We start from the raw sequence: 72,089 nt of genomic DNA, 5'->3' as shown, positions 1-72,089 counted from the left end.
ATTATAAGTTATCTGGATTGTTGGATTGATTTGGATATTGTTTGGATTGCCGGTTTTAGCCGTTATGCCGTCGATTTGCAAAATGTCAAGACTTTGATATTGTTGATTGAACGAAGCATGGTTTGAATGGCATCTGATCTTGTTAGTTATTCGATATGTAATTTATCAGCTTTCTATCGAAGTTGCCGAACTCGAGATCTCCGAGTCAAACCGAGAAGGATTTGAAGCAAGGTTTGCTAGCATTTGCACTTGAGATTGAGTTGAGAAGTGGAGCAACCTTTTGATATGAATTTTCATTGATGTACTTGCAGATTTGAAGTACTTTCAGACGTGACATAGAAAGGTATAAATGACAGCAAATCCAGATGGGATAGAACGCTTGAAATAGCTTTCATTTCAAGTATTCCCATGTCAATCACATACTTGTTTCTTTATCTTTCTTATGTGATTATTTGTTTGTACTGCTTTGTTTGCTTATATGCTTAGTTGTTCAAGATGTGTTTTATAGCTTTTAATGCATACAGCTTATGTTGCATTCATCTTGAACTCCAGCCTTAATAGCACAGAGGGCAGCCATCGCCTAGAGTGCAGATGACGTTTGGAGAGCTGTAGTGAGTGGCATGGAATATAGATTTATTTCTAGAGTCAACTTGACTCATGGCACAGAATATGGATTTATGTTCAGAGCCAGAAGACTCACTATAGTTGCACCAAAGTCAGAGGACTAAAATACTTGATGCCGCCTCGAATGGGAGTGTCGGTGGTTTGATAGTTATTTTATTCCTCTGGATCCCAAAGAACTAAGTTTTATTGATATCAGCTTGATAGCCTTCCTTTGCCATTTGCATTGCATTCACGTTTATTATCTCGCGTTTAAAGTTGTTTATACTGGGATTTTATTCTCACCGGAGTTATCCGGCTATTGCTTTGTTTTGTATGTGTGCATGGCAATAGGTGGGGCAGGAGCTAGTCAGAAAAGACAAGGATAGCTCGAGATAGAGGCATAGCAAGTGAGGACACGGGCTTAAGTAGCACGACTTGTACTTTATGTTGTTGAACCATGCTAGAAGTGATACAAGAACTTTGTATATTATGGTTTGAATACATGCTAGTTTATGTTTATTATGTTTAGAAGCTTGTAAGACGTTATAAGATAGCATGTATTTGATTTTGTAGCATGTATAAAATATTATGACTTGTTTATCCATTCTTTGGCAGCAGATTTTTGACAGCATATTCCCCGATCGAGCGAGACCCTGCCTTTTAAAAAAAAAAAATTTTTTAGCTCTTGTTTCTTTTAGCAACCCGGGTCCCCACAATAGATGGTATCAGAGCATAAGTTTCTGGATTTAGATAGAAGTTGATGAGCGGGGTAGTTTGAGTCTGTCTGATTGTTTAATATTGCATGAGAGTACATGTTATATCTGATTATGTGCATTATCTGCTAGCATTCTTTATATATAGCAATAATTATGTGATTTCATGATTATGTGCTTTTATTGCTACTGCATGCTATATATATGCAATTGTATTCCAGAATATCCTTAGTCAGAACCTGAATTCTCATGAGAATGCATGAGAATGCTTATCAGAGAAGGATGGAATAAATTTCTGCATATTATATTGTTTATGCACTAATCTGTTTGACAATCAGATATGCCTCCCCGTAAAGCACCGGTCATTAGACAGCCATTAGTGGTTCCTCCAGCTGAACCAGTACAAGTACCACCGCCAATTGTTGAAACTCAGAATGCACAGGGTAGTACATCTACTGACCCGTTGGATCCTACTGCTACTCCAATGGAGACTTTGTTAAAACGATTTCAGTCATTCAAACCACCAAAATTGAAAGGAACAGAAAATTCAGTGGATTGTGAGAATTGGCTTGAAGATATAGAACAACTGTTTGAATCACTCGATTATACAGATGATCGTCGTATCCGACTGGTAATACATAAACTTCATGAAGTTGCCAAAAGTTGGTGGATTACTACCAAACGGGCATTGGAACAACGAGGTACGATTATCACCTGGACTGTATTTAAAACTGAGTTCTATCAACGTTTCTTTCCAGTCTCCTACAGGAAGGATAAGGGTGCTGAATTTGCCAATCTAAGGCAAGGTAATTTGAATATCGAGGAATATGTGGCCAAATTTTCAAGTCTTTTGAAGTTTGCACCACATATAGCAGCTACTGATGAAGCAATGGCGGATCAGTTTATCAATGGCCTTAATCCAGATGTGTTTACCTTGGTGAACAGTGGACGACCAAATACTTTTGCTGATGCCTTGAACAAAGCTAAGGGAGCCGAAGCAGGTATTTTGCGACAAAGAGGAACACCGTTCATTCCACAGCCATTTCCCCAGCCTGTATCAGCTTTCATTTCACAGAATCCGCCACAGTTTCAGCAAACATCTCCCAGATTTGAGGGAGGAAGCAGTGGCAGAAAGGATTCTAGATTCAGGCCAAAGGGAAAGCAATTTAAGAAGCCAGGTAGTAGTTCTTCAAGTTCTAGTGGACAGAGACAGTTTGGGGCAGGCCAGAGAACTGGTGAATCAGGAGCATTCTGTTTTAAGTGTGGTGGAAAACATTCAAGTGATCAGTGCAAGGGTGTGACAGGTAATTGCAATATTTGTCGTCAACCTGGTCACTATGCCAAGGTATGTCCTCAAAGAGCTATAGGTGAAAGTTCTTCTCGACCAATACCACAGGCCGAAAGGCAATCAGTGCATTCATTTCAGCCTCAGCAACCTCAGCAACAGACCAGAGGAGGAGGAAGCCAGACTGTGACTCAACCTCCTAGACAACAGGCTCGAGTTTTTGCACTTACTGAGGAACAGGCACAGGCGGCATCTGACGATGTCATAGCAGGTAACTGCTTTATTTATGGTTATCCTGCCTATGTTTTGATAGATACAGGTGCATCTCATACATTCATCTCTGAAAAATTTGTTATGATGCATTCTTTATCTTCTGAGCCATTGCCTACTGTTGTTTCTATTTCATCACCGTTGGGTGAAGGTATTATATCTGTTCGAATGATTCGAAATTGTGCGTTGCAATATGACGGGAATGTGATTAATATAGATTGTATAGTACTTGGATTATCAGATTTCGATTGTATTGTTGGTATCGACATGTTAACCAAGTACAGAGCAACTGTAGATTGTTTCCAGAAAGTGGTTCGATTTAGACCAGAAATGGCATCTGAATGGAAATTCTACGGTAAGGGTTCTCGAGCCAAGATTCCTTTGATATCTGTGTTATCTATGACCCGTTTATTGCAGAGAGGGGCGAAAGGATTTCTGATTTATGCAGTCGATGTATTGAAATCCAGTCCAGCAGTAACAGATATTCCAGTTGTGCATGAATTTGCTGATGTATTTCCTGATGAAATTCCTGGTTTACCTCCAGTATGAGATATAGATTTCAGTATTGATCTAATGCCAGGTACGCAACCAATATCCAAGGCTCCTTACAGAATGGCATCTATTGAATTGAAGGAGTTGAAGGATCAATTGGAAGATTTGTTAGCCAAGGGGTACATTAGACCGAGTGTTTCACCTTGGGGTGCTCCGATACTGTTTGTACGAAAGAAAGATGGTTCCATGCGCTTATGCATTGATTATCGTCAATTGAACAAGGTAACCATCAAGAATAAATATCCACTGCCTAGAATAGATGATTTGTTTGATCAGCTACAGGGTTCAGCTGTCTATTCGAAGATTGATTTGCGATCTGGATATCATCAACTGAGAGTACGAGATGAAGATATTCCTAAAACTGCTTTTAGAACAAGGTATGGACATTATGAATTTATCGTCATGCCTTTTGGTTTAACCAATGCTCCTGCAGTATTTATGGGATTGATGAATCGGGTATTTCAGAAATATTTGGATGACTTTGTCATTATTTTTATCGATGATATCTTGATCTATTCCAAGAATGTACATGAGCATGCTGAACATCTCCGACTCATTTTACAGACTTTGAGAAATGAGAAATTATATGCTAAGTTATCGAAATGTGAATTTTGGTTGCAGAAAGTTGTTTTTCTTGGGCATATTATTTCAGGTGATGGGATTTCAGTGGATTCAAGCAAGGTCGAGGCTGTATTGAATTGGCCTAGACCTACATCAGTACCAGAAATACGGAGTTTTATGGGCTTGGCAGGTTATTATAGACGTTTTATCAGAGATTTTTCCAGCATTGCGAAGCCTATTACGCAACTGACTCAGAAGAATAAGCCGTATGTCTGGACTGAAGCCTGTGAAACTAGTTTCTTGGAGTTGAAGAAAAGGCTTACAAGTGCACCTGTCTTGACGATTCCATCAGGTACAGGTGATTTTGTTGTATATTGTGATGCTTCTCACAAGGTTCTGGGTTGTGTGCTTATGCAGAGAGGTCATGTTATCGCTTATGCTTCGAGACAGTTAAAGCCACACGAGACTCGATATCCTATCCATGATCTGGAGCTTGCCGCTATTGTCTTTGCATTGAAGATATGGCGACATTATCTTTATGGTGAGAAGTTTGAAATCTGTTCAGATCACAAAAGTTTGAAATATCTGTTTTCGCAATCAGAATTGAATATGAGACAGCGTAGATGGCTTGATTTATTGAAAGATTTCGATTGCGAGATTAAATATTATCCAGGAAAATCTAATGCAGCTGCGGACGCCTTAAGTAGAAAGGTATGTTCTTTATCCTTGTCTACGATAGGTGTATCTCAAATGGTGGAAGATTGTTGTCTTTTTGGATTAATATTTGCAACAGATATGCACCCTATATGTGTTTGTGCTATACGAGCTGAGCCAGAACTTTTGATACGAATCAAAGAAGCACAGAAAGAGGATCAGAATATTCAGAATTCGATTGCTATGGTCAGATCTGGACATCAATCTGAATATCAGGTCAGTGCTGATAATGTGTTATATGTGAATAACAGACTTGTTGTTCCAGATGTTTCAGCTTTGAAACAGCAAATCTTGAAAGAGGCTCACAGTAGTCGATTCAGTATTCATCCTGGTGGCAGAAAAATGTATAATGATTTGAAAATGCAGTATTGGTGGAAACAAATGAAGTCAGATGTGACTGAATTTGTAGCCAGATGTTTGAATTGCCAACAGGTAAAAGCAGAAAGAAAGAAACCAGGTGGTCTATTGCAGAGTCTATCATTTCCAGAATGGAAATGGGATCACATTTCCATGGATTTCGTTACACAGCTACCACGTTCATCCAGAGGGTGCGATGCCATTTGGGTGATTATTGATCGTTTGACGAAATCAGCATGTTTTATTCCGTACAGAATGACGTACAGACATGATCAGATGGCAGAAATCTACGTCAGAGAAGTGGTAAGATTACATGGTGTGCCTAAATCTATTGTTTCAGATCGAGACCCTAGATTTACATCATACTTTTGGCATAGCTTGCAACAAGCTCTTGGTACTCAATTGCATCTGAGTACAGCTTATCATCCTCAAACAGACGGACAGTCAGAGCGGACTATCCAGACACTTGAGGATATGTTGAGAGCTGTAGTACTAGATTTTGGTACTAGTTGGCAAGATTCATTACCACTTGCAGAATTCTCTTATAATAACAGCTATCAGACGAGCATTGAGATGGCTCCTTTTGAAGCATTGTACGGAAAGAAATGCAGATCACCGTTGTACTGGGATGATATCTCAGATGTTCCTGATGTTGGGCCTGATATGATCCGAGAAATGACAGAGAAAGTAAAGCTTATTCAGAAAAGAATGAAAACAGCTCAGGATAGACAAGCAAAGTATGCAAATATCAGACGACGACCTCTATCTTTTGATCAGGGAGACAGAGTTTTCTTGAAGATTTCTCCGTTTAGAGGTACGGTCAGATTTGGAAAGAGAGGAAAGTTATCTCCATGTTTTATTGGTCCATATGAGATTATCGAGAAGATAGGCGATCTTGCTTATCGACTCGCTCTTCCTCCATCTTTGTCTGGTATTCATGACGTATTCCATGTCTCTATGCTGCGGAAGTATCAGCCTGATCCTTCCCATATTCTTCAGCCTGATGAAGCTGAACTTGACGAGACTCTTAGTTATTTTGAGCAGCCTATTCAGATTCTTGATCGCAAAGACAAACAGCTCAGAAACAAAATAATTCAGCTAGTCAAAGTTCAGTGGAGTCGACATGGCATCGAAGAAGCGACTTGGGAGACTGAGTCAGATATGAGACAGAGATTTCCAGAGTTGTTTCATTGATGTGAGTTCTTATTTTGTTTTATGTTATTTCATTATCTTATGTGTATACAGATTGTCTATACAGCTTGCTTGTGATTTCGAGGACGAACTCATGTCTTAGTGGGGGAGAAATGTAAGGCCCGGGATTATTTAATTTTAATTCGAGAATATTTAATTTGGGAATATTTAGAGTTTAGAATTAAATTCTAATATTCTTAAATTGAAAAGGATTGAAATTGAATTAAATCGCTTTTCCGGGGACTGAATTGCAAATAGCCAAAAGTTCAGGGACTAAAGTGTAAATATGCAATATTTATCTACATGTCCACCTAATTCCTATCATTCTCACGTGTATGTTCAGAATAGAAGGAGAAGGAATCAGAAACAATCCCTCACGCCATTTTCAGATTTTTCAGCCCTTTCAAACTTCGATATCTTGCGATCCGGTAGTCAGAAATTTGAAAGAAATATATATCTGCGATCACCGCTCCGAGACCTTCATTTTGGTACAAGTTTCATTCATCTTTCTCAGACTTTATTTTTATGTTGAAGATGGAATTTTATGATTTTAAGATATAGTCATATATGAGCTGTACCGATTGTGTATTCGCAGACGGTTCGACAAAAGACTGTCTTTCGGATTTTATATGAATTTGGGAAGAATAATTCGAACACTACCATGTTTGATTGATACTGATTTTTATGGTAATGAGATGATATGTTAGAGATTATAAGTTATCTGGATTGTTGGATTGATTTGGATATTGTTTGGATTGCCGGTTTTAGCCGTTATGCCGTCGATTTGCAAAATGTCAAGACTTTGATATTGTTGATTGAACGAAGCATGGTTTGAATGGCATCTGATCTTGTTAGTTATTCGATATGTAATTTATCAGCTTTCTATCAAAGTTGCCGAACTCGAGATCTCCGAGTCAAATCGAGAAGGATTTGAAGCAAGGTTTGCTAGCATTTGCACTTGAGATTGAGTTGAGAAGTGGAGCAACCTTTTGATATGAATTTTCATTGATGTACTTGCAGATTTGAAGTACTTTCAGACGTGACATAGAAAGGTATAAATGACAGCAAATCCAGATGGGATAGAACGCTTGAAATAGCTTTCATTTCAAGTATTCCCATGTCAATCACATACTTGTTTCTTTATCTTTCTTATGTGATTATTTGTTTGTACTGCTTTGTTTGCTTATATGCTTAGTTGTTCAAGATGTGTTTTATAGCTTTTAATGCATACAGCTTATGTTGCATTCATCTTGAACTCCAGCCTTAATAGCACAGAGGGCAGCCATCGCCTAGAGTGCAGATGACGTTTGGAGAGCTGTAGTGAGTGGCATGGAATATAGATTTATTTCTAGAGTCAACTTGACTCATGGCACAGAATATGGATTTATGTTCAGAGCCAGAAGAGTCACTATAGTTGCACCAAAGTCAGAGGACTAAAATACTTGATGCCGCCTCGAATGGGAGTGTCGGTGGTTTGATAGTTATTTTATTCCTCTGGATCCCAAAGAACTAAGTTTTATTGATATCAGCTTGATAACCTTCCTTTGCCATTTGCATTGCATTCACGTTTATTATCTCGCGTTTAAAGTTGTTTATACTGGGATTTTATTCTCACCGGAGTTATCCGGCTATTGCTTTGTTTTGTATGTGTGCATGGAAATAGGTGGGGCAGGAGCTAGCCAGAAAAGACAAGGATAGCTCGAGATAGAGGCATAGCAAGTGAGGACACGGGCTTAAGTAGCACGACTTGTACTTTATGTTGTTGAACCATGCTAGAAGTGATACAAGAACTTTGTATATTATGGTTTGAATACATGCTAGTTTATGTTTATTATGTTTAGAAGCTTGTAAGACGTTATAAGATAGCATGTATTTGATTTTGTAGCATGTATAAAAGATTATGACTTGTTTATCCATTCTTTGGCAGCAGATTTTTGACAGCATATTCCCCGATCGAGCGAGACCCTGCCTTTTAAAAAAAAAAATTTTTTTTAGCTCTTGTTTCTTTTAGCAACCCGGGTCCCCACAAACACACTCATGCATCGCCCGCCGGTCCGACTCCTTGCTCTTCTTCATGCCCGGCATTGAACTCATCGACATATGCATAAATGTCATCCTCATTACCTGCACCATTCAAGTATAGTGAGTCTAAATACTCAGCAAAAGTATGCAGTAAAAATCATGAGATTTCAATAATCATTTAAACTTAACATAGCATAACATAACATAACATAACATAAGCTTATCATTTGGCGACGAATTATGCGAAATTGTGGCAACCTTCATAATGGGCACATTCATCTTTTCTTGTTGATCAACAATCATATGGCATTACGCCTCATAAATTTCGTTCATTCCTTTTCGGAGGCTCCTCCGGAGCTCATCCCGGAGGACCTAACCCGTACATTGAGCCGTATTTAGGAGGGCAACTTCGGAGCCCAAACCGGAGCACCGTTCCCGTATTGCCACCACAAAGACACATAAGACATCAAAATATTTTCATGCATCAACATATTATATCTTCATAATTCAACATAGCATTATTCATTCATGCTTTATCATTTTCATTTCATCAACATATCCTTTCATCCATCATGAAGCATCATTGAAACATCATAATTTCCATCTTAACTTTTGTTTCATGAACATAAAACTTTACTCGATAACTTCGTGCATGTAATAAATGATAAAAATCATACTTTCATATTGAACATAGGTTTCATGAAAGAAACTTAGACATGTACATGCACCACATAACGTAATCGATCCACGTAAGTCGTTCTTTCCGTTCTTGACTTTAAACTTGAAACTTTTTGCATAAAAACTCTTAAATATATTTTAGAAGCCTTAATAGGTCATAACCATGTATTTAGGACCTTAAAATAACATAAATAAAGCTTCAAATCAGAAGGCCATGCGCGGGGGCGCTACTTTTCGGGCGCGGGCGCGCATACCCTATCTGATGGGTCTGCTTGTTCATTCTTAAAATCTATCTTGCGGTCGGAATTCGGAAAAGTGGTAAACATGAAAGTTTTATCCCTTGATCTTGGCTTTCTAATGCCAAAAACTTCACCTTAATTGGAATTTTCAATAAAAAGTTATACTCATTCGCCCAAGACTGGTCAGTGCAGAAAAATCAAACCAATCAATAAACTTTGGATTGATTTTGGCCAAACTTCAAAACCGATTTTGGAAAACTTCAAAACATAAAAGTTGCAGAAAAATTAGTTATCTTTCAAATACAATTGGCCTCATTTAATTTGGATTAATACAAAAGAATTTACTCACAAAATTGCAACAAGTGTCGATAATCCGAGGCAACCCATCACATGCAACGTTTCAAAGCTTTAACTCAACTAACTCAACTCTTTAAAATTCAACACATACCTTCAAAATCAGTACTTTCCCAACTCTAAATCATAAGAATCTATCATCACACATTATTTATCAATAATTTCACAAGAAAGACTTACATATCACGACTTATGCTTCACAATTTCAATCAAACATAGATCATGATTTTAGGCTCTAAATAAATCATGCATAAACATTACATAAATCATAATTTTCATATCAAAATACATATATCTTGAATGGTGGTTTAAAATTGCTTTAAAAAAAACTTGCCTTGAATGGAGGAGGAGTTGATCCGGAACTTCGGAAACGAACTAACCACGAAGAGGAGCAAGATTGAAGTTTAACTTTGAAATTTCTTGAAGAAACCGTGTAGTGTTCAGAGAAGAAGAGAATAAGAATGAAAATAAAAGAAAGAAGAAGAAGATAGGCGTGAAGGAGGGCAATCATGGGGAGACAAGTCCATAAATAAGTGGGGAACGTGGTAGAAGAGTGTTGCTTTCAACACTTAATTCGCATCGTGGTGACTAATTAAAATGAAGTCTACCACTCTTCCTTGACTCGACTGATAAAAAAATACTATCTCCCAACTCTTTTATTCAAATTATATCAATATTATACTTAAAATACTCGTGAAAATACGTTCTAACACTTCGTTCGTAAGTTAGCCTCGTCCCGAGAGTCTAGAATCAAACTCAACCTGAAATCATTTACTTAATCAAATTGTTAAACGTAAAATAAACATAATCATTAAATCATAACTTAAACAATTTAAGGCATAAAATCATTAAAAATTTATGTTTAAATAATCGTGAGCAATTTTAATGGATTTTTGGACTTTACAGTTATCAGCGTCTGGTACAGTTTCATCCGGATGATGGTGATAGCTGATATTTTTATGGTGAGGGTGCGCGACCTCCGATGCCACTTGTTTCGGCTCTGAAGGCATGTCATGTCTTGGAGTCAGGTGGGGAGGGCTACCTCATCTATACAGTTGATATGTCCACGAGTAGTACGTGTATTGATCAGTTATCGATTGTCAGCGAGTTTCCTGATGTATTCCCTGATGAGATTCCTGGTTTTCCTCCGGTGCGAGAGGTTGAATTTGGTATTGATTTAGTACCAGGAACTACGCCTATATCCCGAGCGCCTTATCGTCTAGCACCATCAGAGATAAGGGAATTGAAACAGCAGTTACAGGATCTGCTTGATAAGGGATATATTCGTCCGAGTGTTTCTCCGTGGGGAGCACCTATTTTATTTGTCAAGAAGAAGGATGGATCGATGCGATTATGTATTGATTACAGGCAGTTGAATCGTGTCATCATCAAGAATAAGTATCCTTTGCCACAGATTGATGATCTGTTCGATCAACTACAGGGTACTTCTGTCTACTCGAAGATAGATCTGAGATCTGGATACCATCAGATGCGGGTACGAGACTCAGATATATCTACGACTGCTTTCAGGACCAGATACGGGCATTATGAATTTTTGGTGATGCCATTCGGTTTGACGAATGCACCGGCAGTCTTTATGAATCTGATGAATCAGATATTTCGAGAATATCTGGATAGATTTGTCATCGTCTTCATTGATGATATTCTTGTCTATTCTCATGACAAGGATGAGCATGCACAACATCTAAGGATTGTTTTACAGACGTTACGAGATAAGCAGCTGTATGCGAAATTGAGCAAGTGTGAATTCTGGCTTGATCGGGTAGTGTTTCTCGGTCATGTGATTTCCAATGAAGGGATATCTGTAGATCCTAGTAAGATAGAGGCAGTGCTGAACTGGTTTCAACCGACGATAGTTGATGAGATTTGTAGTTTCTTGGGTCTAGCTGGATATTACCGTCGGTTCATCGAGAATTTTTCACAGTTGGCCAGGCCTTTGACTCAGCTTACTCGGAAAGATGTTGCCTTCATATGGTCCTCGGATTGTGAGGAGTCATTTCATGAGCTGCGTAGACGTCTTACTACTGCACTTGTGCTAGCTCTACCTTCTGGATCAGGAGGTTATGTTGTCTATACTGATGCCTCTGGTCAGGGGTTAGGATGTGTTTTGACACAGCATGGACATGTTATTGCCTATGCTTCTTGACAGTTGAAGACGCATGAGAATAATTATCCAGTGCATGATCTCGAGTTAGCCGCCATTGTATTTGCGCTCAAGATCTGGAGGCATTACCTTTATGGCGAGAAATTTAAGATATTCACGGATCACAAGAGTCTGAAATATTTATTCACTCAGGCGGATTTGAATATACGACAGAGACGCTGGATGGATCTTTTGAAGGATTATGATTGTGACATCAAATATCATCCAGGTTCTGTTAATCTTACTGCTGATGCCTTGAGTCGGCAGGTGAGACTTTCTGCACTTCAGACTAGTGAAGTTTCTCATATGATTCAAGAGTGCTGTTCTTTGAGTTTTACGCTCAAGCACAAGAAAGGGAGAAATGGGATTCGATTGTATACTATTTTATCTGAGTCAGCATTGTATTCTCGGATCAGAGATGCTCAGATATCTGATGTTAAGACTCAGCATTTGGCACGTCTAGCCAATGGAGTTAATACATCTGGATTCCATTTTCAGGCAGATGGTTTATTGTGTCTATCTAATCGAGTGGTTGTACCTAATGATGCGGAGCTCAGGAACGATATTCTTTCTCAAGCTCACAGGAGTCGATTATCAGTTCATCCTGGTAGTATGAAAATGTATAAGGATTTGCGAACTAGATTGTGGTGGAAAGGGATGAAGAGAAGTGTGTATCAATTTGTTTCGAGATGTTTGGTTTGTCAACAGGTCAAGGCTGAACATCGATGACCAGGTGGATTACTGCAGAATCTTGAAATTCTCGAATGGAAGTGGGAGCAAGTGACTATGGATTTTGTTACCCACTTGCCTATGACATCACGTCAGTGTGATGCTAACTGGGTTGTCGTTGACCGTTTGACGAAATCAGCACACTTTATTCCTTACAACCGGGAGTATTCTTATGATCGCATGGCATGCTTATATATCCAAGAGATAGTGCGATTATATGGGATTCCAGTGAGCATAGTCAGTGATAGAGACCCGCGATTTACCTCACGTTTCTGGGGTAGTTTTCAGGAGGCGTTGGGTACCACTCTGAGTTTGAGCACTACATATCATCCGGAGACTGACAGGCAGTCAGAACGGACGATTCGTACACTGGAGGATATGCTACGTTCTTCTGTCATGGATTTTGGCTTATCTTGGCAGGATCAATTACCTTTGATCGAATTTGCCTACAATAACAGTTATCATCGTAGTATTGATATGGCACCTTTCGAGGCATTGTACGGTCGACGGTGTTGTACTCCGTTATTCTAGGATGAAGTCAGGGAACGACAAGTCGAGGGTCCTGAATTGGTGCAGCAGATTGTAGACAAGGTAGATTTGATCAAGCATAGGATCAAAGTTGCTCAAGATAGACAAGCCAGTTATGCCAATATTCGCCGTAGGCCACTTCAGTTTGAGCCTGGTGAATATGTGTTCCTTCGAGTATCACCTTTCAGGAAGGTGATGAGATTCGGTGTGAAAGGTAAGTTGTCTCCTCGATTCATTGGGCCTTTCCAAATACTGGAAAAGATCGGAGATGTTGCATATCGTTTGGCTTTACCGCCAAATCTTTCCAGTATACATAATATGTTTCATGTGTCGTTACTTCAACAGTATATAGCTGATGAATCTCATGTGATTCAGTCTACTGATATTCAGCTAGAGTCAGATCTATCTTTTGTTGAACGACCAATCCGTATCCTAGACAGAAAGGAGAAGGTTCTTCGAAACAAGACTATACCACTTGTGATGGTACAGTGGCAGCGCCGAGGCGTTGAAGAAGCAACTTTGGAAACTGAAAGTCGTATGCAAGCGGAATATCCTGAGTTGTTTGCTTTGTACTTTTGATTTACCATGTAAGATGTAATTACAGTTGTTGTAATAAAACATGGTTTGATGTTTCATATTGTTATCTTGATTTGTCTTTAGATGTTATTTCGCGGACGAAATATCTAAAGGTGGGGAGAATGTAGTAACCCAGAACTTATTTTAAGAATATAATATGTTAAACATGATTAAGGGTTGGTAATTAATCAATTTCGGAGTGTTATTGAACTTCGGAAGAGAATATGGGCTTTTGACTTTGGGCCGGATCGGAAGCTCCGAACCCAGATCGGAAGTTCCGATCCTAGCCACTTCGGAAGCTCATTGGAAGCACAGAGATCGGAAGCTCCGATCCTGGAACTAAAGTTCCGATCTCCAGCTGCCAGCAATGTTCGATGACTCAGCCGCGAGTTTTGACAAGTGTTGATCGAGGGTGAGATCAGAAGCTCCGATCGTTGGATCAGAAGTTCCAATCCTGGCGTGCCCTGCATGCACGCAATGAGCTGGATCGGAAGCTCCGATCCCGAAATCGGAAGTTCCGATCCTGGCCGGAAATTTTGCCTATAAATAGGGCTCATTCGATTTCATTTTAAAATACGAATTCCCGAGTTTCTTTCTTCAGTTATATAGTGTGAGATAGATACTTGAGGGCCCTATCGGTTATAATAGAGGTTCTGGAATAACCAAGGTGTGGTTATAGTCATCCGGGACTAGCGACTTCAAAGGGCTAACTACGGACGAAGGTATGGTTCGGGAATCTATTTAAGTTTTGGGAGTACTTATTAGCTTAGTTAAGGCTTATAGAAGTTATGTAGTGATACGGTGAACTTTTGAATATAGGCTTGGAACCTAAGATCCTACTTTACTTGAACTAGCCTAGAGGTACGTACACATTGACTGAGATTGCCAGCGAGTATACATGTTTATATGTTGCATTTATTTGACATTATTATATGGCATGATGTATGCTTTACCGTTTTCTATACTCATATGTCATGTGCATATACACGTTGAGCCTATACCTTGTTATACCTGACTATAGAGCCGCTCAGCTCTATACTCGATAGTATGTCACTGAGAGTACCACGACGGCGGGGGCATTTATGTCTGTCTACTCTGGTGTACTAGACGAGTGTGGTTGCACCCAGAGGTTGATCCGTGCGGTGGCAGCACTCATGTGGCGCCGGTTCTGAGCATGATTTTTTGGATAACCCTGTACCAGTCATCATGTTGCATGCATCATATATTTATGTGTACTCATGTCTATGTACTGGGCGTTAGCGCTCACGTCCTAGTTGTTGTCTTGGACACCCTATTCCATGGGGCAGGTCGCAAGATGGATGGAGCCGGTAGTTCAAGGCAGGACTAGGGAGCAGGTGCCTTGAGGATTTTATTATACAGCAGGATTCGATATAGCTGTATAATGTTTAATGTTTAAGTTTTTGATTTGGTTGTATCACTACAGTATTAAGCCTGGCTTATGTTACTAAGCTGATATGTAAATTATGGTTTTGTTTCCGCATATTTTACTCTGTTAAGTTATTTTGCTGTATTAAGTTTAATGCATGCTATTAGTTGCCAGTTAGTAGGTGATTTCATGCAGGGTCACTACACAATGCAACACATAAGCATGCAAACCCGCTGGCTATCTCAGTCAGTACTTACGTATCTTACTACAGGCAGTCCTAGCAGTCCCACTCTAGGTTCCAAGCCTATCATCAATTTTACAATGCAAATACCCATGCATCATTCATTAAGCCCTAAAAGCCTTAACTAAGCTATTGCATATTCCTATATAATTTAAGGAGACCATAGCTATACCTGCGTCGGTCGTCAGCCCGCCGATGGCGACTATCCCGCAAGTAGGGGCACACCCCTGCTGCAGCTCCACAGCCTCGAGCACGGCTCCGCTACATGGGCACTGCTCTACAACTAGGTCAGACACTATCTGACTATAATAAGATATATTCCCTACTCCAACTCTAAAATAAGAGTACCCAAAGCCCTAAAATAGAGCCACCTGGGCAAAGGAGAGGAAAATGGTGCGATTTTGAAATGATCTCCTTGGCTTTCTTTTATAGACGAGGGTTCGGACCGCCCTAACTCTGCATGCGTGATAAGTGACACAGCAGGAACTTCGGATCATCTGATTGAGACTTCGGATCGTCCGAACGTGAATATTACTTCACCCATGACATCACCCTCCCGGACACCTGGCGGGGCTTCAGTTCGGACCGTCCAATCCAGCACTTCGGATCGTCCGAACTCTACTTTCAGCTAATAAAATAATTTCATTATCTTATCTTATGACTTATCTGAAGGAGATCTGACCGTCCGATCCTATTCGGATCGTCCGAACTCCTACGATCCGAACTGGTTCAAGGCCTCCGAACCCACACACTTCGGACCATCTGATCCCTGGTTCGGATCCTCCGATCTTGTCTAAGACTCGGAACCTTCCCGGCCATTTTCAAGTGTTCTGGATACATTTTCATACTCCGTTAATCTATTTAGAAATTCCTTAATCATGTATTAATTAATCTAAACATGATCACATAATTAATTTATCCATTAATCGTTAATTCCGGATACGAGTCACTACAAAAATCCTAATCTACCCTATTTTAATTCCCACCAGGGCTATACACACACACACACACACACACACACATATATATATATATATATATATATATATATATATAAATTGTCTGTTTTAAAATAATACATATTTTTATATCCAATACTTTTGATACATGAAAATGATTCACATGTGAATCAATAATAATTTACAATATTAAAAAAAATAATCCAAACTACATCATGCATAATCATTTTAATTATACAAGTATGATTTATCCACATATACTCTCATCCGTACAAACATTGGCAAAATTGAAGGAGCAAGACGCGAGGTCGGCAAGGATAGTAAGATTTGAAATTCTTCTTCTTTTTCTTTTCCTTTTTTTCTGTCAGAAAACAAAAATTCTAATTTCTAAAAAAAAAACATTTTAAAGTGTTTTTAAAAACAACTTTTGTCATCTAATATTAGATTTTTAAGAATTTTTTTTATTTGTAAAAAGTGCTTTTAGCCAACTGACTTATCCAACCAAATACACTCAAAATTAAATAAGCGATTTTTGTATCTTAAAATAAAATTATAATTATTTGACAAACGAAAATATGAAACTAAGGCAAATTTTGATATAGAAGTTGTAACTTAAAAATTGCTTAAATAAGCTCAACCTTTTTAAGTGATTTTATTGAAAAAAAAAATTAAAAACGGTTTTGTCGTTTGGATAAACATTGAAAAGTATTTTTATTTAAAGTTTTAAATAGAAGCAGAAGTCAAACCAAAAATTCTAAATTTTTAAAAATAATTTTTTAATTGCTTTCTTAAAACATAATTTTTAACCAAACACTTCATGTTTTAAGAAAAAGTAATTTTTTTTAAAAAAATGTGTTTTTTAGTTTTTTTTGTTATTTTTTTGTTTATGTAAACATACAATATATGGGTCACTTATAATATATATCAGTACTCGTAAGCACACGTTTCGTGCTTATCCAATACATTTTTTTAAAAATAAAAATAAAAAAATCAGAGAATAATTTTGAAAATTGTTGTTTTTCAATAAATAAATAAATTTTATAAACTTTGACATTTTCGTAAATAAATAGTTATGCATTAACAAAATAAAATATGTAATATATCACCATAATATAATTCACGGATCCAAATATTCCGATTTGAAATCGATTTGTATTTTTCCGCTTCTAACAGAGAAGGGCACTCTTTGCTTGCCCAAAAACACTTCAAGAAAAAATTCCTCACCGGCGTTGGGCCACTGTAAACAACCCCGTCTCCGCCTTCCCCTGTGAAGATTATACCACCGTGAAGGAGGTTGATGCAGATGAAATTTTTGGACGAAAGTCAGAGGTACCCATTTCAACCATTTAGGGGAAAATGGAATTCTTAATTAATCATCTTTCAAATTTTGTATCCTTTTTGTTTACATGGTGTTATAAATGTGAAATTCTTTTATTTCCATTATTTCTCATCACTGATTGCTTGAATTTAGAAACATAAAAATGTTTTTCTGGTGATTTTGTGCTCCGGTTGTGTCTGGTCGTGGGAATTGAGGACTCGCATTTCAGTATTTTTTTTCATCTGGTTTGGGAAATGACGTTGGCTTTATTGAAGGTGGTATTTCAAAATTAAGTTAATAGTGAGAATTTTGATCACCTGTTGTGAAGCAAAACAAGCGGTTGTTTTGATTAAAAAAATTACTTAACCATGTTACCCATCGTGCAAATTGCAATTGTGTTTGCTGTTACATCCTTTTTAGTTGTTCGAAATACTACTGTTGAAGTACACTTTCTGTTTTCGACCATGAATTTTTTGTAGTTTTATCTTGTATTAAGTTTTTGTTGATAAGAAAATATTAATTACAGGATCTGATTGAAGTTCAGGGCTTACTCATTATTCTTATGATGCAGAAAAGAATGGGTTCATGAGAATTGACATCCTAAACCATAGTTTGAGGTCCAATATATGATGGAAACTGAGTTAAACTAGATTATTATGCACGCAAAGACGTTTTTTAGCTTGAGAATACACAAAAGCATAATTTGTGTAATTATTAATTGCATAATAATTCATTCCTAACGATAAGTTTTGAGCACTCAAGAATGGGAGGGAGAGAGGATTTATGGAAAATGGGATGGTCAGAAATCAATCTGTGCATAAAATGTGACGAGGGGCAGAATCTGTTGGTGTGCAGTGACAATGATTGTCTTCTAGCGGTTCATGAAAAATGTTTGGGGTGTCCCGCTAGATTTGATGATGGGGGGAACTTCTATTGTCCCCATTGTTTTCACAGGCAAGCTCTTAGAGAATCACGACGAGCATGGGAAAATGCAATGTCAAAAAAGAAAGCTTTGTCGATTTTTGAAATGGTAGGTAACAAAACAAATTTGGAAGAGAAAAAGAGAGTTGACGCTAAAGGGCTAAACCAATCCGAAGGTGATGAAGATGTAAATATGACAGCTTTCCATCTTAAAAAAAGTCCACAGGGCAGTGATGTTCTCTATCAATCTGCTGGAACTGATAAAGATGCTCAAGGTACTATACATGGTGAACGTACTGCAAACTTTTCACCACTCAGAGGAGCAAATAAATCAAGGATGACGAACAAAAGTGAAACAATAAAGTGCAGTGAAAATATTAACGGCATTCTACGTGACATGGAGCCTATTGTTGCCCATGGCAAAGCTGACATGACATCACAGCAAGACCGGATGTTGGACAGAAGGGAGAATGAAAAATGTGTTGACAGTCATAAACTGAATAAAATTATTGGAAATAATGAAAAAGATGCCTTCACAAACAAGTCCGCGCAAGTGCAAAATCTGTCCACCTCATCTAGAAGACAATTGGATAACATAAACATACAAGAAGAGCAGAAACCTGAGACCGTAGAAGAAGAAAGGATGCAGGAAGAGGTATCTCAAAGTTCTAGAGGTCCTTCGGGTGATGAACTTGCACTGACTGGGCATGCTGGATCTAAGGGAAGATTGAAAAGGAACGACTCTTCAGATATGGATTCTGAAACTGTTTCTGTGAGAAACAAGCGTCCCAAACCAAGTAATAAGAATAAGAATGAGCTGAAGTCTCCAGAAAGAAATCCTTCTAGGAGGTCGTCTTTGGCTTTGAGAAACATCAAAGAATTTGGCGAACAAGAAGTTGGTTCCTCCAGAAGGTCAAATCAATCTTTAAGACTATCGGTCTATCCGTGAGTAACTAACATACCATAGATGATAGAAAATTTTCAAATTCATGCATAAATTAGGTTTTCAGTATTCTGTACTAGTGTGATTCCCTTGCAGGGCTACTGATTTATTTGTCGGCGGGAAACGTAAAAAACTAATGTGGAAGAAGGACGAAGAAGAAATGCTCAAGGTAAAAACTGCAACTCTCAGTTCATGATGTATATTGTTTCCATTTTATTCAAAAATATTTGTCATTTAAAGTTAAGGGTGATAGTGCATGTACTATTGTATTAAATGATGATACTCTTTTTACTTGTGTGAGGGGATTTCATCGAGTCCGAAGCCTTTTTTCCACAAGGAGAACTTTTCCTGCACGACATGAACTTTATTTTCTTGCCACATGTTTCCTCACAGGAAGGAGTGCAGAAATTCGCATTGACTACAAAACAAAATCTTCCTTGGAGAAAAATCTTGGAGTTTGGTCGCCATGTGTTTGATGAGAGTCGTACTCCAGCTGATCTTAAGGATAAATGGAGGAACCTTTTGGCAAGATAAAGTCCGCCATATAATGCTGCTTACTATTGAAATTCAGATGCATGGCTTTAAGTGTGTAGTCATAGGTGTTGGTATTACCAATAGGAAGTGTTAGACCTTTCATTTTTTTGGTTTATATTTTGCTCCAGTGGATTTTTTATTTACCTTACCTATTGGTTCCATGTTTTGATTTGGTTCGCCATACATACAAATGACCACTACAATCTACGAGTGTTCATAAAAGTAGTCGCTCAATATGTTTCGAGTTTCGACTATTCCATGGATGATATATGGGGTTGATGCAGACTTCACATGAATTGAAGCGAGCCGAAGTTTTAAACACTTGTTTGTTCCCAATAGTACATAGACGTATTTCAAATTTTGATTTGTTTGGATGAACTAAATTCAAATGAATTTTAAATTCACTGTCAAGTTTGAGTTTTTGTGTTTTCGAGTTGGTATATCGTGAGACGGGTAACCTTGCCACATTTACAATAAAATGTAATATTTTTGACATAAAAAATAATAATTTTTCGTGAGTGACCTAATTATGATGTTCGTTTCACAAAATTTAATTATGAGACCGTCTCATTAGAATTTGTGTTTTTAATAATATCTGTGATGATTTCAAATGACATCCAAAATTCGTTTTTCAAATTTTCTCAGTCAAATGTGCATACTTCTCTTCTGTATAAAGAATTGGATTTTTCTTGTTTGGTATCTCTGTGTTTTTTTAGGACGATATCGTATTATTAAAATAAGCAAGAAGACAAATCCTGAATTACAAGATTAATCAACCAAAAAATAAAACTTTCGCGCTCCCAAACAAAACGAGCGGGGGGAGAAAATGACAAAAGAGGCAAGCGAGTGTGAAACTCAATTCGTCGACCTACGAACATGACGTAGAGAAGTGGGACTATCTTCGGCCAATAAATTTCTAATGTCTGTCACTACTACTCCAGAGTAGCTAACATCCTCTTCTGGCCTCGTGACCGTTTGCATAGATAGGAGAGATTAATCCGAAATGATATGATTTACTCTTCAATTTCGTTCTCGAATGGACTTCAACCCGCCCTCAATCGCAGCTAGTTCCGCATAAACAATATATTGTTAATCTCAAAATGTTAATTTTATTTTATTTTTAAAAAAAATTGGAGTTTGTACGGATAGATTTTTCTTTGTTCCTATACTTATAATTTGTTAATTGTATTTTTCTTTCTTCATTTTTTGTGTCCATTTGTGCTTCCATAATAATTTTTTGTTCGTATGAATTAAATTGTAGATTTTAATTATATAGTGAATTTTTGGTTTTGAATGCTCGTGGTTTTGGTTCATATAGTTAAACCTTGTCAAGGGTTGGGTCCGGGTCAGCAAAATACCAACCCTTAACCGGCCCGCTCGTGGCCGGTTCCGATCCGCTTCGTGGAACCGGCGATCCGAGTCCGGTTAACAGACGGTTTCGGGTTCGGACAGACCTTTTATTTTTTAAAAAAATTATTTTCAAATACATATTTAAATAATAAGAAATGAATTAAAGAAAATACTTCTCACAATTGAACTTATAAAAACTCTATCAAATATTCTATTATCTCAACAAAAGATCTACTACATTTATTCAATAAAAAATATATAATATTTCAATTGTCAATATCTTATATAAAAAATATCACATTTCATTATATTCAATCACACTCACTCGGATTTCATTATATTATATATATATATATATATATATATATATATATATATATATATATATATATATATATATATGGGCTTACCCACCGGGTCAACCCAGCCAACCCGACGGGTTGATAGGTTTGCATCCATAAACTGTAATCGAACCGCCTATTGGCCGGACTGATTACGGTTCTGGGTGAAACCCATTTACCCGGTTAGCCGGCCCATTTTCCATGGACCAGTTTCAAGTTAGAGCCACCCCTTGGCCAGGTGTAGTGACCCAACCCGTAATTAACCAAAACTTAAAGCATGCAAATCAACTTAAAAGAGGTAATCAGAAGATTCAGTGAAAACTTAATCAAAATAACTAAAGCCCAACACCAGAATACAGCCGGTCCAAACAAAAATTATAATAACCAATACTGTTTTACAACCCAATCGAAGGTAAAGCTAAAATCCCAAATACAACAGAAACCTGATTGAAACGATCCTAACCTCTACTTTAATTAATAATTAAATAAAAATGCGGTTTTAAAAAAAAAATTCCATGACCTATCTGTTTCTACTAGAAACCACCTGTCTCAACTCAGCATTCAAATAAACTAACACTAGACAGGAAATTTATAAGATAAGAACATGAATTTTTCTAAACGATACAAATCCCAAACGAAAGCGTAAAGATAGTGAACATAGTTTACATGTCATGAATTCAAAAAGCAGGGTAAACACCTCCTGCAAGACTACTCAGGAAACAAAGAAATGTAACTAGTTCATTTTTACAGTCAACTCAGTGAGGAAAAAACAAAAGGAGCAAAGTCATGGGTGTACAGCGCCGGGTACCATCAACCCTTGTGATCCTGCCCCTCGAACCCAACATCGGACTCACCTGCACCAAGCAAAGATAATGAGTCTAAAGACTCAACAAGTATAAACGGTGAAATAACGAGGGTTAAAAAAAATGCATGCAAAATACTTAAAATACTAGTACTTATAATACCTTGAAACTTACTCGAAAAAGTTTGAATGATAAAAGAGAATGAGACTTGGAACTAAAAGAAAGAAGGCTGCATGCAATGAACGCACACATTACAACAAAACTCACACTTTAATCTTTATCTCAACTCAAGCCTTTAAACACAAATTTCATAACTTTAATTTTAAATTTCCTCTGTGAATTTAGTTTCTCGATTGTGACCCTCTGTTTTGATCGATCAATGGCTATAGTACTATGTCGGCAAGAACGCCAAGATCTCTCCCGATGCCACATTGCCCTTGTAAGACCCGAAATTATTTAATTCTAATCCGAGAATATTTAATTTGATAATTTTGAAGTTTAGATTTAAATTCTAATATTCTTAAATTATTTAGGATTAAAATTGAATTAAATCTATTGTCTGGGGACTGATTTGTAATTATGCCAAAGCTTAGGGACTAAACTATAATTTAGATTGAATATATCTTAATACCCACTTGTTTGTCCCTCATTTACACGTGAAAGGAAGTAGGAATTTAGAACTTTCAGATTTCCATATCTCACGCCATTTTTATCCTTTTTAAGCTCTGATTTTGTGTGATCTGGCTGTCAGAATTTCGAGTTGAATATATATTTGCGATCACCTCGTCGAAAGCTACGTTCTGGTATAAATTTTTTTAAGTTCTATCATACTTGAGTGTAAATTTGAAGATGGAATTTTATTATTATTGGTTATACATGTTCTTGAGATAGTACCGATTATATATTCGAAGACGGATCGGAAAAAGAACGCAGTTCGGATTTGTTGTGATTTTTCTTGTGAAATTTAAAACCTTTCATTTCTGATGGTGTGGATTTTTAACGTGTATATGCTGGTTTATGAATGAGATGGGATTGGTATATTGAATTGGTTGTTATTGTTTCGGTTATCGATTTTTAGCCATTACGCTACCGATTTCAGAATTGCTACACTTTTGAACTTGTTGGTTGAGCTGAGAAATTGAGTTTTAAGATGATATTCTTTTCCTACAAACACTACATTTTCATATTGACTTGAAGATTGACGCACTCGAGACTTCCGATTTCGAACTGGTAGAAGTTTGATCAAGCTTGTGGATTGAGCTAGCTTATTATCCGTATTTAGGTATGATTCAATAACGATCGAATTGGGGATAAACGTCGAGATGAGTGGCCTCTCGATCCTGTCAAAAATCACACATTACATTGCATTACATGTTGATATGTTTGGTTATGCATTGCTTGAGTACTATAGCATGCTTATGAGGCTTTGCAAGATGATTGTGTCTTGTGTCATCTTATGGTGCATGTTGTAACGCCCCGAATTTATCTTAATCGAGTTTATTTGAGATAATAGGAAATTATAGAATTCAAGGGCAATTTTGATATTTATCAGGGACTTTTTTGCAATTTCCAAAAAATTACAGGGACTAAAGTGCAAAAATGAGATTTTATATAATATCTTGTACTGGTTTGACTTGGTCTTCAATTTCTCATTTCTTCTTCTCCTTCTTCACGCCATTTCCTCCATTGAAGCCGCCCAAACGCCTCTTAAAGTTCTCAGAATTTTGTTTTCGATCGATCCGTCCGGTAGAAATTAAATCAGAAAATAGTTTTGCGATCACGACATCGAAGGCTTTGTTTTATCATAAGTATTTTTTCGATCGGTTATAATTTATTTTTTGGTTGTCGATGGATCTTGATGTTGATTGGATATATTGTTCTTGAGCTAGTTCTTATCGTTATTTTGAAGACGAATTGGAAAAAGAACGACGGTTGGATTTATTATGAATTTTCTAGTGATTTTCGAAAATAGGGATTTGAAGATTGATGGTTTTGAATTGTTTTGATTGAGACGGGACTTGTTATGAGTTTGTTTAATTATATTGCTAATGTTGTGATTTTTGGTTATTCAGTTTTTTAATCGTTATGCCTCCGGTTCGGAGTTTTGGATTATTGTATGAGTTGAATTACTTGAACCGGGTTCCTTAGAGTTTGAATATATTTATTGATCCGTTATCGCTCCTTATAGATTGGTTTGAAGGCACTTGTGAAACGAACCTAAACTCTATACTTAAATAAATAATAAAAGAAATTACGGATTTTTAAAAAAATTTTGCCATGACTTATTTGAAAGTAAGCAAAACCTCTCTGTCACAGACAAAAAATCTAAACAAACACAATAAATACGGCAAAAAGATAACTACTTCGGTAATCATAACTTCAAAAGTAAAAGCAACCCCACACGGTTGCGGAAAAGATAGCGATAACAGTTTCAAGACTTAAATTTTAAGCATAGGGAAAACACATCCTGGCTATTACCAAAAGTACATAAGTTTAAACTCTTTAGTACAATCATAAACTAGAGCGGAAACATAGAAACGACGGTCTTAGGGCCTCGCTTCGCCGGAGACCTCCCCTCAAGGACCCTGCCCCTCGGTCCCTACGAACTCCTCCTCACCTGGCAAACAAACAAGCATAGTGAGTCTAATGACCCAGCAAGTATAAACAGTGATATAACAAGGGTTTCAAAATACTCCAAGCAATACTCAAACTACTATACATAATATACTTTGAAACTTAAACTGTAAACATGTGTGAAATAAGGGAAGTGAGACAACATGCAAGTATGAACTCATGCCAACTCACGCTATGAAACTTTTGAAATTTCTTGACTTAACTGAAACACATGCTTAACATAAAACTGAATAAATTGATACGAGTGGACTGATACTTGATACTTTAACTTTTTTGTTTTTTTTTTTTTTGCTTTAGAACTTAGATCCTCGAATTGTGACTCAAGTTTCGATCATGATCATGGCTGCAGTGCACTATGCCGGCAAGACGCCGAGATTTCACCCGACGCGATTTGCCCATTTACTTTCCTTTTTGGTAGGGGAGCCGAGATGAACCCGGCCGCTTACTACACCTCTATGTCAAGTGGGTGAGGCATCCCTCAACCCACATTGTCCTGTGCAGTCACAATCAACTCGCTTTGTTCAAAAATCTTTTCTTTTCTTCCTTGACTCAAGTCAAAATACTTAGCATGCAAGAACTTGTAACGACTTCCTTTGAAAATATCGTTTGGCTCAAAGACGAAACTCACGCACACGAATATGCGACATAAGAAATGGAACTCAACTAAAAAATATGGGTGCAAGGTGGGTGAGTGGCTGCCCCTAAGCTAAAAGCCCAACTATTTTTTTTTCTTTCCTCAACCTTGCCTTAAATCGAGCAACCAAACCGTAAAACCCCTAACTCTATCATCCCTTAGCCAAATTCGACACCGCTCAAACCGACACTCTCCAAACACTAAAAATTAACCGTATGACCTGTTTTCAACCTCATTTCAATACCTATACAACCTGAACAAAAACCCAATCCGGGCAGCCCACTTTTGCCCTCAAAATTCTGCACCGACACCTTAACTTCAAAAATCATAAATTGATGAAATCTTACCCGAAACGAGCCCATTTTATACTGACGCGACCACAATGCCATGAAATTTACCTAGGAGCATCCCTAACCATGCCCAGACCTCGTCCAGATCCTCCCCTGCCCCAAAACCAAACTGTCCTGTCCAAGCCAAACTCACTCTACAACACCTCTACCTTGAGAAAACACCACCAAGACCTATTTTCCTTACCCCAACTTTCTTCCAAACAACTAAAAACACTCCATACCATCTCCTAGGACTTATCACAAACACCTAGTCAGCCCCTTACCACACTTCAACACCACAATTCAAACTATCAATATTATGCATCAAAAAGCCTCCAGCTCATGCGTAATGAATCAAGACCAATTGCCAACCAATAAAATACACTTATATACTTCAAAAACCGCCCAAACATCATATGAAACTCGAAATTTGGGCATACACACTTCTGAAAAATTCGAAAATTTGCTATATGCATCAAACCTTTCTTGTCTCAAGTCACAATTTACCAATTCAACACTTTAAACTTCATGCATAACTAAAAATTCGAAATTTAAACATAGGCATTTCGAAATTTAAATAAAGGTTTAGCACAAGAACATAAATAGCTTTCTAGAATGCCCAAGGAAATGTTTATACTTGCCTTCGTTAACTTTACCCACAAAAAAAATCGAAAGAGAGAGGGATGAGGGCTGAAACTCTTGCACTAACACCAAGCTAAACCTACTTAGGTTGTGCTCCGGCGGCGGCGACTGTGGTGGCAGGCGGCGGCGACGACTGGAGAGAAGAGAAGGGAATGGCCGATTGGGTTGGAAGAAAAGAGAGAAAGAGGGAAAGGGGGTCGAATTGTGGGGGTGATTAGGTTGCTAGGGTTTGGCTAAATGTTTAATTTTTGTGTTTAAAAAGGTGTGTGTGTGAGGTGTACAAGTGTGTATAAGTATAGGTGTAAGCATGTAAAAGTAGGTGTGTGTGTGCTTTTAAAAGTACAACTTTTACCTACTAACTTACACTAATAAATTCCTAAGTATAAAAACCCCTAATCAAGAATATTAAATTGGGTTTTACTAATCCGGGTTTATGAAAATTCTAACGTTTTAAAAAGTTAAAGAATAAGCCCAATATTGAAATACTAAAAAAAAAGATTTCTGATACCCGAAAATTCCTAACTTTTGAATTCTCATCTAATTTTCCTCCTACCTCCCTCCTAAACTTTTAAAATATCAAATCTTGGAATTTACCGCCAAAAATCCGCCATCGCCGAACGCCGGAACCGAAAGTCATTGTCTCACAATTTTCAATAATAAAGAACTTAAAATATTTGAGCACTTAAACTTTAAAGGAAATTTAAGCAATTAAAATCATAATTATTAAAAAGAATTATAGGCATGGAATTTTAAATTATGAAATCTTAGGTGCTACAACTTGAGTTTGAGGTTGTGGATTTTGGATCGTTATAGAGTTGAAGCCGGTATAGTATAAATTTTTTTATTGACGATTGTTTGGGATTTGGACGAGTTTTGATCTGGGATTATCGTTGATTGCCCTGGTTTGGAGCACTTGGATTTATCGAGAAAGGTATAAGCCGACTTCGACTTGAATGGGACGAGTTACTCAAATCCGACTTGATTCGAGTGTTCCAAAGAATCACATACTTGCATGTTTAAGTGAATTTCTTGATTTATATGATGGAATGTATTATGATTTTACATGCATTCATAATGAGCAAATTGATTTGTTTTATTTTGAATTAGAAGTTCTGGGAATATCATTCTCATCGGTTTATCCGGCTGTTGACTTGACTTTGTATGTGTGCTTGGCGACAGGTGGGGCATGACCAAGTTAGAGATCGCATGGCTAGGTGGTCGGGTGGATAGAAGTAAGGACTTGGTGTTTTATAAGTCGACTTGTATATTCGAACTTATGATGTATTTTGGATTGTAAACTTAGAATCGATGCATGTTCTACGTTTTGGAGCTTTTGATCAACTTTAGACCTTCTTGTATTGTTTTGGGATGTATTGATGTTTTTAGTACTTGTTTTGGTATTTATTTTGAGTTGAAGTGGTTGAGCTAGGCTAGAAGTGCGCAAGGCATGCGCGGGCACGCTGATTTGTGCGCGGTTGCGTCCATTCGACGAATGTTGATGTCCGTTCCTCCATCGTTGCGTCCATTCTCCATCGTTGCGTCCATTCGACGAATGTTGCGTCCGTTGGTCACTTCATGTGCGTAAGAAATGACGTATTTTGATGGCACGAACGTTGCGTCCATTCCACCTGACCCTCCGGAACTTTTCTATCATTCTGGGTCTATTTATGGACTCCATTAATCCGTTAAGAGTTCCCTCAATCATGTTTTAATTAACCTAAACATGATCACTTGATTAAAATATTCATTAATCGTTAATTTCGGATACGGGTTACTACATTCTCCCCACTTAAGATATTTCGTCCTCGAATCAGATCTTAAGTACTGAATGTAAAACATCATGCAGAAACATTCTTTATTCAAATTAAACCTTTACAAAGTTCACAACTGGATACAACAGGAAAATAAAGTCAAAATAACTCAGGATGTTCCGAACGCATCCTTCTCTCGAGTTCCCAAGTGGATTCTTCAGTTCCTCGACGCTGCCACTGAACTAAAACTAAAGGAATTACTTTATTCCGCAAGACCTTGTCCTTATGATCCAGAATACGAATAGGCCTCTCTACATAGGTGAAGTTCGTATCCACCTGAATTTCAGACGGCTACAAAATATGAGACTGATTTGTCACATACCATCGCAAAAGAGATACGTGGAACACGTCGTGAATACTAGACAGATACGGTGGCAAAGCTAGCCGATACGCTAAATCGCCAATGCTCTCCAAGATCTCAAACATACCGATAAATCTAGGAGACAACTTTCCTTTGAGACCAAACCTGAGAATCCTGCGGAAAGGTGAAACTCTCAGAAACACCTTCTCTCCAACATCAAACTGCAAAGGCCTACACTTAGTATTAACATAGATGGCCTGATGATCCTATGTAGTCTTAATCCATTTCTTGATCTGATCAAAAATATCTGTTGCATGCTGGACTAACTCCGGTCCCTCAACCTGTCTCTCCCCCACTTCTTTCCAGAAGAGTGGAGTACGACAACGTTGCCCGTACAACGCCTCAAAAGGTGTCAGCCCAATGCTACTATGATAGTTGTTGTTGTATGCGAACTCAATCAATGGCAAATGATCCTGCCAGGCTGAACCAAAATCCATAGCGCACGCTCGAAGCATATCCTCCAAAATATGGATAGTGCGCTCTGTCCGACCATCTGTCTCCGGATGATAGGCAATACTCAAACTGAGAGTAGTGCCCATCGCACGCTGTACACTCCCCCAAAACCTAGAAGTAAACCTGGGGTCTCGATCGGTGACAATGCTCACAGGCACTCCATGAAGTTGAACGATCTCATAGATGTACAACCGAGCCATACAATCTACAGAGTACTCTCGGCTATAGGCAATGAAATGCGCTGACTTGGTGAGTCGGTCCACCACAACCCAGATAGCATCACAATTCCTCTATGATACCGGAAAATGGGTCATAAAATCCATCGTGATAAGCTCCCATTTCCACTCAAGAATAGGCAGACTGTGAAGCAAACCTCCAGGTCGTTGGTGCTCTCCCTTGACCTGCTGACAAACCAAGCATTTCGAAACATACTGATACACACTGCGTTTCATCCCCTTCCACCAAAACCGAGTACGTAGATCCTTGTACATCTTGTTACTCCCCAAATGAATACTCAACTTAGTGCGATGTGCCTGAGACAAAATCTCCTCTCGCAGCTCCTCATCCTTTGGAATCACTAGCCTACCAGACAAACATAGAAAACCATCTGACTGATAGTGAAATCCAGACGTGCTACCCTCGTTAGCTAGACGAGTCAAACACTGGGTCTTCGAATAAGACATCTGAGCATCCCAAATCCGCGAATACAAAGCTGGCTCAGATAATATCGCAAACATCTGGATACTCTACATACCCTTCTTGTGCTTGAAGGTATACCCTGAAGAACAACAATCCTCGATCGCATGAGATATCGAAAAATCTGAAGTGCGGAAAATCGCACCTTGCAACTCAAGGCATCAGCAGTGAGATTAGCAGCTCCCGGATGATACTTAATCTCGCAATCATAGTCCTTAAGCAAGTTCATCCAATGCCTTTGTGTCATGTTCAACTCCGCCTGAGTGAATAAATATTTGAGACTCTTGTGGTCGGTGAAGATCTCAAATTTCTCGCCATACAGATAATGACGTCAGATCTTCAGAGCGAACACAATAGCTGCCAACTCCAAATCATGAATTGGATAATTGTCTTCGTGCAAATTCAACTGTCTAGAAGCGTATTCAATCACATGTCCATTCTGAGTCAGAACACAACCTAATCCCTGAAGAGAAGCATCTGTGTACACCACATACCCTCCAGATCCCGACGGTTATGCCAATATCAATGCAAAAGTCAACCGCCGTCGAATCTCAAAAAAAATTCTCCTCGCACTCTGAGGACTACTCTTAATAAAAACCCTTGCGAGTAAGCTGCGTCAACGGTCGAGTTAGCTGTGAGAAGTTCAGAATGAAGCGACAATATTATCCTGCTAGACCCAGAAAACTACGGATCTCAGCAACTGTCGTCGGATGCGACCAATTAAGGACAACCTCAATCTTGCTCGGATCAACAAAAATCCCCTCCCTGGATATGATGTGGCCAAGAAAGACCACTCGATCCATCCAAAACTCGCACTTACTCAATTTGGCATACAACTGATCATCCCAAAGAGTCTGCAGTACCAACCGCAAGTGAGAAACATGCTCGTCCGCATTGCGTGAATACACCAGAATGTCGTCAATGAAAACCACGACAAACTTATCCAAAAACTCCCTGAAAACACGGTTCATCAGATCCATAAATATAGCCGGCTCATTAGTCAAACTGAAAGGCATCACTAGAAACTCGTAATGCCCATAACGAGTACAAAATGCAGTTTTGGCTATGTCCTGGTCTCGGACCGTCATCTGATGATACCTAGATCTCAATTCAATCTTGGAGTAAACCGAAGTACCCTACAGCTTATCAAACAAGTCATCCATACGAGGTAAAGGATACTTGTTCTTCACAATAACCCGATTCAGCTGTCGATAGTCAATGCATAGCCGCATAGACCCATCCTTTTTCTTCACAAAAAGAACAGGAGCTCCCCAATGAGATACACTAGGACGAATATACCCCTTGTCCAAAAGATCCTGTAACTGATTCTTCAACTCTCGCATCTCTATGGAGTCAGACAATATGGTGCTCGAGAAATAGGAGAATTACCTGGCATCAACTCTATGCCAAACTCGACTTTCCTAACAGGAGGAAAACCCGGAATCTCATCTGGAAATACATCTGGGAATTCATCCACAACCGGAATACTCTCTATCCCAATGCTCTCAGCGGACAAATCAACTGCATAGATGAGGTAGCCTTTCCCGCCAAACTCTAGAGCTCGACGGGCTCTCAAAGATGATACCAACGGAATCGGGGGTCGCGCTCCCTCAACATAGAAAAACCAGCTATCACTCCCATCTGGATGAAAGCGTACTAATCTCTGATAGTAGTCCACTGAAGCTCGATAGGTAGTCAACATGTCAATCCCCAGAATACAATTGAAGTCATCCATCGCAAGAACCATGAGATTCGCTATCAGAATGTTCCCTTCGAACTCTAAAGGGCAACCCATCACTAGACGATTAGCCAAAGCAGCTTGACCCGTCGAAGTAGAAACAGAAACTACTACGTCTAGTGCAATGCATGGTAACTTATGTCTCTTAACAAAACGTGCAAAAATGAAGGAATGAGATGCACCAGTGTCAATAAGTACAAGGGCAGGTATGCCAAATAACAGAAATGTACCTGCGATGACCTTCTCATTCTCCTCCACTGCTTGATCGTGTCTCAAGGAAAACACCTGGCTAGAAGTCCACGGCTTCAAATGAGAACTCCCAACAGACTGTCCCTGCAACCTCTGCTGAACGGTAGCCTGAGAACCCGATCCTGAACCAGAACCAGAACCGCCTCCCCCAACTAGTGGACAATCCCTCTGGAGATGACCAACCTCTCCACATCGAAAACATGCCCCAGAAGCTTTATGGCATTTGTCTGTCAGATGGTTCTTCCCACAATGGTCGCACTTCTCCTTATTCCCAAAATGGACAACACCACCGTAACCAGAGGAAGAGGAAGTAGATCCGGACTTCTAGAAAGACTGAGCACGAGGACCCAAAGAAATTTCAGGCCAAGACTAAGAGAAAAACCTGTTACACCAAATGCTATCCTCCGCATGGTGACAACGGCTCACAAAACCCTCATAGGTCATATCATCACCGACCGCCACCCGGTCATGAATCTCTGGGTTAAGACCCTGAAGGAACATACTGTACTTCATATCGGAACTATCAGCAATCTCGGGGCAATAGGATAATACATCAAAGAACTTCTGCTGATACTTGTCAATCGTCATAGATCCTTGACATAAACTCAGTAACTCAACCGCCTTTTCCTGACGGAGTGCAGGAGGAAAATATAGCTTCTGAAAAGCTGTGCGGAACTTGGCCCAAGTGGCAACTCCTCTCGCTGCAACGAATGGTGCAGAAGTGAATCTCCACCACTTACGGGCTCGCCCATCCAGAAGATAACCAAGAGTCTCCATCTTGCTCCTTAGTACAGTGAAATGTCTGAAAACAAGTCTCCATGAGATTTAGCCAGTTCTCCGCATCCTCTGGAGTCTCGCCTCCAACTAAGGGCTTAGGACCCAACTGTAAGAACCGGCTCACACTGAAATGGTTCTCATCATGACGACGACGATGGAGTTCCCAACGACGCTCCCGATCACCATCGCCCCAACATCTACCTATACTGCCATGGCTACTCTGATCATCGCGATCTGCCATCTACAAAATTACATTACAGTTATCTTATGCAAAATCTAAATCCCAAGAATACTATGCATGCTCTGATACCATAAATGTAGTGACCCTTACCGACATCACCTATTAATCAGAAACTCAGGCATGAAATCAACTTAATTAAAACAATAAGCCAGAATAAACTGCGGAAGCAATAAACATAATACAATCCCAAGAAAAGGAATATGCAATACCCAAATAATAATACAACCAAATCAAATACTGTATCAACCCAATACAATAGAATAAAACCCTAAGCGAAGATCCAGCTAGCCAACCACTGCCTAGCCCCTCTTGGATCCACCCGCCTCATCCAATCGGAAACCTGTCCCATGGAATAGGGTGTCCAGATACACAAAGTACGAGACGTGAGCATAAAACTCTTAGCACAAGAGTATGAGTATACATGGATGCAAGTGTACCTCCTACTGACTAGAGGCCAAGAATCAGATAACAAAGACAGACCGGGCCCTGGTATGTAGCACGCTGTGCCGTTGCTTCAGGAGGTGGCTCACATTCCGAAAACCAGTGGATACTCCGGACCCAAATCGATGGAAGTCCATCCACTAACAAGATAGGGTAAAATCCTACTACCAGACATATCAAAAGAGATAGCTCAATATGCAAATTAATGCAGCATAAAATTCATGTCATATAAATCATGCCGTCACATAATACATGTAAACTCAGTCAGGATATCTCGAACAGTACTTTCGTACCTCAACTACTAGGTAAGCTCTACCGGCTCTAGGTCCATGCCTATAGTCCGCACTGATGAAACTTAAAATTTGTAATTATTTATATGTTAAAAAGTGTGTTTTAAAATTTAAGTTTAATTAAAATTATGAAGTTGTATTATTTTAGTGTTATGTGTTTATATTTAAATGTTTTACTAAAATGTTGTATTTTACGGTTTGCGCAGGTTTGGTAAAAATAAAATTACTCAAGCTACAGTGGTCATAATGGAGTAATCTCAAAACCTGTAGAATTACAAAAGAGGCATCTTCAACTTTGTAGAAGACAAGAAATTCCAAAAACTTCATTAAGATGATCAAAATAATAAAACATCAAAATGGAGATAGATTTACTTTTACTATGACCAGCTTGGAGTAAAAATATCATAAGTATTTCATATTTTATCCAAAAGGGGTGAATGAGTTGTCCAAACACATCTACACAAAATATCCTACGTGTTCTATGTTGAAAAGAAAGGCTGAATCGGTGGTCTAAGGCATCAAACATGCCAATTAAAGTTGGGTCATGGTATTGACATTCAAGGAGACAAGCACCCACCAACTTTACTATTTCACATTTAATGAGCCTTGGACTCTTCCTCTCATTTGGCCTATAAATAGATGTGTTGTATAAGCTTTGTAGTGTGCAAGAGTGTAGAGAATTCTTCATTTGTAAAATAAATATTGTGTGTGTGAGAATAAAAGTTTGAGTGTGCAAGTTTCTCAAGTTCAAGTATGAAATTTCTTTTATCTTTATTCTTGAGTTTCATGTTCATGGAAAGCTAAATCTTTTTATGTCAAGGTGAAAAGGTTTCATTGTTGGTCAAGTAAGATTGTCTATATTTTGTATATTCTTTTCTTTTCTATTTTTATTTTTACTAATTGATCTTTATTTGTAGGTATAATTTTGGATGATTTGTTGTTATCTATTTACATCAAATGCTTGGTACCTTGAATGTGGTTACCTTGATTTGTTGTCAAATATGATACAATAATTACTACAATAATTATATACTATAAATATATGTATCTATTTATAATAAAGTCATATATATTATTTAGACGATAGCGTGACACTGTCGGTTGTTCTAAATAATATATTGTGATTTGAACTAACATTTACTTTATCGCATCTAACTTTTACTTTATCGCAACTAACATTTACTTTTCCGCAACTAACATTTACCATCCGCAACTAACATTTACTTTCTCGCATCTAACTTTTACTTTTCCGCAACTAACATTTACTTTATCGCATCTAACATAAAGTCATATATTTTATTTAGACGATAGCGTGGCTCTGCCAGTTGTTCTAAATAAAATATTGTGATTTGATCTAACATTTACTTTTATGTCAATTTATATTTATGCATTTATATATATATTATGGGTACCATGTATTAAATATCAGTTGATATTAATATAGTGGGAACTATATTATATGATATACTTGTTTAAATATTTAATTGTTCTTTTTATGTTTATATTTATTCATCTATATATATATTATGGGTACCATGTATTAAATATCGGTGGATATTAATATAGTGAGAACTATATTATATGATATACTTGTTTAAATATTTCATTGTTCTTTTATGTTTATTTTTATTTTAGTTTCTTTTATTTATTTTTATTTAGCAATCTTAATTAAACCAACAATGAACCTTTGAAACCTTGACAATTTTATAATTTGTGTATTTGAAGTTTTATAATAATATTTTCATCTATAATATATTATTGCTAAAATTAAACTTACAACATCCTCTCCGTGGATCGATCTCGTACTCACGAGTATATTACTTGCAGACAACCTACACTTGGGTGAATTACAATTTAAGTTGTAGCAAGTTTTTGGCGCCGTTGCCGGGGAGGTATAAATTAAGTTTAATTTTGTTATTATGTAAATAGTATGTTGTTTTTAATTGTATGATTGTTTGGAGTCGTAAACAAAGTGGTAGACTTGTTCGAGTAACTGAAAATATTTTAAACATGGACGATAATTCTAATAATCAAGATGATAATAATAATAATAATCATCATCAAGAATATGAACAACCAAGAACACTTAGGCATCATATGAATCCAATAAGAACTAGTACACCATCTTGTTTAGTTTTTCCTCCTGATGCATCTAATTTCAATTTTAAGCCACAAGTCATTCAACTTTTACCAAATTTTCATGGCTTAGATTCTGAAAATCCATATTTGCATTTAAGAGAATTTGAGGAGGTTTGCAACACTTATAATGATCAAAATTGTAGCATGGATACTGTTCGATTAAAGCTTTTCCCTTTTTCCTTAAAAGATAAAGCTAAAACATGGTTGCAAAATTTGAGATCAAGTTCAATAAGATCATGGGAAGAAATGCAACAACAATTTCTAAAAAAGTTTTTTCCTTCCCATAGAACAAACTCTTTTAAAAGACAAATTACAACTTTTTCTAAAAAACAAGGTGAAACATTTTATCAATGTTGGGATAGATATAAAGAGTTACTTAATACATGCCCACATCATGGTTTTGAAATATGGAGAATAATTTCTCACTTTTATGAAGGTTTAATACCTAAAGATAGGCAAATGATAGAATTCATGTGTAATGGAACTTTTGAAGATAAAAACCCAAATGAAGCTATGGAATATTTGGAGTCATTAGCAGAAAATGCTCAAAATTGGGATAATATAGGCTCAATTGAACCACCAAGTAAAACCAATAATTCAACAAATGGGGGTGGTATTTATCATCTTAAAGATGATGTAGATATTCAAGCTAAACTTGCATCTTTAGCAAGAAAAATTGAGTCATTAGAAATGAAAAAGAGTGATCAATTAAAAAGTGTTCAAGAAATTGTTTGTCATATATGTGACACACATGATCATCTTACAAAAAATTGTCCTACTTTGCCTTCATTTAAAGAATGTCTCCATGAACAAGCCAATTATGTTAACAATTTTAAAAAACCAACATTAGATCCTTTTTCACAAACATACAATCCTGGTTGGAGAAATCATCCCAATTTTAGTTGGAGGAACGATAATAATGCACAACCTTCACAACAACCTTTTCAAAATAACCAAAATCATCAAGGTTATGCTCCTTATATCCCACCTCCAAGAAAAAATTTTGAAGATGAAATTCATGCATACATTCAAAAGCAAGAGTCTATCAATATTCAAAACATTCAATCTATGAATGATTTGAAAGAAACTCTTGCAAAATTTGCATCTGCACTTAATATTCATGAAAAAGGAAAATTTCCATCTCAACCACAACCTAATCCTAAAAATCAAAATCAAGAAAAATTTGATCAAGTAAAATCTGTTATTACTCTTAGAAGTGGTAAAATAGTTAATGATCCATATAGTGATGAAAACAAAGATCAATTAAACTCAAAGAGTAAGGATTCAAATCCTGATACTTTTGAGAAAGATGATGCTTTGAGTCCTAAAAATAAGAAAATTGATGATAAAATAAATAAACATGTTCCTTTTCCTCATGCATTAGTAAATAATAAAAAACAAAAAAATGATTCTGATATTTATGAAGTTTTTAAACAAGTAAAAATAAATATTCCATTATTAGATGCTATTAAACAAGTGCCTTCTTATGCAAAGTTTTTAAAAGATTTATGTACTGTGAAAAGACAATTGCATGTAAAGAAGAAAGCATTCTTAACGGAGCAAGTAAGATCTATTATTCAAAATAATTCTACCTTGAAATATAAAGATCCCGGTTGTCCAACAATTTCATGTATTATTGGAAAAAATAAAATTAAAAAAGCTTTGTTAGATTTGGGAGCAAGTGTGAATTTAATTCCTTATTCAGTTTATGAAAAGCTTAAGTTGGGAGATTTAAAACCTACATCTGTCACTCTTTTACTAGCCGATAGGTCAATCAAAATACCTAGAGGTATCGTAGAAGATGTGTTAGTTCAAGTCGATAAATTCATATATCCTGTGGATTTTATTGTCTTGGATACACAACCAATAGAAGTACATAACGAAATTCCAGTAATATTGGGACGTCCATTTCTAGCAACTTCAAATGCTCTAATTAATTGTCGAAATGGAATAATGAAATTGTCTTTTGGAAATATGACTTTAGAACTTAATGTGTTCAATTTATGTAAACAACCAAGTATTAATGAAGATGAAGATGATAATGCAATAGAAACAATTGTGGAAGAAAATATACACCAAGAAAACTTAAATCAACAATCTGAAGTTTGTTTAGTGGAAAGTTTTGATTCAAAAAATGTTTTAAATCAAAGTTATTTGAAGAAATTAATGAACTTGAAGAAGTAAAAGAAAATGATCATCCAAAACTTGAATTAAAACCCTTGCCAATAGAACTAAAATATGCTTTTCTTGGTGAAAATCAAACATATCCTATTGTAATATCTTCTACCCTCTTACCAAAACAAGAAGAAGATGTAATAACACTACTTAAAAAACACAAAAATGCAATTGGATGGACTTTGCAAGATATAAAAGGTATAAATCCTTTAATCTGCACACATAGAATTCACTTGGAAGAAAATGCTAAAACATATCAACAACCACAAAGAAGATTAAATCCACACATGAAAGAAGTTGTTAAAAATGAATTTTTAAAACTATTAGATGCCGGAATTATTTATCCAATCTCGGATAGTAAATGGGTAAGTCCAACACAAGTAATACCAAAAAAATCAGGCATCACTGTTATAAAAAATGAAAAGGGAGAATTATTACAAGCTAGGATTCCATCTAGTTGGCGTATGTGCATTGATTATAGAAAATTAAATGATGCAACTAGAAAAGATCACTTTCCGTTACCATTTTTAGATCAAATTTTAGAGAAAGTGGCAGGTAATCCTTATTATTGTTTTCTTGATGGGTATTCGGGGTATTATCAAATACCAATATCATTAGAAGATCAAGAAAAAACTACTTTCACTTGTCCGTTCGGAACTTTTGCTTTTAAAAGAATGCCATTTGGTTTATGTAATGCCCCGGCTACTTTTCAAAGATGCATGCTAAGTATTTTTAGTGACATGATTGAAGAATTTGTGGAAGTTTTTATGGATGATATAACTGTTTTTGGAAACTCATTTGAAAACTGTCTTAAAAATTTGGAAGAAGTTTTAAAAAGATGTGAAGAAAAAAATCTTGTTTTAAATTGGGAAAAATGTCACTACATGGTTAAATCCGGAATTGTGTTAGGGCATGTCATATCTGAAAAAGGAATTGAAGTTGATAAAGCTAAGGTTGATGTTATTGCTAATTTACCATCACCAAACACGATCAAAGAAATTCGATCATTTTTGGGTCATGCGGGATTTTATAGAAGATTTATAAAAAATTTTAGCATAATATCGAAACCAATTTCAAATCTTTTAACAAAAGATGCACAATTTGAATGGACTCAAGAATGTGAAACTGCTTTTAAAAAAATAATTAATCTTTTAACTACATCACCTATTTTACAACCTCCTGATTGGTCTTTACCATTTGAATTAATGTGTGATGCAAGTGATTATGCTGTAGGAGCCGTGTTAGGACAAAGAAAAGAAGGTAAACCTTATGTGATCTATTATGCAAGTAGAACCTTAAATAGTGCTCAAATCAATTATTCAACAACTGAAAAAGAATTACTTTCAGTAGTGTTTGCATTAGATAAATTTCGATCCTATTTAATTGGTTCTACTACTATTGTTTACACTGATCATTCTGCCATAAAATATTTATCAAATAAACAAGATGCTAAGCCGAGATTAATAAGATGGATTTTGTTGTTACAAGAATTTGATCTTGTAATAAGAGATAAAAAAGGAAAAGAAAATGTAGTAGCCGATCATTTATCAAGAATAATTTTTGAATCATCTCAAAATGAAATACCAATAAATGAAAATTTTCCGGATGATCAACTATTTTATGCTACTACTATGCCTTGGTTTGCTAATATTGTAAATTTTCTTGTGACAAATAAAATGCCTTCTCATTGGAATTCACAAGATAAAAATAAATTCTTGAAAGAGGTCAAAAAATTTTATTGGGATGATCCTTATTTGTTTAAGTATTGTCCTGATCAAATTTTTCGACGATGCATACCCGACAATGAGGTAAGTAGTGTCATTAAATTTTGTCATTCTGAGGCATGTGGAGGTCATTTTTCGTCAAAGAAAACAGCTGCAAAAATCTTTCAATGTGGATTTTATTGGCCTTCTTTATTCAAAGATACACATTCATTTTGCAAATCTTGTGAAAATTGTCAGAAAATGGGTTCAATTTCAAAACGAAACATGATGCCTTTAAATCCAATCATGATTATTGAAATATTTGACAGTTGGGGAATAGATTTTATGGGTCCATTTCCATTATCTTTTGGATTCACTTATATTTTAGTAGCTGTCGATTATGTTTCAAAATGGATTGAAGCAATTGCATGTAGAACTAATGATCATAAAGTTGTGATAAAATTTTTGAAAGAAAATATTTTTAGTCGATTTGGAATACCTAGAGCTATAATAAGTGATGGGGGAAGTCATTTTATAAATAAATCATTTTCTTCGTTGTTAAGAAAATATGGTATTACACATAAAGTCTCTACTCCATATCACCCTCAAACGAATGGTCAGGTTGAACTTGCAAATAAAGAAATAAAACAAATTTTGGAAAAAACAGTCAATCCAAATCGAAAAGATTGGTCTTTAAGATTAAGTGATGCATTATGGGCATATAGAACTGCATTTAAAACATCAATGGGGATGTCACCATACAGATTAGTTTTTGGAAAGCATTGTCATTTACCTGTTGAAATTGAACATAAAGCTTATTGGGCAATTAAAGCGTTTAATACTAATTTAGATGATGCATCTAAATCAAGAAAATTGCAATTAAATGAACTAGAAGAATTAAGAAATGATGCATATGAAAATGCAAAGATTTATAAAGATAAAACAAAAGCATTTCATGATAAAAATATTATGAGAAAATCTTTTGAAATCGGACAAAAAGTTTTACTTTATAATTCTCGCTTGCATTTGTTTCCAGGAAAACTTAGATCGCGATGGTCTGGACCATTTTTGTTAAATTTGTCTATCCTAATGGTGCTGTTGATGTTGAAAATCCTAAAAATAATAATGTATTTAAAGTTAATGGGCAAAGACTTAAACCGTTTATAGAAAATGAAGTTCTTAATGAAGAGTTTATGCCTTTATATGATCCAACTTAATTGTTAATTATATTTTTATTTTATTTTTGCAGAAATTAGGACACTTCCCGGTTAAGTGGCGGATAACGGTACTCCGTGGCTCTTACAGTCGGTTAAATTGGTTTCCCACAATAACTGATCAAAAAAAATATATATTTCTTTATTTTCAAAATGGAAGAAGCTATCAAAGAACATGGAAAATATATTTGTTCTTCTGTTTCTAAAAAAGTTCGAAGAATGATTTATGAATGCAGACGTGAAAGATTGAGAATGCTTATGCAAAAAGGAATTCCGGAGGATATTCGTCTTATAATTGAAGCCAAGGTTCGAATAGGTGGCGAAGTTCCAAAATTCTTATATGTTCGAAATATGTCCGGACTAGGAAAAAGCACCTATGCGAAGAAAAGGAGGGCAAAAGGGTTAGATGTTTGTCATAAATGTGCCAGATGGACTTGTAACAAACGATGCAGATCTTTGGGATGTGTTTCCACAAATAGAGAAGATAAAATTGATTTCATTAAGAATGGGCTGAGTAAAGAGTCATTGGATGATATCTCATTGACTCTTGAGACGCATTCTAGTGGATATGTACAAGGTCAACTTCTCCGTTTATGGAAACTATTCCAAGCGCAGCGTCATGGTAATGGTCTTGGGAATCTGACTAAAAAAGACCCTATTTGCCAATTTATAAGAAAATTGGATGGGAAGCCAACCCTCAACTCATAAGAAGACGTTGAAGTCATCATTGATTCAACATGTTACGAAATGGTTTGTGTTTGTTCCTCATCTTCAATAAATTCCAGGTGATATCTCTTTCATCATGTACTCTTTATTTTTCTTGTAAAAAAAAATAAAAAAAAATTTAAAACAATGTCATATTCAGGTTTGGGGGAGGGTTTATCTCTAAAAAAAAAAAAAAAAAATAATTTAAAATTTAAAAAAATATATATATATTTCTATAATAATATTTATTTTTCTTTTTCAATGGCAGAGTAAGGAGTCAAAAACTCCTGACACGCATTAGTTTTTATTTATCATTTTATCACAATAGATTAGATTTTAATATTCCGTATATATTTAAATTGCAAACTACTAAGAAAATGAAGTCTTTTTGTATAGATGTTTATTTATTATTCTTTTTATCAATTTAATAAAAAATATATAATTGATGGGATATAAGTTATAAATAATATATAATTGTGTGTTTTCAAATACATATTTTTTAAAACTTTTATGAGTATATAATTAAAGTGATATTGATTGAATAAATAATAACATGTATAATTGAGGGAATTAATTTGTAAAAGTGCAATAGTTACTCACATAAATTTTGTGAGTGAGGGGTAAGAATTGAGAAAACAACTTATAAGCTTTTATTGATTATTAAGAAATGGTTGATTACTAGATTAAACCCATTTTGAAAAAAAAAAAAAAAAAAGAGAAAAAAAAAATGAAAATTGGCTGCAAAGTTGTTTGAAATTTGATTGTAAAGTTGTAGAGTATTAATATCTCTACTATAATTATTAATGTAATAGATTTACCTCATAAAAAATAAAAAAATAAATAAACTTTGAAAAAAAAAATGTTACATTTTCAAAGTTTATTGGAGGTATTTGATTATGTAAAAACAATTTTGCAGCCAAGCAAAAAAAAAAAAAAAAACAAAAAAAAAATGGGTTTATTCTTTGTAAATCATCCTATCTTATTTTCAATATTAGGTTATTTGATTGTCTGCTTTACTAGCCATTTTCAAAGAGTGTATAATTTTCTTCCAACTCCACGAGTGAAAAACAGCTATATATGAAATACTTTAACCCGAGAGAATATGGAGTTGAGACTTTTACATTAATATTCCTGATGATATACATGTTATGAAAATGATTTCTATTATCCTTTTAATTATATTATTCTCAAAGTTTTTAGAAAATATTTATGTAAAAAAAAAAAAAAAATTATATATATTTACTATTTTGATATTGTGTGAAATATATATGTATAGCCCATCCAATTACATATTAATATATTGGTTGATAATGAGATTTATAAATAAACATATGATCTCCTCACAAGTGTGTTTTTAAAATTTTAAAGTTTGCAAATTTGAATATATATATTAAGGAATAAAAATCTAACTTGTGATTTTATGATATTTTATGATATTTTATGATATTTTATTACTAAGGGACTAGTAATTAGCCGGTTTGGGGGTGTGATGAAACTTAAAATTTTTAATTATTTATATGTTAAAAAGTGTGTTTTAAAATTTAAGTTTAATTAAAATTATGAAGTTGTATTATTTTAGTGTTATGTGTTTATATTTAAATGTTTTACTAAAATGTTGTATTTTACGGTTTGCGCAGGTTTGGTAAAAATAAAATTACTCAAGCTACAGTGGTCATAATGGAGTAATCTCAAAACCTGTAGAATCACAAAAGAGGCATCTTCAACTTTGTAGAAGACAAGAAATTCCAAAAACTTCATTAAGATGATCAAAATAATAAAACATCAAAATGGAGATAGATTTACTTTTACTATGACCAGCTTGGAGTAAAAATATCATAAGTATTTCATATTTTATCCAAAAGGGGTGAATGAGTTGTCCAAACACATCTACACAAAATATCCTACGTGTTCTATGTTGAAAAGAAAGGCTGAATCGGTGGTCTAAGGCATCAAACATGCCAATTAAAGTTGGGTCATGGTATTGACATTCAAGGAGACAAGCACCCACCAACTTTACTATTTCACATTTAATGAGCCTTGGACTCTTCCTCTCATTTGGCCTATAAATAGATGTGTTGTATAAGCTTTGTAGTGTGCAAGAGTGTAGAGAATTCTTCATTTGTAAAATAAATATTGTGTGTGTGAGAATAAAAGTTTGAGTGTGCAAGTTTCTCAAGTTCAAGTATGAAATTTCTTTTATCTTTATTCTTGAGTTTCATGTTCATGGAAAGCTAAATCTTTTTATGTCAAGGTGAAAAGGTTTCATTGTTGGTCAAGTAAGATTGTCTATATTTTGTATATTCTTTTCTTTTCTATTTTTATTTTTACTAATTGATCTTTATTTGTAGGTATAATTTTGGATGATTTGTTGTTATCTATTTACATCAAATGCTTGGTACCTTGAATGTGGTTACCTTGATTTGTTGTCAAATATGATACAATAATTACTACAATAATTATATACTATAAATATATGTATCTATTTATAATAAAGTCATATATATTATTTAGACGATAGCGTGACACTGTCGGTTGTTCTAAATAATATATTGTGATTTGAACTAACATTTACTTTATCGCATCTAACTTTTACTTTATCGCAACTAACATTTACTTTTCCGCAACTAACATTTACCATCCGCATCTAACATTTACTTTCTCGCATCTAACTTTTACTTTTCCGCAACTAACATTTACTTTATCGCATCTAACATAAAGTCATATATTTTATTTAGACGATAGCGTGGCTCTGCCAGTTGTTCTAAATAAAATATTGTGATTTGATCTAACATTTACTTTTATGTCAATTTATATTTATGCATTTATATATATATTATGGGTACCATGTATTAAATATCAGTTGATATTAATATAGTGGGAACTATATTATATGATATACTTGTTTAAATATTTAATTGTTCTTTTTATGTTTATATTTATTCATCTATATATATATTATGGGTACCATGTATTAAATATCGGTGGATATTAATATAGTGGGAACTATATTATATGATATACTTGTTTAAATATTTCATTGTTCTTTTATGTTTATTTTTATTTTAGTTTCTTTTATTTATTTTTATTTAGCAATCTTAATTAAACCAACAATGAACCTTTGAAACCTTGACAATTTTATAATTTGTGTATTTGAAGTTTTATAATAATATTTTCATCTATAATATATTATTGCTAAAATTAAACTTACAACATCCTCTCCGTGGATCGATCTCGTACTCACGAGTATATTACTTGCAGACAACCTACACTTGGGTGAATTACAATTTAAGTTGTAGCACGCACTACACAGCGAAATGATACTAATATCATTAAAGTGATCTAAAAGCCTTAACTAAGCTATTGCATACTCCTAAATATTTTTGGGAAGAAAAAGCTCTACCTGCGTTCGTCGTCAGTCCGTTGCCGTCGCTTGCCTCAAAACTAGGCCACAGCTTCGCTACGACGCCTGGATCGCTACGCCACTTTCGGATTCCCCAAAGGAAGCCTAGAATGCCCTAGATATAAGCTAGAAGGCTGAAGAAACGAGAAAAGAGAGGTGATTGGTGCATCTGAAAATGAATCTCGGCACCTCTATTTATGGACATCGAACGGAACGTCCGTTCCTCCATCGTTGCATCCGTTCGACAAACGTTGAGTCCGTTGGTCACTTCATGTGCGTAAGCAATGACGTATTTTGCTGGCACGAACGTTGCGTCCGATCCTAGGACGTTGCATCCGTTCTACCTAACCCTCCGGACCTTTTTTGATCATTCTGGGTCTATTTCCGGACTCCATTAATCCGTTAAGAGTTCCCTCAATCATGTTTTAATTAATATAAACATGATCACTTGATTAAAATATTCATTAATCATTAATTTCGGATACGGGTTACTACAGCGGTTCTTGGCACGGGCGCGCGATTTTTTGCGTGGTGAAGGCGCGGGCACGAGGTTCTTGATGCGGGCGCACGCATTTGCCATTTAAAAAAAATTATTAATTATTCTTCCTTGACTTTTACTATCGATTGAATGATTATTTCTTGATTAGATGATTAGAGCCGAGGTCCTCACATTAAGTGATATTAGAGCGATAAGTTCTTGGTTTTAAACTATAAGTGAGTGGGGTAGATCGAGTCCGCTTGTATTGGCTTCTCGCATGTGATTGAATTATTTAATTGATTATTTGAATTCCATGCGAGCATGATTTATTATTGCGAATTACTTGAATTACAGGAGTATGTGATTTAATTTATAAAGCTTGAAATACTTGAGATATAACTGTATTTGATTCTTGAATTGTATCCAAATTCCTAAGAGGTTGCAGGGCACCGAATTGTAGAGATTTAGATATCTTTGTGTCATAACCTTTGGTTATCAGATGGCACCTTGAAGAGTTTTGTACAGGGAACGACCAGCAGTAACTCCTCCGAATGATCAGGGTAGTACTGAGGCTGAGGTGATGGATGTCACTGGGACTCCAATGGAGACTTTACTGAAGAGGTTCCAATCTTTTAAGCCACCAACCTTGAAGGGTTATGAGAGAGCTATTGACTGTGAGAGTTGGCTGGAGGACATTGATCAGTTGCTCGATTCTCTAGATTATTCTAACAATCGCCGAATTAGGTTATTGATTTATCAGCTGCAGGGTGTTGCTAAAAGCTGGTGGATTTCGATGAAAAAGGCTCTTGAGAATCGAGGTACAGTTGTCACATGGAGTTTGTTCAAGATTGAGTTTTATAAGAGTATTGATACCCCGGGAGGAGATTCGCTCAGCTCATCGATGACCCTAAGCTCCAAGAGCTATTATTTGGCAAGATATGATAGAGATAGGGAACTCGGCCTTGGCAGCTCGGGAGCTCGGGAGATCGGCCAAGATCCCCCACAATAATTCCCGGCTCAGGTCGGGAGCTTAGCTCGGGAGCTCGGCCAAGCTTCCCCACCATAATTCCTAGCTCAGGTCGGGAGCTTAGCTCGGGAGCTCGGGAGCTCGGCCAAGCTTCCCCACCATAATTCCCAGCTCAGGTCGGGAGCTTAGCTCGGGAGCTCAGAGCTCGGCCAAGCTCCCCCACCATAATTCCCAGCTTAGCTCGGGAGCTCGGCCATGCTCTCCCGCCCTACTTCCCAGCTCAGCTCGGGAATTTGGGAACTTAGCTCAGCCCTGAGGTCATTAGGGAGTTAGCTTCGTAGATTTGTTCGGCAACCTTGGTGAGCCATCTAGGATGTTAGGATCAGTGTTTAAGATAAGATTCGAGCGAGATCTCAGCCTAGATATTCAGAATTGTGATCCCGAGATTCTCGGGTTCTTGATAAGGAAGGTAGGCGCTAAATACGGAGCTCTCTCCTATAAATATCAGGTTCACTTTCATTATTAAGATCCTAATTTTTTCACTCATGCGTACACACCACTCTCTATATTTTGCTATCCTAGCATCTGACTTGAGCATCGGAGGGGATACGCCGGAACACCCTCCAGCCCCCTTTAACACTCTTGTTCGTGGTTTCAGGTCAGCAATAGGTCATCACTTATTGGAGGAGTTTTGTTAGCGCGGCTAATTAGCTCATCCAAGAAGATCACTTTATTGAGGTATATCAATTGGCGCCATCTTTGGGAAATTGAAGTTAAGGCATAGATATGGCAGGAAGAGGAAGAGGAAGAGGAAGAGGTAGAGGAGGAGGAGTGGGGAATGTGGCGGACATGACTGTGGATCAGCTTAGTCAGTTCATCACTCAAACAGTACAAGCAGCCATGGGTCAGAACCCACCACCTCCTCCCACTCCAGTAGGAGGGCAGCCGAACCAAATGGATGCGATGTGGGAGGAGATTAGGAGATTGGGCCGGCAGGTTGGAGGTCGGCCTGGGCCTATGCAGAGGGAGAGCCCCTTTTCCCGGGCTATTTTAGATAAGGAACTCCCTGCAAATTTCAAACAGCCTACTTTAGGGGAGTATGATGGGAGCTCAGATCCGGAAGAGCATTTGGGAAGATTTGAAAATGCAGCTCTGTTACATAGATATTCGGACGCAATTAAGTATCGGATTTTTCTCACAACTTTAGTGAGGTCAGGACTAAAGGCAGAGGGTAAAGTGGAAGTTGGGAGAAAGAGGAATGCGGAAGAATCAAGTAGAGGTAAAGGGCCTTATCCTTATACCTCTTTCAGTGAGCCTGGAAAAAGCAATTCAGGTATGTGAGGAAAGGCAAGTGCTTGTGAGACCCCAGAATGCGGAAAGAGGCCCGCGTCTGCCTCCATGTAATAAGTTTTGTGATTTTCATCAAGAATATGGGCATTTCACTAATGACTGCCAGAGGCTAGGGGAGGAGGTGCAAAGAATTATTTCTGAGGATGCTCGAATCAGGGTTGAGCTGACTCGGAGAGCAAATCCTCCTCGTCAAGGCCGAGCTCCACAATGGAGAAATCAGAGGAATGAAGGCGGGGAAAATCAAGGTGATCGTCAAGGAAGAGCTCCTCAAAACGGTCAAGAAGAGAGGGTTCATCAAATTATGAATCACCCTCATAGGGGTATGATTCATATGATTTCAGGGGGCACTACGGATGGAGATTCAGGAAGGGCTCGCAAAGCTCACGGGCGTAGGTTGGAAAACTTCGAGGTAAATTCTTAGCTCAGCTGTCCTAATGATCCGAACATCAATTTTTGAAGGGAAGATTTAAAAAATATGGTGATACCTCATAATGATCCTTTATTGGTCACTTTGACCATAGCCAATTATGATGTGGCTCGCATCTTCGTGGACACTGGGAGCTTGGTGAACATTATCTTCAAAGAGACCCTTGATCAAATGAAATTGGAAGGATTTGAGTTGGATCCAGTCACCACGGAGTTGTATGCGTTCACGGGTCATGCTTTACAACCCTTGGGACAAATAGTGCTCCCATTATCTCTTGGAAATGGGGAGCAGAGAGTAACCAAAATGGCTTGTTTCACTGTGGTGGATGCACCCTCCTCTTTCAATGGAATATTGGGATGCCCGGCCTTGAGTGATTTCTGAGCCGTGGCATCCACCTATCACCAGAAGTTGAAGTTCCCAAGTGGAAGAGAGGTGTGGTCGTTCGGGGTGATCAAAAGGTAGCTTGGTTGTGTTATGTGAACGAAGTAAAAGTTGATGTCAAGAGAAGTAGGAGGGAGGTAGGAATGGTTTCAATGGGCTGTACACCGAGGATGTTTGGTCAGAAGGTGCTTTTGATGTCTGAAGAAGGCCATGAGAAGGTGGAGTTAAGCCCTGGAGCTCAGATGGTCAAATTAGCTGCTGATCTTAGCACATCGGTGAAGCAAAGATTGGTTGATTGCTTGAAGAAGAACAAAGACGTTTTTTCTTGGTCTATATCAGAGCTCACAGGGGTTAGTGCAGAAATTATGGTTCATCGACTCAACACTCTTGTGGGAGTGCGGCCGATAAAGCAGAAGAAGAGACACTTTGGTCCAGAAAAGGATAAGGTCATTAAGAAAGAGGTGGATGAGCTCCTTAAGGCAGGAAACATTAGGGAAGTGCAGTTCCTTACTTGGTTATCAAATGTGGTCTTGGTCCCTAAGAGCTCAGGAAAGTGGAGGATGTGTGTTGACTTCAGAGATTTCAATAAAGCATGTCCTAAAGATTGCTATCCACTACCCCAAATTGATCAGCTGGTTGACTCTACAGCAGGTCATCAATACTTGTGCTTCATGGATGCCTATCAAGGGTATCACCAAATTCCTTTGGCGGAAGAATATCAGGACAAAGTGAGTTTCACTACCTCTCATGAAACTTTTTGTTACAAAGTGATGCCCTTTGGTCTGAAAAATGCAGGGGCTACTTATCAGAGGCTCATGGACAGAGTGTTTGCCTCTCAAATCAGCAGAAATGTGGAAGTTTATGTTGATGATATCCTCGTGAAGTCTCAGGATGATGTGGGATTGGTGGCCGATCTTGAGGAGACTTTCTCAACTTTGAGGACTTATCGGGTGAAACTCAATCCGGAGAAGTGTGTATTTGGAGTCAGGGGAGGAAAGTTTTTGGGATACATGGTTACTGAGAGGGGAATTGAGTTTAACCCGGAGAAAGTGCAAGCCATCCAGTCCATGTCTCCTCCTCACAATTTGCAAGAAGTTCAGAGGTTGGCAGGAAGGATAGCGGCTTTATCCCGATTCATATCAAGATCAGCTCATTGAAGTTTACCTTTCTTCAAGGTGCTTCGTAAAGACAAGAAATTCGAATGGGATGATGAATGTGAGAAAGCATTTGATGACTTAAAAAAATTACTTAGCTGAACTCCCTGTATTGGCTAAGGCAGTTCCGGGTAAACCATTGTATATCTACTTATCAGCTTTAGAAGGGGCAGTCAGTTCAGTACTTATTTGGCAAGAGGGAACCACTCAACACCCTATTTATTTCTTCTCACATGCCCTTAAGGGTGCTGAACTCCGGTATTCAGAGGTGGAAAAGTTAGCATTAGCTTTGGTTATGACAGCGAGGAAGCTCAGGCCTTACTTCTTATCGCATCCCATTGTGGTGCTAACCAACATTCCTATTGGGAGAATATTGACTCGAGTTGATATTTCTGCTAGATTGGTAAAATGGACTACGGAGCTCAGCGAATACGACATCCAATATGAACCCAGGTCAGCCATTAAAGCTCAAGCATTGACCGATTTCCTGGCCGAGACAAGACATATGGAAGGAGAGGATTTGTGGAAAGTGTATGTGGATGGATATTCTAATAATGAAGGATGTGGAGTGGGGGTGCTTTTGATCTCCCCCCAAGTGGATGAGATTAGATTGGCAGTTAGGTTGGATTTTCGAGCTTCCAAAAATGAGTCTGAGTATGAGGCTGTATTAATAGGTCTTCGGGCAACTAAGCAAGCTGGGGCAGCTCGGGTGCACCTTTACTCTGATTCCCAGTTGGTGGCTCAGCAGGTGAATGGATCATACGAAGTCAAAAATGAAAAGTTGAAGGAATACATGAGGGCAATAGAGGAAGCTCGGGGTCTCTTCGATGAGGTAATGTTTGAACAAATTCCGAGGGAGAGCAATGAAAAAGCAGATTATCTTGCCAAGATGGCTAGCTCACTTCATAACTGGAAAAATTGAGAGGTAGTCGTGCAAGTGGAATTAACACCTTCTAATGAGCTCGCACCATTAGCTCAGGAAGAGAGTGACTGGAGAAAAGAGCTCTTGGAATACATGGAGAAGGGCGAGTTACCAAAAGATCCAATGAAGGCATATCGGTTGAAGCAGATGAGTCTCCGCTTTGTGGTGGTGGAGGGAGTTCTTTATAAGAGATCATTTTCTGGACCTCTTCTCAAGTGTTTAGGCCCTAAGGAAGCTCATTATGTCCTGAAGGAGATACATGAGGGGTGTTGTGGCAATTACTTGGGGTCTTATTCTCTAGCCCGTAAGGTTCTCTTAGTAGGATATTTTTGGCCTACTATTTTGAAAGGTGCCATAGCTTTGGTGACTTCTTGTGACAGTTGTCAGCGACATAGCAGACTTCAGCATCAGCCAGCAGCGTTAATGAAAGGAATCGTGGCAGCGTGTCCTTTCGATCAGTGGGGAATGGATATTGTGGGTTCTTTCCCTCCAGCTCCAGCTCAGAAGAAATTCTTGTTGGTCGCTATTGATCGAGCAAATACTATCACGAAAAATCAACGTAAATATATCTATCAATTAAGCTCAAATAAATCGCAAGTGCACGATTCAAGTTATAATAGAATGTACTGAGTACGAGTATCGTCCTCAGGGACTAACGAAAATAATTTGTCTTTTCAATTTTTAACTACACAAAGTATCGAAAAAATGATTTGTGAATTAACTAACATCTAAAATTAAAATTCAATATAAATAAACTTAAACTTCACAACCAAGCCAACAAATCTCAGAGTGAAGAATAACAATTCAAAATGATTTTGTTGGAATTTCGGTTCACCTTTTCCCTAATTGAACTGGACGATTGGAACTTAATTTATTCTTATAAATTTAACAGAAGTTCCTAAAACATTGACACTCTCTCTCGAGGTGATGCCAAACTAATCAAATCAGTGAAATAATTAAATCTCTCTAATTATTTATCACGACTGATTGCTTTGCATTCTATGAATTATACAACTTTCAACCTGGTGATCTATGACTATCAACATGTACTAAATACCATATCTATATGCATATTTTAAGTCCATGGATTATATCATTCGTCCTAATTATAAACCTATCTCTCGACAGCAATTCATAATTTACAAATCTATGTTAAAGGTAGCTAATCATTAACATAAAAAGAAAAACATGATAAAATCAATTATAAACATAAATCAATTCCCAATACGTCTGGTGATTCAATCACACTACAGTGTTTTGGGATTAGGATCCCCTCGATTCCAACAAAATAATATTTTAGCTACTAGAATTCATTACAAAAATTCAATCTCCAAGATGTTCAACATAAAAATTCAGAAGAAGAAGAAAAGGAAAAACTCCCAACGGAGAAGAGAAATCTCCAACGTTCAGCCGCGGTAATATTCTGATATGCGTCCCGTCTAACCCTCAAAAACTAAAGAAATAATTGTATTTATAGTTCCCCAGAATCCTCTCCGAAATAAACTCTCAAAATAATAAAAAAAAATAAAAACTGCGCGACGCGCCCGAGCGGTAGAAATTGGCCGCTCGGGCGCCTCGAAATTCCTTGCGCTACTGTCTCAAAAATACGTGACCACGCCCGAGCGGTAGAATATGGCCGCTCGGGTGCCTCTTAAAGTCCCAACCTACTGTTTTTCTCAACCGTGTATGCGCCCGCGCGGTAGATAGTGGCCGCCCGCGCGCCCTTCTTCGTTTCCAGAATTTTGCCTTTCTTCTTGTTCTATCTGCATGGCCTCTACTGTGCATCACCTTCCCACCAAGTATCGGCATTTCTTGGTGATTTCCTGCCATAAAAATAGATAAACCAGAGGAGTGAATACGAACATAATAAAACAATATAAAGAACAAGAATGGAAAAGAACGGAAAAAATGTAAACGAAACGAAAGCAAAACAAACACAAAACAAGCAATAAAAACACATAAAAACGACTCCTATCAACCTCCCCAAACTAACCTTTTGCTCGCCCTCGAGCAAAATAGGTGATAGACTAACATGCAGACACAACAGAACGACGAAGCAAGGAAGTGAAATTAATCTTCTTAAGCCTTAGAATATTTTCCACAAAATAAACAATCCAATCAATCAACATGCTGACATTTTGAAAATGTAACACCAACTAGCAAACCTTGCAAACTTCAAAATCTCGCAACTCCGTATTTTGGAATACTCTACTCTAAATTCAATTCACACATTCTAGAATCATGAGGACTTTTTCGGGTATATCAGGATCAAGATTTTGAAACATTCAATAATACACACACTCATGATTGGTATAACTCAATGAAAAATAGTGTGTGCATGTTTTTGATCAAGAATCCACATTCATTAACTGTGTCTATCAACAGTCCATAGGCAAAATTCTCACAACCCCTCTCCACTAGTATATTAGGCAACTGTAACTCGGTCAATAGGTCTTATTCAGCTTATAATGTTAGGCTAGGCTAATGGCTCCAAATGAAGGACACGAATTCAAAGAGGGAGTAAATAATGATCATTCTATACAGACTACTCTTTTCGAATTACAAATTTGCACTTCTTCTCATTCATTGATTTCCAGATTTTTCTTTCCTTTCACTTGCCTTTTGCCAACATTCTTCTCTTTCTTTTTCCCCATTTTTTTTCTCAATATTTTCATATTTTTAAACATATCCCTTCTTTTTTCTTTTCTTCTTGCTACCCCCTTTTGATTTTTTGAACAACACTCAACACACCATTCGTTTCTCAGCTTTTCAGTAGGAGCATATACATCAATGATCTACATTCAATTTACTCCCAACAAGGTAGGAATGAGTGTTTAAGCTATGGGTAGTAATTGTAGGTTCTTGAAAAATGTCGAATGGGGGTTTTCCACACGTTTTCACGCGTGCCATTCGTTTTCTATTAAGCTCAAATAAGGTACTAGGGACAAAATAAATCAAGGGTAGTTTGAAAGGCACAAACGAAATTCAGAAAGAAATGCCTATATCACTCCTAAATCACAGTATGCCCGTATTACGCCTCGAGGGATGTTCGAACTTGTTCTAGACAAATCTCAATTCACAGTTAACTCATACAGATCTCAATCAGTGCAGAAAAAAGAATCATCAGTAGTAAGCGATGATTACACCAAACATAAAATCCGGATTATGCACCTCTCGTGCTCATATAAATGTGAAGGCTCAATTGGGCATCTAAAGGTAATTCACGAAAGATTTCTTTCTAGCCCAAAAATCAAACAAATTGCCTCAATCATATCCAAGTTTGTGTGTTTCAAATACAGATTCAAGTGTACCTCACAGAATGTTTTGAGACCTATTCATCGACTTGGTTATACTAGTTCAAAACGATTTGTCAAACAAAGAAGATAGTCATGGACTTAAGCAAAAACAAACAGTGAACCCAAATTTTTTATTTTTTTTTATTTCATCATTGGCTTTTCTGATTTTCATTCACAACACTTTCAACTACATTACAAACGACTCAAACAAACAAAGAAAACACGAAAAACAATACTGAAAACACAAAAGACACACACCCTCCCCAAACTAAAGACAAGCATTGTCCCCAATGCTACTTAACAACACCAAAACTAAAACAAAATAAAAGAAAATAAAAACAATAAAAACTCCCCTGGTACCAATTAGACTCCTCCTCATCCATGTCTTCGGGCAGATCCCGAACCGGTGGAGCATATTGGAACTGGAACGATGGAGGATATGGCGGTGGTGCAGGATAAACGGCCGGGTCCATCCCAGCATTGGCGAGCAGTCCTCGCATCATGGCATGAGTGGATTCATTGTAGGCAGCGTTTACCTCTTGGCAGTGCTCCTGATGTTGCATCCATGCCGATATTTCAATCAATGAATCATGTGTGGTGCGGCGAGCAGGAGGTGGCCGAGGTGCAGTCCGTGATGATTGACCAGGGCCAGAGCTGGCCTGGCCAAGAAGTGAAAACTCGCGTACACGGAAGGCGTGTTTTGCTTTCAGAATTGTGTTATCCACTGCCTGCATTGGGTGCAACCATTCTTCTGTGTCCTTGTATGGGACACCAGCTTGCACACACAGTAAAGAAACAATGGTCGGAAAGAAAATTGAAATGTTGGAAGTGCGAATGGAAGTGTACAACTCTTGGTTGATAATTTGTCCAACATTAATCGGCCATTGTTTGTGCACAGCATAGAGAAGCACCACCCTGCTCATTGTCACAACATGTGTATGGGACACCGGCATCAACCTGTGGGTCAGAAAAGCATACCACAAGGCCGGTTCCAGCCGCAAATTTTTCTCCTTAAAAGATATGAACTTCACCGAATCCTTCCACACATTAGCTTCATAGCACAACTCATTCGAAATTTCATTATAATCCGGATTGGCCTTAAAAGCCTGAAATTGGCTATCATCTACTTCCGGAGTTTGCAATAACGCATTAATAGCAGCGGGAGTAAAAGAAACCATCTTACCCCGCACGAAGGTAGTGCTATCGGTACGCTCGGCGGCGTTGGCGTAAAATTCACGAACCAAGGGGACTAATGCCGCGACAGGTTGGCGGCAAAACTCGGCCCATCCTCGAGCTACGATGCCAAGGGAGGCGGTGCGGTTTTCAGAAAGATCAATTCCTCGCTCCGGAATGGGATTCCTAGCGGCCTTGGCTTCCTCATAACGTGCCTTTGCTTCTTCAGAAATAAATTTCCCATCTATTAAGTGGGATGGGTTGGCCCTAGAGGTGGCAATCTTCTGTTTCTTTGGCGCCATGTCAAGAGATGTGAGAAATCGAGTGAATTACCTGCGAAATTGAGAAAAGAAGAAGAAATTGAGAGTGAGAGAGATGGCGGCTGTGAAGGAATTAGGGTTAGAGAGAAAGGAAAGAGAGAAAATAAAGAAGGGAAGAAGGAATTGGGTGTTTTAAATTTTTGATTTTGCGCGAGGCACCCGCGCGGTAGGAAAGTACCGCGCAGGCGCACACCCCTTTATTTTAAAAAAATTATGACAGAGGGTTGGGTGCGCGGGCGGCAGAAAACTGCCGCGCGAGCGCACCCCCTTTTTTTCAAAAAATTTTTTAACAGAGAGTTGGGTGCGCGGGCGGCAGAAAACTGCCGCGCGAGCGCACCCTTTTTTTTTCAAAATATTTTTAACAAAGAACTTAACTCGAGAAAGACAGGAAATTAACTAAAAATTCTAACACTTGAACTAACATGAACAAAAACGCGAATAAATAAAAGGGAAAGTAGAATGTAGTTCTCAATTTAAAGTCGAGAGCTTGACTTTTCACCCTCCCCAAACTAGTCTTGGTCAGTCAATATGGTGATGACTGGCGTGGAATCCACATCACCCCCCACATAGTGTTTTAACCTTTGAGCATTGATTGTGAACGACTCGTTGCGGGCATCTTTCATCTCTATGGCCCCTGATGGATACACCCTGGTGATCTTATAGGGCCCAGACCATCTAGACTTCAGTTTCCCGGGAAATAGTCTTAACCGGGAGTTGAACAGCAACACAGCCTCTCCTTCCTTGAATTCCCGCTGACGAATACGCCTGTCATGTATTCTCTTTGTCCGTTCCTTGTACGAAACCGCCATGTCATATGCATTGTCGCGGAATTCTTCCAGTTGATTTAGCTCCAACAATCTTTTTTCACCTGCAGCAGCAAATTCATAGTTTAGAGTCTTAATAGCCCAAAATGCTCTATGCTCTAATTCAACAGGTAAATGGCATGCCTTTCCAAATAATAATCTATAAGGGGAAGTGCCGATAGGGGTTTTAAATGCCGTCCTATAGGCCCATAAGGCATCATCAAGTCGAAGTGCCCAATCCTTTCGATTAGTACTCACACTTTTCTCTAGGATCTGTTTTATCTCTCGATTGGACACTTCCACTTGGCCACTGGTCTGGGGATGATATGGGGTAGATACCTTATGCTTGACACCATATTTCCTTAAAAGTTTGTCAAAAAGTTTATTGCAAAAGTGGGTGCCACCATCACTAATGATTGCACGGGGTGTACCAAACCGATTAAAAATATTTTTTTTCAAAAATTTTAGTACAACCTGTGCATCATTTGTTGCAAAAGCTTCAGCCTCTACCCATTTTGAAACATAATCGACTGCGACCAAAATGTATTTTTTTCGTCAAAGAAGGTGGAAATGGTCCCATAAAGTCGATTCCCCAAACATCGAATATCTCACACTCAATGATATTATTCATAGGCATTTCATTTCGGTTAGAGATATTACCTGTCCGCTGACATCTATCACAAGCTAAAACATACCGGCGCGCATCCTTAAAAAGGTCGGGCCAATAGAACCCACATTCCAGTACCTTCGCTGCAGTTTTGATTGGCCCAGTATGGCCACCTACCTCATGATCATGACAATGACTGAGGATGCTTTGCATTTCTCCTTCCGCCACACATCTCCGAATCATTGAGTCAGCACATATTTTAAACAAAAATGGTTCCTCCCAAAAATAGTGCTTGACATCCGATAAATTTTTTTTCTTTTGATGGAACGATAGATTATGTGGGAGTGTGCTTGTGACCAGAAAATTAGCAAAATGTGCATAACATGGTGAATTCTCTATGGAGAAAAGTTTTTCATCAGGGAACCAATCATCTATATCCTTTACTTCATTTTGTGCATCATCAGTAATGCATTCTAATCTAGACAGATGATCAGCTACTACATTTTTCAACACCTTTCTTATCCCTGATCTCTAAATCAAATTCCTGCAAAAGCAGGATCCACCTAATCAGTCTAGGTTTCGCATCTTTCTTTGCCAACAGGTGTTTAATAGCAGAGTGATCTGTGTAGACTGTGATTTTTGAAAGCACAAGGTACGAATGAAATTTGTCTAGTGCAAATACTACAGCTAGCAACTCTTTTTCAGTGGTGGCATAATTGAGCTGAGCTTCATTAAGAGTCTTACTAGCGTAGTAGATGGTTCGGAATACCTTGTCTATTCGTTGGCCAAGTACTGCACCAACAGCAGAATCACTAGCATCGCACATTACTTCAAATGGAAGCTCCCAGTTCGGCGATGTCAATACTGGCGCAGTCACCAGTCTTTCTCTCAACACCTCAAAGGCCTGCAAACAATTCGAATCAAAATCAAAAGGGGCATCTTTCATGAGAAAAGAGGACAAAGGTTTGGCAATTTTTGAAAAGTCTTTAATAAATCGCCGATAAAAACCAGCATGTCCGAGGAAGCTTCTAACTCCCTTTACTGTTGTAGGTGGAGGCAGATTTTGAATAACGTGCACCTTAGCCTTGTCCACCTCGATCCCCTGTTCAGAAATTCTGTGACCCAACACTATACCTTCTGTCACCATGAAGTGACACTTCTCCCAGTTAAGCACCAAATTGGTCTCCTCGCATCTTATCAACACAGAATTTAAGTTATGCATACATGCATCAAAAGATTGACCGAAAATAGAAAAATCATCCATGAAAATTTCTAGAAAATTTTCGACCATATCATGAAAAATAGCAGTCATACATCTCTGAAAAGTAGCAGGAGCGTTACATAATCCGAAAGGCATATGTCTGTAGGCAAACGTACCATATGGGCAGGTAAAAGTCGTTTTATCCTGGTCTTCAGGTGCAATCGCTATTTGATTGTATCCTGAGTACCCATCTAAAAAACAGTAAAATTCATACCCAGCCAATCTTTCTAGCATTTGATCAATGAATAGGAGGGGAAAATGATCCTTACGGGTTGCGTCATTTAATTTTATATAATCTATGCACACACGCCAACCCATAACTGTCCTAGTAGGTATTAATTCATTATTCTCATTCTTTATGATAGTTATCCCCCCTTTCTTTGGTACACACTGCACTGGACTCACCCACGGACTATCAGAAATAGGATAAATGATACCTGCGTCCAACAGTTTGATCGTTTCAGCTTTCACAACTTCCTGCATCTTTGGGTTTAGTCTCCTTTGTGGTTGGACTAATGGGTTGATGCTCTCTTCCATTAAAATCTTGTGCATGCATATGGATGGATTGATTCCTTTGATATCCGCCACTTTCCAAGCAAACACACTCTTGTGTTTCTTAAGAACCTCCATTAGTTTTTCCTCCATCTCACCAGTCAAAGAAGAAGATATTATGACAGGTAACTTATCGTTCTCACCTAAAAACATGTATTTAAGATGAATGGTTAATGGTTTCAATTCCACAGTAGGTGGTTCCTCAATGCTTGGTTTCTGAAGAACTAAATCCTTCCGGTCACCAAGGTCTTCAAGTCTAAGCTTTCCACCTCTTTTCCATGACTGGTTGTCATTCAAGTATGCGGTCATCTCTTCTACTCCGTCACTGAGGTCGCCCAACTGTTCAGATACAAGTGCAGCCTCTAACGGTTTCTGAAAATTATCCTGCACATAATCAAATAAGAGTGAGTCTACTACATCTAACTGAAAACATTCTTCATTATTCTGAGAAAATTTCAAAGCATTAAAAACGTCAAAAGAAATTTTCTCCTCTCCCACTCTCAACAACAGCTCTCCCTTCTGGACATCTATAAGTGCTTTTCCTGTTTCTAGGAAAGGTCTTCCCAAGATGAGTGGCATGTTCAGATCTTCTTCCATATCTAACACCACGAAGTCCACGGGGAAGATGAATTTGTCCACTTTCACAAGCACGTCCTCGATAATACCCCGTGGATATTTGATGGACCTTTCCGCCAGTTGTAAAGACATTCTGGTGGACTTTGGTTCTCCCAAGCTCAATTTCCTGAAAACAGAGTAAGACATTAAATATATACTTGCACCCAAATCACACAAAGCCTTATGAAACTGAACATCATTAATTACACAAGGGATAGAGAAACTCCCTGGATCCTTTTTCTTTTGTGGGATTTTGTTCTGCACCAGTGCCGAGAAATTTTCTGTTAGACTTATCATTGCATGCTCCTCCAATTTCCTCTTGTTAGAGAGGATTTCCTTCAAGAATTTCGCATAGCTTGGCATTTGCATCAGTGCATCGGCGAAGAGTATATTGATGTTCAATTTCTTGAACACTTCTAAAAATTTACCAAACTGAGAGTCTAGTTGGGCCTTCTTAAGAGCTGCAAGAAAAGGTGGTGGCACAACGATTTTTGATTGTGAAGTGGGTGGGTGTGTTAAGATAGATGACTTACCTGAAGATTTTTTTGATGTACCCGTTTCGGGCTCTTTCTCGCTTTTTTGTTCAGGCTCGACCATCTTTCCACTCCTTAATTCAATTGCTTTCACCTGTTCCTTCGGATTCTTCTCAGTGTCGCTCGGCAAAGTACCCTGATCTCTGCTGGAAATTGATTTGGCCAATTGACCTATTTAATTCTCCAGATTTTTGATCGATGCATCTTGATTCTGCATACGGGTTTCAGTAGATGATATAAATTTCTGCATCATCTGCTCCAAGCTTGATTTCTCCTCTTGAGGATGCCTGCTGTAATTTTGATTTCCATACGGCTTATTATTCTGTCCACCCCATGAAAAATTCGGATGTTGTCTCCACCCTGGATTGTATGAATTCGAAAATGGGTCATTCCTGGGGCGATTCTGATTTCCCATGTGGCTTGCCATAACTCCCTCTGGTTGAGAGAATGTTTGACAGTCTTTCGTGAAATGCTCTGCACCGCATTTTTCACACCATACTTCTTGCACTCGCATTGCCGAATGTCCTACACTCAGTTCCTCGATCCTTTTGTTCATGACTTCAAGTTGAGCAGCCACAGATGTGAATGCTTCAACTTGATGAATTCCAGTTGATTTCCGGGCCCCACTCCTTTCAGATTGAGGATGATAGCTACTGGTTGCCATTTCCTCGATTAATTCATAACCATCCTCCGACGACTTTCGCAGTAGATTCCCACCTGCAGCCGCATCTAACATGGTACGATTTGAATGAGAAAGTCCATAGTAAAATGTTTGTACCACAAGATCGTCTGGTAATTGGTGGTGTGGACATCTCCTCAGTAGATCCTTGTAGCGTTCCCATGCTTCATAAAATGTTTCCTGTTCACCTTGGGAAAAAGTTGTGATGTCTGCTCTCAGCTTCATTGAATTCGATGGTGGGAAGTATTTGGTGAGGAAAGATTTAGCCAGATCATCCCAAGTTATGATGGAACCTGCAGGTAAATTCGTTAGCCATGCTTTCGCCTTGTCTCGTAGTGAAAAAGGGAATAAATGCAAACGAATAGCGTCATCTGAAACTCCCTGTATCTTGAATGTATCACAAATTTCTAAAAAATTTGTGAGATGCACATATGGTTCATCAATGACACTTCCACCAAATTGAAGCATGTTCTGAACCATTTGAAGAATCGCCGGCTTTATCTCAAAGTGATTTGCTACTACAGTTGGCCGGATAATGCTTGGTCGAGCACCTTCAATATTTGGTAAGGCAAGATCCATCATGGATCTGTAAACTGGTGGTTCTTGTTCGTGTTCTCCTTCCATTTCTTGCTGTTGTTGCCTTCTTCTTCTGTGAAAGGTTCTGTCGATTTCTGGATCAAAAGGCAATAGTCCTTCAGGTGAGTGTTGCATGTACTGCAAGAGGATCCTGCAGTCCACAGATGGAAAAGAATGATTAAAATTGTAATAGAGAAAAATCAAATCAAACAAATTAAATTCTATTTAGTCCCCGACAACGGCGCCAAAAACTTGATCGAGCAAATACTATCACGAACAATCAACGTAAATATATCTATCAATTAAGCTCGAATAAATCGCAAGTGCACGATTCAAGTTATAATAGAATGTACTGAGTACGAGTATCGTCCTCAGGGACTAACGAAAATAATTTGTCTTTTTAATTTTTAACTACACAAAGTATCGAAAAAATGATTTGTGAATTAACTAACATCTAAAATTAAAATTCAATATAAATAAACTTAAACTTCACAACCAAGCCAACAAATCTCAGAGTGAAGAATAACAATTCAAAATGATTTTGTTGCAATTTCGGTTCACCTTTTTCCTAATTGAACTGGACGATTGGAACTTAATTTATTCTTATAAATTTAACAGAAGTTCCTATAACATTGACACTCTCTCTCGAGGTGATGCCAAACTAATCAAATCAGTGAAATAATTAAATCTCTCTAATTATTTATCACGACTGATTGCTTTGCGTTCTATGAATTCTACAACTTTCAACCTGGTGGTCTATGGCTATCAACATGTACTAAATACCATATCTCTATGCATATTTTAAGTTCATGGATTATATCATTCGTCCTAATTATAAACCTATCTCTCGACAGCAATTCATAATTTACGAATCTATGTTAAAGGTAGCTAATCATTAACATAGAAAGAAAAACATGATAAAATCAATTATAAACATAAATCAATTCCCAATACGTCCGGTGATTCAATCACACTACAGTGTTTCGGGATTAGGATCCCCTCGATTCCAACAAAATAATATTTTAGCTACTAGAATTCATTACAAAAATTCAATCTCCAAGATGTTCAACATAAAAATTCAGAAGAAGAAGAAAAGGAAAAACTCCCAACGGAGAAGAGAAATCTCCAACGTTCAGCCGCCGGTAATCTTCTGATATGCGTCCCGTCTAACCCTCAAAAACTAAAGAAATAATTGTATTTATAGTTCCCCAGAATCCTCTCCAAAATAAAATCTCAAAATAATAAAAAAAAAATAAAAACTGCGCGACGCGCCCGAGCGGTAGAAATTGGCCGCTCGGGCGCCTCGATATTCCTTGCGCTACTGTCTCAAAAATACGTGACCGCGCCCGAGCGGTAGAATATGGCCGCTCGGGCGCCTCCTAAAGTCCCAACCTACTGTTTTTCTCAACCGTGTATGCGCCCGCGCGGTAGATAGTGGCCGCCCGCGCGCCCTTCTTCGTTTCCAAAATTTTGCCTTTCTTCTTGTTCTATCTGCATGGCCTCTATTGTGCATCACCTTCCCACTAAGTATCGGCATTTCTTGGTGATTTCCTTCCATAAAAATATATAAACCAGAGGAGTGAATACGAACATAATAAAACAATATAAAGAACAATAATGGAAAAGAACGGACAAAATGTAAACGAAACGAAAGCAAAACAAACACAAAACAAGCAATAAAAACACATAAAAACGACTCCTATCAGCTATTGATTACTTCTCTAAGTGGGTGGAGGCGGAGGCCTTGGCTCAAATTACTGAAGGGGAAGTTCTGAAATTTTTATGGAAGAATATAATATGTAGATTTGGGGTACCCAGGAAGCTTATTTCTGATAATGGGAGACAGTTTCAAGGGGCATGAGTACAAGCTTGGTGTAAAGAAATGAAAATTCAGCAACACTTCACCTCTGTCCATTATCCTTAGAGTAATGGTCTGGTGGAGGTGACTAATAGGTCTTTGGTGCAAAGCTTGAAGACGCGCTTGGGGAAAGCCCAGAGAAATTGGGTGGAAGAGCTCCCTAGTGTGTTATGGTCATATCGTACCACACCGAGAATTGGGACTGGAGAGACTCCATTTAGTATGGTGTATGGAAATGAGGCCGTCCTGCCAGCAGAAATTGGAGAAGAGTCGGCTCAGATCATTATCTATGATGAGGAAAATGGAGAAAGGAGGATGGAAGACTTAGACTTTTTGGATGAAAAGAGAGAAGCTGTTTCTATCAGAATGGAGGCATACAAGAACAGGATAGCTCGGTCATATAATCGTCGCGTGCGCAGGAAGGGTTTTCAGGTAGGAGATTTGGTGCTCAGGAGAGTTCAGGAGGTGGCCGTAGGGAAGATCGACCCTAAGTGGGAAGGAACGTACAAGGTGGTGATGAGGATCAGTTCGGATGCTTACTACCTGGAAGATTTAAAGGGAAAGATGCTGAAGAGGCCTTGGAGCACTTAAAATTTACGAAAATATTATTCTTAATGTTGCAAGTACAATTTTCCTTTAAGTTGTAATTCAAGCAAGTTACATTCTATTTTTATCTATGAGCAGTTATTTTTTCGGAAATATTGATGTAAATGTGCCTCAGATCATCACCTTAGTCACGCCTCTTAGGCCCCTGACTTTGGTTTAGCTCATCACCTTAGTCACGCCTCTTAGGCCCCTGAATTTGGTTCAGCTCATCACCTTAGTCACGCCTCTTAGGCCTCTGACTTTGGCTCAGCTCACTACCTTAGTCACGCCTCTTACAACTCATCAACTTAGTCACGCCTCTTAGGCCCCTGACTTTGGTTTAGCTCATCACCTTAGTCACACCTCTTAGGCCCCTGACTTTGGTATAGCTCATCACCTTAGTCACGCCTCTTAGGCCCCTAACTTTGGTTCAGCTCATCGCCTTAGTCACGCCTCTTAGGCCCCTGACTTTGGCTCAGCTCACTACCTTAGTCACGCCTCTTAGGCCCCTGACTTTGGTTCAGCTCCCTACCTTAGTCACGTAACCTCGACCCTGATTTTTGGGCTCAGCTCAGTTACAGCACTTTGATTTCAGCCCTTAGCCCATTTTAGATACTCAAGTACAAATGGTGTTAGCAGGTTAATTAAACACGCACTTGGTAATTATGAGGGGTCACTTCACATTGCTCTCATTTAGATGAGCTGGGAGTCAAGGCAATTTGGTTTGGGAGCTCGGGAGCCCATTTAGGCGATCTGAGAACATATGTCAGGTCAGGTCTGAAGTTTGGCTACGGTAGCTCGGCTCGGCTTTGGGAGCTAAGCTCGGCTCCTGAAGCTCAGCTCAGTTCAACACCTTCGGGTGTTGGTTTATTTTTAAATAAGTACTCTGCTCCCCTTAGGGAGCTCAGCTCAGTTCAACACCTCCGGGTGTTGGTTTATTTTTCAATAAGTACTTTGCTCACCTTCGGGAGCTCAGCTCAGTTCAACACCTCCGGGTGTTGGTTTATTTTTAAATAAGTATTTTGCTCCCCTTAGGGAGCTCAGCTCAGTTCAACACCTCCGGGTGTTGGTTTATTTTTAAATAAGTACTTTGCTCCCCTTAGGGAGCTCAGCTCAGTTCAACACCTCCGAGTGTTGGTTTATTTTTAAATAAGTACTTTGCTCCCCTTAGGGAGCTCAGCTCAGTTCAACACCTCCGGGTATTGGTTTATTTTTAAATAAGTATTTTGCTCCCCTTAGGGAGATCAGCTCAGTTCAACACCTCTGGGTGGTTTATTTTTAAATAAGTACTTTGCTCCCCTTAGGGAACTCAGCTCAGTTCAACACCTCCGGGTGTTGGTTTATTTGTATAAGTACTTTGCTCCCCTTAGGGAGCTCAGCTCAGTTGAACACCTCCGGGTGTTGGTTTATTTTTAAATAAGTACTTTGCTCCCCTTAGGGAGCTCAGCTCAGTTCAACGCCTCCGGGTGTTGGTTTATTTTTAAGTACGTACTTTGCTCCCCTTAGGGAGCTCAGCTCAGTTCAACACCTCCGGGTGGTTTATTTTTAAATAAGTACTTTGCTCCTCTTAGGGAGCTCAGCTCAGTTCAACACCTCTGGGTGTTGGTTTATTTGTTAATAAGTACTTTGCTCCCCTTAGGGAGCTCATCTCAATTCAACACCTCCGGATGTTGGTTTATTTTTAAATAAGTACTTTGCTCCTCTTAGGGAGCTCAGCTCAGTTTAACACCTCTGGGTTTTGGTTTATTTTTAAATAAGTACTTTGCTCCCCTTAGGGAGCTCAGCTTAGTTCAACGCCTCCGGGTGTTGGTTTATTTTTAATTACGTACTTTGCTCCCCTTAGGGAACTAAGCTCAGTTCAATGCTTCCGGGTGTTAGTTTATTTTTAGGTGATAATCTCACCTCTCTTTAGGGAGCTCAGCTCAACTTGACACCTTTGGGCGTTGGTTTATTTTTAAGTGATAGTCTTATCTCCCCTCATGGAGCTCAGCTCAGCTCAACACCTTCGGGTAGTCTATTTTTAAGTATGTATCTTGCCTTCCTATGGAAGCTGGGCTCAGCTCGCCTTCGAATGTTAGTATTATTTTTGGTGTTTATCATACCTCCCCTCAGGGAGCTCAGTTCAGCTCAGCTTGCGTTTGAATATAAAGGAGATCAGTCTAACATACAATAACAATAAGTAAATAATAAAGCAAAGGAACTTGCATAAGAAAGTAAAGATTTTAGCGTTTACATCCACATAAACTAGAATTAACTCTCATCCTCGCCCTCGCCCTCGCCCTCGCCCTCGCCCCGCTCGGCCTCGGCCTCGCCCTCGCCCCGCTCGGCCTCGGCCTCGCCCTCACCATCCTTGGCTGCCTCTACTGAGGTGAGAGAGAGAGCAAACCCATCCAAATCTAGAAAATCCACAGGGACCCCTTCAGGAGGGTAGCCTGCTGCCCTGAACTATTGGGTACAACCCTCAAACCCTTTGGATAGGTAGCCATAGGCTTGGACAGCAACCTCATCCAAGAACTCGTCCGACTTTAGGAAGCCTTCTTTGAAGCCTTCAGCCCCCTTAGCCAGCTCTGTTCGGGACAACTCTAACTCTTGGAGGGCTTGAGCAAGTTGATCCTGAGAACCTTTGAGCTCCCCCTGCAAAACCTCCTTCTGCACCTCATAAAATCGGAGGTCATTTTGCAGCTTCAACCTCTCAGTCTGAGAGCCCATCTGCATTTCCTCCATTTGGGATCGGAGATTGGCCACCTCCTTTTCATAACCAAGCTTTGCGTCCTCCGCTAACTTATTAAGCTCAGCAAAATGAGCTTCATAATTTCGGGTATCCTTGGAAAATTGCTTTCGAGTCATGGATGCTCGGAGGGACAGCTTGGCGTTCAGGACGGCGGCCTAAGAAAGGAAAAGAGTAAGTAAATATAAATATAAGAGAGGAACATAAAATAATGGCGAGGGGAAGGTTACCTCAGCTGAGGCAGTGTTAGAACATTGCATCAGCTCAGTCCATCCAAGGTTCTTTACATAATCAGCGTCAGCCTGAGAGATCATATCCCGAAGGACTGACCCGACAGTTGGAGTAGTCCCGACCCCAACGATATGTAGTGCATCATGGTACATCTCAAAGAAATTGGTCCTACACTGGACCACAGGAGTCTGAGGTTTATCTGCCCTGAACTGACGAAGGGGTACAACTTCTGGAATAGAAGACCTCCCGGAGTCCAGCTCCACCACATCAGGTTGCGGGCTGGATGTTGCCCGCCTTTTCGAGCCTTTGGATTGGGTTGTAGAAGGCTCAGGTTTGCCAGTAGCCTGGGGTGAAGAGGCTTTAGATTTGGCCGAGCTCCCTTCAGTCTTACCACCCGATGGGGCAGCCGTTTTCTTCTTCTCCAGCATTCTCTTCATGGCGACGTTCATAACTCTTTTTTCTGCACAAGACAAAGGGAAGGTCAGGACAGTAAATGGTAAGAACACTAGTAAAGCAGAGCACGGGTGGGGGAAGGGTCATACCTAAGTTTTCTCGGACAGAAACATCTGCCGAGCTGAGCCCATGATGGCAGAGCAAGTCCTCTGCCAGAAGTGCAGAGATATCAAAGCATCTTCCCTCTATGGCCCTTAGGGCTCCAGTAAACGGCTCCCCTTGACGGAAGCCCGGGGCAGGAACAGGCAGGAGAGGGAGGGTTTCCCTCCAGACTGAGCATATGTCCCAGGTATCAGTAGGGTGAACAAAGAAGAAGGAGTTTTTCCAATTTTTGTTGGAACTGGGAGAACCCTTAAAAAATTTGCAGTTAGGGCGGCAAGAGAAGTAAAAGGGGCCCTCCTCAGAACGTTTGGGGAGCAAAAAATTGCCTATAGTAAAACAAGTTACTTCAAAACCTAAGGTTCTAAAAAGACCACAAAGCTGCACAAGGTCCGAAAGGAGTTGGGGGTAAATTGTCCTAAGTGGAGCTCGTAGTAGCGACTGAGCTGATGAAAGAGAGGGGGGGAGAGGAAACCTAAGGCCAGCTTCTAGCTGATCTACATAAAAAGTATAATATCCCATAGGGGGATTGTCAGCTCGGTCATCGAGGTCAAGAATGATAAATTCATAACCCTCGGGAGCATGAGATAGAGCCCTAATTTTTTCCTCATATTAGGCATCTAGCTTAGATCAGTACAGGTCAAACCAGGGCACTGAGGGGGCCTCGGGGTTACTCCCCAAATCATCATCCTGAGCGGAAGTTGAGGCGGGAGCAGGATCCTTGCCCGGGGACTCTCCTGCTGGGATAATTGCGAGTGAATCGTATCGATCCACCTCAGCAAATACCTCATTTGAGCTCTCATGATGAGGGTGGGATGAAGAAGCCATTAAGGGGGTTTAAACTTACTTGGGGAGCTCGGAAATCAGGAAGAAAAGAAGAGGATGGGAGCAAAATCTAGAGAGATAAAATATGCAAGAGGGATAAAAGTGAAAGTGAAAATAAATTTTACAGCGGGGCCTATTTATAGAAAGCTCGGATCAATTCAAGCCGTTGATCTTGGGACAGGTGGTCGATTTAGATCAAGTGGAATTCGAAAAATTACCATTGGGAGAGCAAAACAAAGTACATCTTAATAGAAGGACAGAGGAGCTCGGTAAGACACCTCAGATCGGCAATTTCTTAGGGTCATCTCAAAACCAAAACAACGAATTTCGTGTCTTTGACCTCAGTTTGACTTTTAGGGGGGGACTTGTGATACCCCGGGAGGAGATTCGCTCATCTCATCGATGACCCTAAGCTCCAAGAGCTATTATTTGGCAAGCTATGATAGAGATAGGGAACACGGCCTCGGCAGCTCGGGAGCTCAGGAGCTCGGCCAAGCTCCCCCACCATAATTCCTAGCTCAGGTCGGGAGCTTAGCTCGGGAGCTCGGCCAAGCTTCCCTACCATAATTCCCAGCTCAGGTCGGGAGCTTAGCTCGGGAGCTCGGCCAAGCTTTCCCACCATAATTCCCAGCTTAGGTCGGGAGCTTAGCTCAAGAGCTCGGGAGCACGGCAAAGCTCCCCCACCATAATTCCTAGCTCAGCTCGGGAGCTCGACCATGCTCTCCCACCCTACTTCCCAGCTCAGCTCAGGAATTTGGGAGCTCAGCTCAGCCCTTAGGTCATTAGGGAGTTAGCTTCGTAGATTTGTTTGGCAACCTTGGTGAGCCAGCTAGGATGTTAGGATCAGTGTTTAAGATAAGATTTGGGCGAGATCTCAGCCTAGATATTCGGGATTGTGATCCCGGGATTCTTGGGTTCTTGATAAGGAAGGTAGGCGTTAAATGCGGAGCTCTCTCCTATAAATATCAGGTTCACTTTCATTATTAAGATCCTAATTTTTTCACTCGTGCGCACACACCACTCTCTATATTTAACTATCCTAGCATCTGACTTGAGCATCAGAGGGTATATGCCAGAACACCCTCCGGCCCCCTTTAACACTCTTGTTCGTGGTTTCAGGTCAGCAACAGGTCATCACTTATTGGAGGAGTTTTGTTAGCACAGCTAATTAGCTCATCCAAGAAGATCACTTTATTGAGGTATATCACGTTTCTTTCCAGTGTCTTAAAGAAAGGACAAAGGTGCTGAATTTGCCACTCTGAAGCAAGGGAACATGAATATTGAGGAGTATGTGTCTAAGTTTGATAGCTTGTTGAAGTTTTCCCCGCACTTTGCCGAAAACGAATAAGAAAAAGCCGACCAGTTCATTAATGGCTTGAACCCCGATATCTTTACGTTGGTAAACACTACAAGGCCTGATAATTTTGCGGATGCTATGAACATGCGAAGGGAGCTGAAGCAGGTTTAATGAGACAGAGAGGAGATCAGTTTGTGCCTCAGCAGCAGAGACAGTTTCAGAATCAGCCGTCTAAGTATCAAAATCAGCCACCGAGATCTGAAGAGGTAGCAGTAACAATAACAAAAAGGATTACTTCCGTCCTAAGGGGAAATAGTTTAAGAAGCCCAGAAGCAGTTCATCGAGTTCTAGCAGCTCGAAATAGTTTGGATCGGGGCAAAGATCTGGTCAATCAAGTATGTCTTGTACCAAATGTGGAGGTCGTCACCCCAGTGATCAGTGTAGAGGTATTTTTGGATGCTGCTATATCTATCACCAAACGGGACACTTTGCAAGATCATGTCCTCAGCGTGGTCCTGAGCAAGCACAGAGTGGGAGTTCTTCTAGGCAAGTAACTCAGCCGGAGAGGCAAGCGTCTGCAGTTCACTCTTTCCAGCCTCAGCAGCATACATGACAGGGAGGCAACCAGAATTCGAATCAGCCTCTTAGACAGTAGGCGAGGGTTTTTTCTTTGACTGAGGATCAGGCTCAGGCAGCTTCTGGAGATTTTATAGCTGGTAACTGTTCGATTTTTGGTTATCTTTCTCATATTTTGATAGATATGGGTGATTCTCATTCTTTTATATCTGAACAATTTGTGTTGATGCATGCTTTATCTACTAAGCCTTTGCCTGCTATAGTCACCGTTACTTCACCTTTGGGTGGGGGAATTGTATCTGTGAAATTAGTTCGGAACTATGAATTGCACTCTGAAGGAAATTTGATTGAATTGGATTGCATTGTACTTGGGTTATCCGATTTTGACTGTATAGTTGGTATAGATACTTTAACCAAGTACAGGGCTACTGCTGATTGTTTTCAGAAAGTGTTTAGATTCAGACCAGAGATGGCAGAGGAATGGAAATTCTTTGGTAAGGGTTCTCGATCCAGAATTCCTTTAATATTTGTTTTGTCGATGACTCATTTTTTTTTACAGAAGGGAGCAGAGGGATTCTTGATTTATGCTGTCGATGTTCTAAAATCTAGCCCTGAATTGGTTGATATACCAGTGGTTAGAGAGTTAGCTAATTTTTTTCCGAATAAGATTCCAGGATTGCCACCTATTCGTGAGGTCGAATTCGGCATTTAGTTGACATCAGGTATCGCTGCCAGCTCAAGATCATGAACCGGATAAGGAGTCTCGTGAGGTTTTAGTTGCCTCGATGCATATGCTATCACGTGCTTCCTATTCATAAGAACACATCCCAAACCTCGGTGAGAAGCATCAAAATAAACAGAAAAACCTCCATTACCTGATGTAATAGAAAGAATCGGAGCACAGGTCAACCTCTTCTTCAGATCAAGAAAACTGGCCTCACAAGCCTCAGTCCATACAAAAGGCGCGTTCTTCTAAGTCAGCTGGGTAATCGGCTTCGCAATAGATGAGAAACCCTCGATGAATCGACGATAATAACCAGCTAAAACCATAAAACTTCTGATTTCAGGCACCGATGTTGGTCTAGGATAATTCATGACAACTTCAATCTTGCTGGGATCGAGAGAGATCCCATCTCCATAAATAATGTGACCGAGAAAGGCGACTCGGTCTAACTAGAACTCACACTTAGACAACTTGGCAAACAACTTCTCAACCCGCAAAATTTGCAAGACGATCCTCAAGTTCTTTGCATGGTCAGTACGGCCTTTGAATAGATAAGGATATCATAAACGAAAATAATAACAAACTCATCCAAATAACGCTGAAAGATACGGTTCATCAAACCCATAAAAACAGCTGGAGCATTAGTCAAACTGAACGGCATGACTATAAACTCGAAATGGCCATACCTCGTTCTATAAGTAGTCTTAGGCACATCTTTTTCATGAAACCTCAGCTGATGATAACCCAACCTCAGATCAATATTTGAATAGACAAAAGAACCCTGCAGTTGATCAAAAAGTTCATCTATTGGAGGTAATGGATACCTGTTCTTTACCGTCGCTTGATTCAATTGGCGATAATCAATACAGAGTCGCATAGATCCATATTTCTTCCGCACAAAGAGAACAGGAGCACCCCAAGGCAATACACTAGGTCTGATGTATCCCTTGGAAATCAAGTCTTCAAGCTGCACTTCAATTCCTTCAATTCAACCGGAGCCATTCGATAAGGAGATTTATAAATTGGTTGCGATTGTTTTTGCTTTGAAGATTTGGCGTCACTACCTGTACGGTGAGACCTTCGAAATCTTTTCAGATCATAAAAGCTTGAAATATTTGTTTTCGTAGTCAGAACTAAATATGAGACAGAGGAGATGGTTGGATTTGTTGAAGGATTTCAACTGTGAAATCAAGTATTATCTGGGGAAGTCGAATGCAGCTGCTGATGTATTAAGCCGAAAGCTTTGTTTCTTATCTCTTTCTACTATCGGTGTTTCTCAGTTGATCGAAGATTGTTGCACTTCTGGTTTGGAGTTTGAAACATATAGGAGGACTATCAAAATGTTTTCTATTCAAGCCAACCCAGAGTTATTTGTGATGATCAAAGAAGCACAGAAGTATGATCCGAGCATTCAGAATTCGGTAGAGAAAGTCAGATCTGGACATCAGTCTGAGTTTCAGGTCAGGGATGATATTTTGTTTGTGAATAACCGTAGTGTTGTGCTAGATATTTCTAAGTTGAGACAGTGTATTCTTCGAGAGGCTCATTGCAGTCAGTTCAGTGTTCATCCAGGTGGCCGAAAGATGTATAATGATTTAAAGAATCAGTTCTGGTGGAAGTTGATGAAGAGGGATGCCACGAGATTTGTGTCCCG

At 38.6% G+C, this 72,089-nt stretch overlaps 5 protein-coding genes and 2 non-coding genes across 9 annotated transcripts; 5 read left to right on the top strand and 2 right to left on the bottom strand.

Annotated features, from left to right (window-relative positions):
* Positions 1-17,272: 17,272 nt before the first annotated feature.
* LOC140874889 (uncharacterized) lies at positions 17,273-20,263 on the top strand. 3 transcript variants are annotated; one of them, XM_073278359.1, is made up of 4 exons: positions 17,273-17,452; positions 18,013-19,307; positions 19,402-19,474; positions 19,699-20,263. In XM_073278359.1, the coding sequence occupies exons 2-4, from the start codon at positions 18,205-18,207 to the stop codon at positions 19,837-19,839; spliced, it is 1,317 nt and encodes a 438-aa protein (XP_073134460.1). In that variant the 5' UTR covers positions 17,273-17,452; positions 18,013-18,204; the 3' UTR covers positions 19,840-20,263. The 3 variants fall into 3 exon arrangements, with proteins under 3 accessions (XP_073134460.1, XP_073134463.1, XP_073134459.1); XM_073278362.1 differs by having other exon boundaries at positions 17,968-19,274; XM_073278358.1 differs by having other exon boundaries at positions 17,968-19,307.
* Positions 20,264-36,058: 15,795 nt separating this feature from the next.
* Positions 36,059-36,169, bottom strand: LOC140876954 (small nucleolar RNA R71). The gene has a single exon (XR_012149178.1). It is a non-coding gene; the product is annotated as a small nucleolar RNA R71 (small nucleolar RNA).
* Positions 36,170-50,017: 13,848 nt separating this feature from the next.
* LOC140874554 (uncharacterized) lies at positions 50,018-51,068 on the top strand. Its single transcript, XM_073277853.1, has 3 exons — positions 50,018-50,554; positions 50,648-50,918; positions 51,025-51,068. The coding sequence occupies exons 1-3, from the start codon at positions 50,018-50,020 to the stop codon at positions 51,066-51,068; spliced, it is 852 nt and encodes a 283-aa protein (XP_073133954.1).
* A 6,265-nt stretch (positions 51,069-57,333) lies between these two features.
* On the bottom strand, positions 57,334-59,868 carry LOC140874553 (uncharacterized). The gene is made up of 3 exons (XM_073277852.1): positions 59,536-59,868; positions 58,542-59,460; positions 57,334-57,980 (listed from the first exon to the last, which is right to left on the bottom strand). The coding sequence occupies exons 1-3, from the start codon at positions 59,866-59,868 to the stop codon at positions 57,334-57,336; spliced, it is 1,899 nt and encodes a 632-aa protein (XP_073133953.1).
* Positions 59,869-60,598: 730 nt separating this feature from the next.
* LOC140876891 (small nucleolar RNA R71) lies at positions 60,599-60,705 on the top strand. The gene has a single exon (XR_012149121.1). It is a non-coding gene; the product is annotated as a small nucleolar RNA R71 (small nucleolar RNA).
* Positions 60,706-62,894: 2,189 nt separating this feature from the next.
* Positions 62,895-63,508, top strand: LOC140874552 (uncharacterized). The gene is made up of 2 exons (XM_073277851.1): positions 62,895-62,933; positions 62,984-63,508. The coding sequence occupies exons 1-2, from the start codon at positions 62,895-62,897 to the stop codon at positions 63,506-63,508; spliced, it is 564 nt and encodes a 187-aa protein (XP_073133952.1).
* A 6,387-nt stretch (positions 63,509-69,895) lies between these two features.
* On the top strand, positions 69,896-70,423 carry LOC140874551 (uncharacterized). Its single transcript, XM_073277849.1, has one exon. The coding sequence runs from the start codon at positions 69,896-69,898 to the stop codon at positions 70,421-70,423; it is 528 nt and encodes a 175-aa protein (XP_073133950.1).
* The last annotated feature ends 1,666 nt before the right edge of the window (positions 70,424-72,089 follow it).

Source organism: Henckelia pumila, chromosome 1 (genome assembly GCF_033568475.1).
Source record: "Henckelia pumila isolate YLH828 chromosome 1, ASM3356847v2, whole genome shotgun sequence".
Classification (NCBI taxonomy): domain Eukaryota; kingdom Viridiplantae; phylum Streptophyta; class Magnoliopsida; order Lamiales; family Gesneriaceae; genus Henckelia; species Henckelia pumila.
This window is presented reverse-complemented; position numbering and strand designations above follow the sequence as displayed.

Bases quoted from the DNA above. Each gene is read 5' to 3' on its own strand.
- LOC140874889 (XM_073278359.1), top strand. From the start codon at position 18,205: ATGGGAGGGAGAGAGGATTTATGGAAAATGGGATGGTCAGAAATCAAT. The intron at 19,308-19,401 runs GTGAGTAACTAA...ATTCCCTTGCAG, and splicing joins TTAAGACTATCGGTCTATCC to GGCTACTGATTTATTTGTCG. The intron at 19,475-19,698 runs GTAAAAACTGCA...GTTTCCTCACAG, and splicing joins ACGAAGAAGAAATGCTCAAG to GAAGGAGTGCAGAAATTCGC.
- LOC140874554 (XM_073277853.1), top strand. From the start codon at position 50,018: ATGACAGCGAGGAAGCTCAGGCCTTACTTCTTATCGCATCCCATTGTG. The intron at 50,555-50,647 runs GTAATGTTTGAA...AAAAATTGAGAG, and splicing joins CTCGGGGTCTCTTCGATGAG to GTAGTCGTGCAAGTGGAATT. The intron at 50,919-51,024 runs GCAATTACTTGG...TTCTTGTGACAG, and splicing joins GATACATGAGGGGTGTTGTG to TTGTCAGCGACATAGCAGAC.
- LOC140874553 (XM_073277852.1), bottom strand. From the start codon at position 59,868: ATGGTCGAGCCTGAACAAAAAAGCGAGAAAGAGCCCGAAACGGGTACA. The intron at 59,461-59,535 runs GTGCAGAACAAA...AATGATGTTCAG, and splicing joins CAGAAAATTTCTCGGCACTG to TTTCATAAGGCTTTGTGTGA. The intron at 57,981-58,541 runs GTATCATTTATC...TCATGGTGACAG, and splicing joins GATCAAACTGTTGGACGCAG to AAGGTATAGTGTTGGGTCAC.
- LOC140874552 (XM_073277851.1), top strand. From the start codon at position 62,895: ATGGGAGACAGTTTCAAGGGGCATGAGTACAAGCTTGGT. The intron at 62,934-62,983 runs GTAAAGAAATGA...CATTATCCTTAG, and splicing joins GGCATGAGTACAAGCTTGGT to AGTAATGGTCTGGTGGAGGT.
- LOC140874551 (XM_073277849.1), top strand. From the start codon at position 69,896: ATGGGTGATTCTCATTCTTTTATATCTGAACAATTTGTGTTGATGCAT.